The 72,089-nt window shown below is 34.6% G+C and overlaps 5 protein-coding genes across 6 annotated transcripts; 2 read left to right on the top strand and 3 right to left on the bottom strand.

The window, feature by feature from the left end:
* Window positions 1-16,550: 16,550 nt before the first annotated feature.
* On the top strand, window positions 16,551-17,652 carry LOC141665368 (uncharacterized). Its single transcript, XM_074471354.1, has one exon. The coding sequence runs from the start codon at window positions 16,585-16,587 to the stop codon at window positions 17,650-17,652; it is 1,068 nt and encodes a 355-aa protein (XP_074327455.1). The 5' UTR covers window positions 16,551-16,584.
* A 5,461-nt stretch (window positions 17,653-23,113) lies between these two features.
* On the bottom strand, window positions 23,114-27,723 carry LOC141666594 (peroxisome biogenesis protein 19-2-like). Its single transcript, XM_074472672.1, has 5 exons — window positions 27,542-27,723; window positions 27,383-27,431; window positions 26,858-27,143; window positions 25,709-26,025; window positions 23,114-25,159 (listed from the first exon to the last, which is right to left on the bottom strand). Exons 1-5 carry the CDS (start codon window positions 27,579-27,581, stop codon window positions 25,114-25,116), a joined length of 738 nt encoding a protein of 245 aa, XP_074328773.1. The 5' UTR covers window positions 27,582-27,723; the 3' UTR covers window positions 23,114-25,113.
* Window positions 27,724-30,246: 2,523 nt separating this feature from the next.
* On the bottom strand, window positions 30,247-35,232 carry LOC141667978 (uncharacterized). 2 transcript variants are annotated; one of them, XM_074474631.1, is made up of 3 exons: window positions 32,950-35,232; window positions 32,372-32,458; window positions 30,247-31,522 (listed from the first exon to the last, which is right to left on the bottom strand). In XM_074474631.1, exons 1-3 carry the CDS (start codon window positions 33,448-33,450, stop codon window positions 30,428-30,430), a joined length of 1,683 nt encoding a protein of 560 aa, XP_074330732.1. In that variant the 5' UTR covers window positions 33,451-35,232; the 3' UTR covers window positions 30,247-30,427. The 2 variants fall into 2 exon arrangements, with proteins under 2 accessions (XP_074330732.1, XP_074330733.1); XM_074474632.1 differs by lacking the exon at window positions 32,372-32,458 and having other exon boundaries at window positions 32,950-33,759.
* On the top strand, window positions 34,981-39,036 carry LOC141665367 (asparagine--tRNA ligase, chloroplastic/mitochondrial-like). Its single transcript, XM_074471353.1, has 7 exons — window positions 34,981-35,224; window positions 35,620-36,047; window positions 36,264-36,332; window positions 36,617-36,727; window positions 37,253-37,357; window positions 37,852-37,978; window positions 38,636-39,036. The coding sequence occupies exons 1-7, from the start codon at window positions 34,981-34,983 to the stop codon at window positions 38,743-38,745; spliced, it is 1,194 nt and encodes a 397-aa protein (XP_074327454.1). The 3' UTR covers window positions 38,746-39,036.
* Window positions 39,037-39,413: 377 nt separating this feature from the next.
* Window positions 39,414-46,654, bottom strand: LOC141666939 (protein transport protein SEC16A homolog). Its single transcript, XM_074473195.1, has 14 exons — window positions 46,499-46,654; window positions 44,113-46,370; window positions 43,698-44,018; window positions 43,424-43,552; window positions 43,224-43,346; window positions 42,946-43,113; window positions 42,710-42,835; window positions 42,467-42,601; window positions 41,940-42,067; window positions 41,731-41,839; window positions 41,343-41,654; window positions 41,078-41,227; window positions 40,678-40,976; window positions 39,414-40,185 (listed from the first exon to the last, which is right to left on the bottom strand). Exons 2-14 carry the CDS (start codon window positions 46,315-46,317, stop codon window positions 39,657-39,659), a joined length of 4,734 nt encoding a protein of 1,577 aa, XP_074329296.1. The 5' UTR covers window positions 46,318-46,370; window positions 46,499-46,654; the 3' UTR covers window positions 39,414-39,656.
* Between the last annotated feature and the right edge of the window lie 25,435 nt (window positions 46,655-72,089).

Here is a 72,089-nt window from a genome sequence, read left to right as displayed (position 1 = left end):
AAGCTCGGTTTTGATAATTATCCAATTCTGGTATTGAATTGTATCATTTCTATAGTTACTTAGCGGCTAAGTAATCTATTTTTTGATCATTTTGTAGTTACTTAACGGCTAAGCAACTAATTAAATGATCCAAAACGATCCAAAACGATCCAGAATGAACCAATATTCTGTAAATATAAATAGCCTATTTCTTATTTCATTTATTTCATTTATTCAATTGCAACCAGTAAAAATACCGTAAATACAGAGAAAACCCTAGAAAACCGATACGTTCCTGAGAATCAAACACACGAACGAAGGCGTTATCGAACTCCGATTCGGGCGTGCAGCATATCAAAACGAATCTCTCGAAATATTCTTTCTGAATCAATCAACAGTTTTTACCCAGAAATTAATGTATTTTTCTGATTTAATTATTTTAATTTGAATTAATTATAGATTAAATTATGAATTTTTGTTCTTGATGTTGTTGATATGATTTGATGATTCCATCGTGTAGATAATAATTTTCTGGTCAATTTGGTATGTCAAAAACTGGGTTCAATAACATATAGAAAAGGGGGTTTTATTCTCGAAAATAAAATTAGGGTTCTTGATATGAATGTTCTAAATCGAAAATTGGGTTTTCTGGGTTAAGGGTTATTGCTTGAAATTGATTGCACAGAATTATAGATCATCAAAAGACGAATCGATTGGTACCACTGGTTTTAACAGACGATCGCTGGAAGGCTTTGATCGGAAAATTCGACCCAACCGGCGGCGAGTTTTCCAGTCATTTTTCCGGCCGATTCGTTGTTTTTCCGGTGATTTTGTTTGCATGATTATGTTCCTGGAGCAAAGTAGAGTGAATACTGATGTTTTGGGTTATTTCTGGGCTCGTTTTGTGTCACCGGAAAAGCTCGGGATTGCCGTTAATGGCGATCGCCGGCGACCAGTGACGGGGATGGAACAAAATAAAAGTAGGTCCCCTGAGTTTTGCAATATTTTCATTCCAGTCCCTGTACTTTCAGAAGTTTATAAAAACAGGATTTCTGTTTTGTTTATTTTCAAAAATTATATTTTCTTTTTATAAAATTTTCAGAAATTGATTTTAATTATTTTAAAACTTCAAAAATTTATTATTTCTTTTCTGACAATTATTTTTAATTACAAAATAAATCTTAATTATTTAATTAATTAATTTTAGTTGATAATTAATTATTTAATTGGTCAATTAATTTAAATATTAATTGATTAATTAATTTAATTAGTTATTAATTAATTTTAATTGATTTAATAATTAGATTTAATTATTTATTTTTGATTTAAAAATTCCAAAAAATAGTTTCGAGCTTTAAAATATTATTCTAAATTATTTTCCAGGCTCGATAATTCTTATAAAATTATTTTCGAGTGTTCAAGCCCTATTATTTAATTATTATTTAGAGACTCGTTTTTATTCCAAAAAATATTCAAAAATTTATAATAAATCAACCGTTCGTCCGTTTAATACGAAACGAAAGCCTCTAGACTCATAAAAATATTTGGCTTTCATTAAAAATACTTTCGAGACCCAAATCCTTTTTGTTTCGAAAGGTCGCTTTTTTTGCGAATCATTATGGGTCAATTTTTGATCGATAAATCATATTTTTATCTGATTTCAGTTTTAAACATACCGAGTCAAACCTTTTAGTGAACCGAGTCATATGTGATATGAATTGTGTGCTACATGAGTTATGTACTTATGTGCTATGTGAATTATGGGTGTATGTGGATCAAGAGTCCTGTGTTTGTCTGTTATATTTATGTGTGGGCTATCGTATGGGTAGTCGATAGGCTTTTGACGCGCAGTTCGTCGAGTGATTATCGTTTAGGCGATTAAAGATATATCTTTTAATTATAGATGCGAGTCTTTCAAGACGATCAGGACCGGATGAAGTGGATAAAGGCTAAATTTGAATAGTATGGAATATTGGGTTGCAGCACTGCATGAGCAGCAGACCAAATGATTAGTAGAATAAAGACGATGATGCTTCGAGACAGAATTTCAGAATAGATGCGTTTATACGAGTGTGACTAACTGCTAAAAACCCAAAGGCACGTATCCCTATCATCACTTATTGTTCAAATGATATTTATCTTGAATCCTATTATGCAAGTATTGCTTTTCTTATTCTCAGTTCAAAATAGATAAATGTTTTACATATCACTGAATTAAATAATTCTGTTTATGCAAATACTCATCTGCTATTCTATGTTCAGAATAGTCAAGTGATTTTATTTATCCAGTTATCGGATTTATAAATGTTTTGGATTTTGAGAAAAGTGATTTGGTTGCGAATATTCCTACCCAAGAATTGGGGGAATAAAATTATTTCGGGTGTCCATTATTATGACCCTGTTTCAATAAAAGGTTTTAAGATTGGATCATAATTGCGTAAGTGACCGGGACGGACGGTCCGGCGGGGGGCTATTTCTAAGTGCCATATGGAATATTATGACACAATTTTTGCCACGGGCAGGTATATTGCCTTTTGTTTGAGTACTCGTGTTTTTTCTTGGGGGTCAAGTTTTTACGAATCATGACCTTGTGCTATCACATGGGCTGATCAGCATGTGATAATACGTCCGTCGGAGGATGATCCCAATCTAAATTATCATATCGTTTTTTATATTCATATAATAAATAATTTATCAACTGATTCTGTTTTGGATTAAAAGTGAATTGCGGTTTTGATTCAGATTCTGATTTATGTTGATACTTACGTTGTTGTTAAATATCAAAGGTGGTATTAGTATAGATGATTGATGTTGACTTCAGTATAGGTGTTGTGAGCATCAAAGTTCGTATTGATATCTAATTTGATATGACAGCAAAATAAGTATTAATTTGAAGAGTTCGGTTTTGAGTAAAGTTTATGATTCAATCCATAATCATTGTTTCATGTTATTGTTGTTTACGATATTTCCGTAAACACTGTTTTACGAGTTTTATTCTCGTCATTGTTTTGAATACAATTAAGGAATCAATTATGGGGTTCCTCAACTAAAATTTTATGATACAGCCATTATGGTTTTAAATGTTCTGCTCTAATGCAGATGTCGGTTTTATATCAAAATGACCCTATATATGTTATAATGAACTTGCTGAGCATTTCTTTCGCTCATACTTGCCTGTTTTCAAACTTAACCTCCAGTGAGGATTAGCTTGCGCTGTTTAGCTGCGTAATTCGAGGAAGCAAAGAAGAAGCTTTTGGAAGGTGGTTGGTCCAGGGTTTACGAACTAGTGTAAGTTTTATTGTGTAAAGTTGTTTATATTATAATATATTATAGTTGTATATTTTAATTGGGCCTAGTATACTTCTTTTCGAAGTTATACTAGGGGGTTTAGCTTTGAGATTGAGAATTGCTGAAAAGAGTTTTAAAAGAAAGTAAAAAATTTATTTGTGGAATTTGGATATCTTGTTTCTAGAACGGTAACCTTAAAAGATCTTGGATTAGTTTGGGGTCATAAATGATAAATATCTTCCGCTGGTATTTATTTATTGATTAAACAGGTTGATTTGGATTGAGGTTTCATAGTGATGACCAAATTCCTTGACCCCGCATTTGGGGGCGTTACAGGTTGGTATCAGAGTTGAGGTTATAGTAAACTAGAAACGAGAGTGTGTAGGAGTGTGTATAGCTATGTGAGGACGTTTGAGCTCATATTGAGTTCATGTTGGACTATTGGATATAGTACCAACGACTAAGTTAAGATAGGCGCATTCGTTCGAGATGGTTGTGTTCAGCTGGATGGAACTCCTGGAAATTGCAAACTTCTATAGTGGAATCTTCCGAGGCTACTACAATTCGCCGATGATGGAGATTATTGATATCCTTAGAACGTGAAGAAGTGTCTAGAATTGGATGATGAGCCAACAGAAAAGTCAAATAAAAGATAAGTATTAAGACCTTTGCTATACCTTCTCTTTCTATCATTCCTTTTGACTTCTCTTAAAAAGAAGTAATTGTTAGAGGATATATTCCCTAACACTCATTTTCAATCATAACTGTATTTTAAATGTGCTAGAGGCTGTCATGAAGCCTATTTTTCATATTTTGATAGCTCTGCCAAGTTATTATAATTTAATTCCACTTTTCTTATTTGGTGGATAGTTTCTTGGTGATGTGACACCACTTATTCATTTTGTGCCAGAATTTTGTTCTCTGGATTTTATTTTCTTCAGAAATATCATCTTTGAAATCTTTTCAGTTTTATTCATTTGATTTTGGATTCCTTTTGATATTCTTTTATTCTGACTGAGATGAACAACCCTACCTATAGGGGACACAAGGTATACATGTCTGTGTGATAGGAGTTGGATGGGACGCCATCACTTGTGTGTGTTGTGAATACATGAAGGTTAACAACTTTTAGTAGTGTCTTAATTTGGACACGCAATACCAAGTTCATTTGATCATATTGATCTCTCAGTTATTCTTTCATTTCAATAATACTTTCGCAAAAAAAATCAGATTTTGGTTCCGTTATGATATCAAATTCTTTTCTTTTTGAAATTCCATAATTTTATTATTTTAAATATTCAAAGGTATGCCAATCAAGTTGGGCTGAGTTATCCTGGTTAAGTCAAAGTAAGGTTATGTGATGGGATTACCAATAGCGACAATAGACTGCAATACGATTAAAATACCAGTGGCATATAACGAAGTCAATCCATTTCTTTATTTCTCTCTCTATCTCTCTTTATTTTCTTCTCTCTATCTTTCTCTCTATTCTTCGTTCTCGCAATCAGTAAAAAGTAATTCTATTGAAGAATTGGTCAAAGGATGTGAATGGAACAGTGGTGCACAATGAAGCTCCTGTAAAAAATTTAGTATACAAGGAATACAAGATTTATTTGAGATTATGGAAAATTGAGGTTATTTGGAAATGGAAAGTTGGCTAGAAGATCCCTTAGTGCTTTCTTCTGCTGATTCCGAGGACGGAATCCTTATAAGGGGGTAGATTGAAATATCCCGTATTTTCAAATATTATTATTATTATGTGGAATTGTTTATGTGATTTTTATGTGAATTTTGGTGAATTAGCTGATAATTGGAGTTGATGTTTGGATGTTTATATGTGATATTATTTGAGTATTTGAATTTTTTTATGACCAGAATAAAATATAGATAATTGTGATATTTTTCTGGTAATTTTTGGATTGTTATATGATTTTATAATGATTTATGAATTATTAATTATTTTCTGAATAATTACAAAGCTATTTTATAAAGCCGGGAATCGTCCAACTTCAATCGTTTTTGCATTTTTACAAACCGAAACTCTTCCGAAAACTCCTTCCTAACCTAATCTGGTAATTCCGGACATTTTCCGTATTCTGACTTTTTCGATCCGGATTACGGTTTTACCCGTGCGCGGCCCGGCGCAAGATTTTCGATACGATAGTTATTTCGATAAATCAACAAAACCCGTATTCTCGAGAGACGGGATGTTTTTACATTATTTTCGTATATGGTGTTTTATAAAAAGCTCGATTTTGATAATTATCCAATTCTGGTATTGAATTGTATCATTTTTATAGTTACTTAGCGGCTAAGTAATCTATTTTTGGATCATTTTGTAGTTACTTAGCGGCTAAGCAACTAATTTAACGATCCAAAACGATCCAAAACGATCCATAACGAACCAATATTCCGTAAATATAAATAGCCTATTTCTTATTTCATTTATTTCGTTTATTCATTTGCAACCAGTAAAAATACCGTAAATACAGAGAAAACCCTAGAAAACCGATACGTTCCTGAGAATCAAACACACGAACGAAGGCGTTATCGAACTCCGATTCGGGCGTGCAGCATATCAAAACGAATCTCTCGAAATCTTCTTTCTGAATCAATCATCAGTTTTTACCAATGTTACAGAAATTGGTAATCGGTGAAGATCGGCGACATGACCTTGCAAGGATTAATCGTCGAATCGGGAATTAATCGGAAGGATTAATCGGTTGATAAATCGGGAGTAATTAAATATTAATATATATTTTATATAATCATAAATTAAATTATACATCAAAACAAGTATTAAAATCATAACGAGAATATAACAACCACCAAATTTTAGAGCTTATTTTATTTATACCTAACTTGATCGAATAATTTAAAATAAAATTGTACTTTGTGGTTCACTATAAAGTATGTGGTTATATTTTTCCTAAATTTTAATCGGTTATATACACTATCACAGTACAAAAATAGAGATCACAAATTCCAATACCTTCTCACTTCACAGATAATAATAGATACAGAAGCTACACTGTACATACATCATATTCCCTATATTACGGCTGACTTCTATCAATCAGAAAATGAAGAGAATCAATGTCAATCTCCGGCGAATAAGCAAAGGAACACCAGAATCACTCATTGAAATTAGTAAGCCACAATCAGTGAAAGATAACATCTACGTGGTGACCCGATTTTCCTGGGTTTAACCCGTTTTTTGACCCGATTTGCCCCAAACCGGGTAATTCAGCGATTCAACGAAATAAGATCGTTAGCTGCAATTCTGCCGATATATCGGCCGATTTATCGGTGGATCGGCCGATTTCCACAACACTGGTTTTTACCCAGAAATTAATGTATTTTTCTGATTTAATTATTTTAATTCGAATTAATTATAGATGAAATTATGAATTTTTATTCTTGATGTTGTTGATATTATTTGATGATTCCATCGTGTAGATAATAATTTTCTGGTCAATTTGATATATTATATGTCAAAAACTGAGTTCAATAACATATAGAAAAGGGGGTTTGATTCTCGAAAATAAAATTAGGGTTCTTGATATGAATGTTTTAAATCGAAAATTGGGTTTTTCTGGGTTAAGGGTTATTGCTTGAAATTGATTGCACAGAATTATAGATCGTTATAGATCGTCAAAAGGTGAATCGAATGGTACCACTGGTTTTAACAGACGATCATTGGAAGGCTTTGATCGGAAAATTCGACCCAACCGGCGGCGAGTTTTCCAGTCATTTTTCCGGCCGATTCGTTGTTTTTCTGGTGATTTTCTTTGCATGATTATGTTCAAGGAGCAAAGTAGAGTGAATACTGATGTTTTGGGTTATTTCTGGGTCGGTTTTGTGTCACCGGAAAAGCTCAGGATCGCCGTTAATGGCGATCGCCGGCGACCGGTGATGGGGACGAAGACAAAATGCAAGTAGGTCCCCTGAGTTTTGTAATATTTTCATTCTAGTCCCTGTACTTTCAGAAGTTTATAAAAACAGGATTTCTGTTTTGTTTATTTTCAAAAATTATATTTCTTTTTATAAAATTTTCAGAAATTGATTTTAATTATTTTAAAACTTCAAATATTTATTATTTCTTTTCTGAAAATTATTTTTAATTACAAAATAAATCTTAATTATTTAATTAATTAATTTTAGTTGATAATTAATTATTTAATTGGTCAATTAATTTAAATATTAATTGATTAATTAATTTAATTAGTTATTAATTAATTTTAATTTATTTAATAATTAGATTTAATTATTTATTTTTGATTTAAAAATTCCAAAAAATAGTTTCGAGCTTTAAAATATAATTTTAAATTATTTTCCAGGCTCGATAATTCTTATAAAATTATTTTCGAGTGTTCGAGTCCTATTATTTAATTATTAAATGATTAAGAGACCGGTTTTTATTCCGAAAAATGTTCAAAAATTCATTATAAATCAAGCGTTCGTCCGTTTAATACGAAACGAAAGCATCTAGACTCAGAATAATATTTCGCTTTCAATAAAAATACTTTCGAGACCCAAATCCTTTTTGTTTCGAAAGGTCGCTTGTTTTACGAATCATTCTGGGTCAATTTTTTATCGATAAATCATATTTTTATTCGATTTCAGTTTTAAACATACCGAGTCAAACCTTTTAGTGAACCAAGTCATATGTGATATGAATTATGTGATACATGAGTTATGTACTTATGTGCTATGTGAATTACGGATGTATGTGGATCAAGAGTCCTGTGTTTGTCTGTTATATTTATGTGTTGGCTATCGTATGGGTAGTCGATAGGCTTTTGACGCGCAGTTCGTCGAGTGATTATCGTTTAGGCGATTAAAGTTATATCTTTTAATTATAGATGCGAGTCTTTCAAGACGATCTGGATCGGATGAAGTGGATAAAGGCTAAAGTTAAATAGTATGGAATATTGGGTTGCAGCACTGCATGAGCAGCAGACCAAAGGATTAGTAGAATAAAGACGATGATGCTCCGAGACAGAATTTCAGAATAGATGCGTTTATACGAGTGTGACTAACTGCTAAAAATCCAAAGGCATGTATGCCTATCATCACTTATTGTTCAAGTGATATTTATCTTGAATCCTATTATGCAAGTATTGCTTTTCTTATTCTCAGTTCAAAATAGATAAATCTTTTACATATCGCTGAATTAAATAATTCTGTTTATGCAAATACTCATCTGTTATTCTATGTTCAGAATAGTCAAGTGATTTTACTTATCCAGTTATCGGATTTATAAATGTTTTGGATTTTGAGAAAAGTGATTTGGTTGCGAATATTCCTACCCAAGAATTGGGGGAATAAAATTATTTCGGTTGTCGATTATTATGACCCATTTCAATAAAAGGTTTTAAGATTAGATCATAATTGCGTAAGTGACCGGGACGGACGGTCCAGTGGAGGGCTATTTCTAAGTGCCATATGGAATATTATGACACAATTTTTGTCACATGCAGGTATATTGCCTTTTGTTTGAGTACTCGTGTTTTTTTTTGGGGTCACGTTTCTACGAATCATGACCTTGTGCTATCACACGGGCTGATCAGCATGTGATAGTACGTCCGTCGGAGGATGATCCCAATCTAAATTATCATATCGTTTTTGATATTCATAGAATAAATGATTTATCAATTGATTCTGTTTTGGATTAAAAGTGAATTGCGGTTTTGATTCAAATTCTGATTTATGCTGATACTTACGTTGTTGTTAAATATCAAAGGTGGTATTAGTATATATGATTGATATTGACTTCAGTATGGGTGTTGTGAGCATCAAAGTTCGTATTTATATCTAATTTGATATGACAGCAAAATAAGTATTAATTTGAAGAGTTCGGTTTTGAGTAAAGTTTATGATTCAATCCATAATCATTGTTTCATGTTATTGGTGTTTATGATATTTCCGTAAACACTGTTTTACGAGTTTTATTCTCGTCAAGGTTCAAAGTATTGCTGAAGCATTTCACTCAAAATATCAAAATGGTTTTGAATACAATTAAGGAATCAATTATGGGATTCCTCAACTAAAATTTTATGATTCAGCAATTATGGTTTTAAATGTTCTGCTCTATTGCAGATGTCGGTTTTATATCAAAACGACCCTATATATGCTATAATGAACTTGCTGAGCATTTCTTTCGCTCATACTTGCCTGTTTTCAAACTTAACCTCCAGTGAGGATTAGCTTGCGCTGTTTAGCTGCGTAATTCGAGGAAGCAAAGAAGAAGCTTTTGGAAGGTGATTGGTCCAGGGTTTACGAACTAGTGTAAGTTTTATTGTGTAAAGTTGTTTATATTATATTATATTATAGTTGTATATTTTAATTGTGCCTAGTATACTTCTTTTCGAAGTTATACTAGGGGATTTAGCTTTGAGATTGAGAATTGTTGAAAAAAGTTTTAAAAGAAAGTGAAAAATTTATTTGTGGAATTTGGATATCTTATTTCTAGAACTGTAACCTTAAAAGATCTTGGATTAGTTTGGGGTCATAAATGATAAATATCTTCCGCTGGCATTTGTTTATTGATTAAACAGATTGATTTGGATTGAGGTTTCATTGTGACGACCAAATCCCTTGACCCCGGATTTGGGGGCGTTACATTGATCATTCGTTGGGAGCCTTGTAGATCATCCGTCGGGAGTCTATCTGTCACTTGACTCTATTTCACTTATACAAAATTACAAGACATCTCATAATTACAATTAGCCAACATATTCTGCATATCTATCTAGTAGTCAATATGACTTAGAGAATCCTACAGAATCTACTAGACTAAAATATGTTGTTTGTAGAAATGTGCTACAGTACTTATTTGTTACATAAGCTACACTCTCGATGGATGTTAAATTGTCTTCCGTCGGGACTATAAAGTTCATCCATCGGGACTATATTAGAACATCCGTCGAGAGCTACAAAATGCACTAAATTAAATCTACTAAGGTGTTTTGTTTAACTTTTCATCAAGTTCACAACATATTTTTAACATTACTTAATTTTTGAAATAATAAAATATTTTCACAACTGCGAAAAATATTATAGTATCTTGTAACTTTGAAATTAAACTTGTGGTCTCTTTTTAATAGTATGTATATTTAGATGCACGACCTATTCACATTACACATATGAAATTAAAACTTTAGCAAAATATATTTTAATTTTTAATATCTTTTTTCATTGAATAGGATGTTTACCTTTTTATTGTTTAAAGTTTTAAAATTTATATTAGATATCCCACACTTATCTAAGATGGATGATTGCTTTAGGTTGATACCAAATCTTTTTTCAGCATTTCTTGTTTTTTATATAGTAACTAGCATAATAACCCGTGCAAGGCACAGGTCATTTTCTAGAATTTTTTTATACATCATGCAATTATAATGTTTGTAGAGCAACTCTAACAATATCCTTCTATAGGCTCTTGAGTCAAATTTTGAAGAAATTGAGATAAAATTTCTCTACAACAAGCTCCATGTCCCCTTCTATAACATTAGGAGTTTCGAATGCTTCCTCACTTTTAGGAGTGAATATCCCCTCAACTATTATTATATTATATTTTTCTTACCCATTATTTTATATTTAATGAATGAATATAAACAGGGTATTAAGTGTACGTTTAAAACGAAACGATTAAACCTAATCTGTAGAATGTCGTTAGCATGTTTACAAATAAAAAACTACAAATTAACATATATGTTGAATACAGAGTTGACCAATTCGAATCCCACGGTAGGAGAATTTATGATTATGCCTCCTGAGTCAGAGCCTGTCGCTTAAATGCGGTTTACCTTGGTTCACGTGGTTTGCAGGCTATTGTGTGAGTCTGTAGGTTTTACCTAGTGCACACCCGAAGGATAGTTGATGCGGGTTACCCATCCTATAAAAAAAATCTTGAATTTTATTTAAATAAACTATATGTACTGCTCTATATTATTATTGAGTTCACTACTAACTTACAATTAATTTACTCAATTTAAAAAGATAAAAAATGCATAACTGAATTCAGAATGACTTGCAATCATAATATACAATAACGTAAAATTTACATTATTGTTAATATTAAAGTTGATTTTAATGAAAAATGTTAGTTATTGAAATTCAACGTATGTATGTATGGAAAAATATTAGTTTTTTTTATTTACACTGTTAACAAAATAAGATTAAGTTATATGTATGTGTGTGCGTTAGCATGTAAATTATTGTATGTTACTCTTAGTAAATTATGATGGTTTCAATTATTTATATGCCAAATATCTGATTTATGTACATGTATAATCATTATTAACATTTAGTGAGATAATTGATTACTTAAATAACATGCATTTGTAATTATTCAAAAATTAAAATTATGTAATAAATAAATTGAAATAATTTATATATGGTATTCACATTATCACTGACAAATAATCCATATCTATTTTTTATGCAATCGGGTATCAATCATGGTTGTAACATAAAAACGAATTATATATTTTTAAGACTTATTATTGATATTCATGATTTTTTTCAAGAATTTTAAAGAAAACTTGTATTTATATCGTTATTTAAACTGTTTTTAAGTTTCTTTCATTACGACTCTAATATTTCTTCATATAATAATTTGATAACATTTTATACTAATCTTCTAAAATTAAAAAATTTCAGTTTGATAAAATTTTGTAAATATTAGGTGAACTGGTTAATTCTTTCAAATTATTGAATAATATATGTTTTTTCCTTAAATAATATAAAATGCATTGAATCAAATGCTACAATATAGTATAGATCTAACTTTTATTTGAATAATTTAAAATATTAAAATAATTCAAAATAATTGTACAATATTATCTTGATCAATGAATATTGCTGATCTAAAAATATTCTTTTTAAAAAGTTAGTTTTTTTTAAGTGAAAAATTAAAAATAAATCGATTTAATATATCATCGTAGTTTTAACAAATCTAGTGAGATCTCATTTCAAATTTCAAATATTCTTAAAATTGGGACAAATCCCAAAAATAATAATGCGTTATCAGTGAAGTTAGTAATTTTAATATAAATAATCAATTGACTTTATCCTATAAAGACCTCAAACACATTAATTTATATTAATATAAATATTAAAAAAAATTACATTATTGGTAAGATATTCTCGCCGAGCTTGCAATTTAAATTTACTAAACGTAGAATGTGACGATATTTTTCGGTCGGGTCATGTAGTCAAATTTCGAGTATTTTTTGAATAATGGGTCAAGTTCTAAAATGCATTGACTCATTATAATTCGAACTTATCTAAATATGTAATACCAATATAGATTATTTATAGATAAGCGAATCTATTTTCATTATTTTTTAAAAAATTATATATGTACATTTTAATTACTTTTTATACTAAAAAATATGTTAAAAATATACGAGATATATTTTCAAACTAAAAAGTGATTAATAAATAAGATAATAATCCATCTATGTACTATGCCTAATTTTATAACCGGAATTCAATTCTTTAAAATTAAATGTACAAATATTCAACTAACTATCCTTTTTTTTGCGAAATTCAAGTAAGTATCTTTAAAATTAAATAAAATATTCATTTAGCACACTTACATATTATGTGTATGATTAAAAGCACATATGACAATATGGTATCGTGGTAAGAGGTTGTATAGTTGAATGAAATAACTTGAGTTCGATTCCCACATGAGACTTTTTAATCTCATGAAATTATTCCAATAAATGTACATTCAAATAATCGATAAGATAGAGAAAAAGAAGAGTTTTTTGCATGTGGCTCGTGGTTTCAAATGAGAAGACAATGTGCTATATTGTATGAAATTTTTTTGGGGACAATGTATTAGACTTTACTCGAAATTTACTATGAAATTTACTTTCAATATGGTGAAAGACAATAAAGAGAGAGTTGTATTTGAAATTTGAATTTTTGCGTCGTCTTCGCATTTTATTTCAAACATATTTTTTTTATTTGGTGGCAACGATCATTGTGTTAGTAATAACTAGGGATAGTCATTTAACTAGCTCCGCTCATCTTTGATCCAATCATCTCTCCACACAGGCCTATTTTTTCAAGTTCCTCCTTACACACTTGCTCCGATCATGGTTTCCATCTTTTATGTAACCCATTAAAATTTATAAAAAATTAATTAAAAACTATTGCTTTAGAATCTATAGTTTTTAAAACAAAATATTTTTCAAACTCAAATGTGAAATTGTTGAAATCAAAAATATTAATAATAATTGGATTAGGGTTCATCTTTAATATGCTCAAGGATTTTTAACATCACACCTAAATTGATGTACATTTTATTCTTTTTTTTCTAAATTTTTCAAAAAGCCAAGTGGGCATAATAGTTGAATTGTGCATATTTTTATACTTAGTGATATCACTAGGTGATTTTAGGTGATTTTGAAGATATGTTATAGCTAAACAAAGATATGTCCAAATATATTCAAATTTTTTTGTAGATTACATATTTTAGCGGGAAACTATATAAAATATTTTAATATATCTTTTAAAATTAGATACATTATTATCTCTTTTTTTATAGAACAACTTAGACAATTATTTATTACTACTACATAAAAAATATTTTTGGTTAAGTTGTTAACTATTTTTTTTTAACCTTAATGTTATCTTTAATTTGAAATTTATGCTATATTATTTTTATAAAACAAAATTATAAAATTATTTAGAATACAAATAAATGATAAGAAAAATCGGCAGATTCAACTTTACAATATATATATATATATAATTGTAAATAATAAATATTTGATTGAAACATTAAATATATTTATTCCAGTTTATTAAAGAGCATTGCAAAATGTTACATTACAACTCTCTAAATTTACATAAATAAATCAAAAGATGCATAGCGGAAAAGGCATAACTACAACAAAAAGAAAATTATCGATGAAAATTTTATGTTGCGAAGTTTATCAATTTTAAATTGTGCACCAATCCCATAAAAATCGGCTAAATATAAAAATAATTTTTTAGGTAAATGAAGTATTTAAATTTTAATGAAATGAGATCTAAAAATTCATAACAAAATACAATTCTCAAAATTTTGTAGATTTTCTCTCATTATGACTTCAATATATGCTTGCAATGACTCATTAGATCCAAAACTTTAATTTTATATATTTATTGTGTATTAGTTAAATTTTATATAAAGAGATTTAGGAATCATACTAAAAACTAAAAAAAATTGCGATTTTATATTCGTTTTTGTGTTATTCGACGTTGCCCCAATGCGCCATCTCGCATTTCATATGTTAGCAAAAACTGTGGAGTAATAGACTTCTAAATGGGGAATTTATATTATTCATATTAATAAATTATGGAAATATAATTTTAAAAAAATATAATATAATCATAATTTTATCATGTATAAATATTAAACTATATAACAATTTGACATCATTTTTAGTAATTCTCATAAATTTTATTAAATATTAAAAGTTTTGTTCATTTAATTTAATTAATTAATTTTGGAATGAAATTTGATCTAAGAACTAATTATAAAGTCTTATTTCACTTAATATTATTGAATTTATATAATAGAATATTATTTGAATTCGTCACGACGTGTCTTTAAATTTTTTATTAATATTAAAGAAATTGAATTAAAAGGAAAAAAAATATTATTTGATCAAGAATTTTATCAACATCCAAGGACGCACATTTTTTGAAATAATATTAACAGTTCAACTAAGTGTAAAATAATTATGTTATTATATTAATTATATAAATTTTAAAATAAAATGAAGATCTAAAATTATCACAAAATATGATTCTCATTATTTTGTAACTTTACTCGCAATAATACAAATTATGTCATGGTATAATTTTTTTATACATCTTCCATGTTTAATTAAAACTTTTAAAAAATGAGATTGAAAAGTAAGTTTAAGATGTTTTTTCTATCTTAATTTAATACTCAACCACTACTCCATTTTTATATAAGATATGACATTTTGTAAGAACGTTTTTTTTAGCCTGAGTAATTTTGCAAAAATATCAAATTAAATAATTATAAAACTCTTAAGGCATTAACAATTTAATATATATTTTATTTTTTCTATCGTAAATTTAACTCGTAATAATATATATTTTTTAAATATAATAAATATGTATAAGTAAAATATGGCATATTACCTTAAATGATACTCCCTTTGTTGGTTGTTTACGTTACTTTTCGGCACGTTTTTCAATATTCGTTCAAAGTATAGTTTCATAATATTTTTTTAAAAAAATCTGAATAAAAGTTTAATGTTTAAACTTTTATTCAAATTTTTTAAAAAAAAAATATTATGAAACTATACTTTATAAAAGTCTCGAAATGACGTACAAATAGTGAACGTAAACATCCCAGTGGGATGGAGGGAGTATATTTTTAATATGTAACTGAAAAGAATTAAATCAAAATATTAATTGAAACCGTTTAAATCTTTCATAATTTTATATTTTAGAAGGATTTTTTTAAGATATTGTATTTACTCCAAAAATGGGGAAAAAGAAAATTCATTCAATTGTAAAGTTACTCTTTTTTAAAATATAATCTAAATAACTTGGATATTGATTGATGATTGATTGTTTGATTTATACTATATTGAATCAGGTCAGGTTCCAAAACAAATGAGGTTATTTTCAGTTCTAACTAAATTTTATCATTTTTTTTTTTAAAAAAGCAGTTTAATCTTGTAATTTTCAAATTAAATTCTGAACCAATCATATATACTCAAAAAATAATACCGCCTTTTTTATTATTCATGCATAGGACACATACATTTTTTTGACAAAAAGTTGAATATTTTAACACAATATTTTTTTGGTGAATATATAATTCAAAATTGGTACTGAATTTTTTTTGTCTGAAAATTTGTATTAAAAATTTGATAGAATAATTAATCAATATACAATTCAAAATTGATAAAGTGTTCGTAGTATCTATTAAGCCTGGTGAAAACATTAATAAGATAAGACATAATCCGTTAAAATCAAACCGTGTCAAAAGGTAAAAAAAATAAAAAAAAAATCTTAATAGTTGATACGGGAAAGCAATTAACTATGGCAATGCTCCCATAATTATTAGCATCACCTCTAAACTTCCATAATTAAGCTTATCACCATTAATTACACTCGTCAATAATGGTCAATTTGTCGATCTTTCCCCAGCCTCTCCTCGCGTATATATACACACACACCCTTGTCTCAAATCTCTGTCTCTCTCGCTCTCACATTGATATCTTTTCTTGTTTTTTAAATAATTTTCTCTCTTCGAAACCAAGAAACATGATGCCTAATAAGAAAACGGCCGGTAGACAAAAAATTGAGATGAAGAAAATTGAGAAGAAGAGTAGCCGACAAGTCACTTTCTCGAAACGTAGAGGCGGATTGTTCAGGAAAGCTGCTGAATTGTGTGTTTTGACGGGTGCTGAGGTTGCTATTATTGCTCAATCTCCGGGGAATCATGTTTATGCTTTTGGTCATCGCGATGTTGATTCTCTTATCCAAAGGTATCTCGAAAATAATGTTTCCTTGAGTGAAAACCCTAGTTGCATGCATGGAGAAGTGTATAACAAGTATTTGAAGATTGCCAATGAGTTGGAAGTTGAGAAGAATAAATTGAAGAATGTGGTGGAAGAAAATATTAATGGATGTTGGTGGGAAGATTCTTTTGAGGATTTGGAGATGGATCAACTCCAGAATTTCATTAATAAATTGGAGGAACTGAAGAATAACGTGGTCAATAGAGCTAATGAGTTGAGGAATTCGGCTACGAGTTCTTCGTTGATCAACACGGATGGATCTGATCATGAGTTGATGAGGAATTCGGTTATGAGTTCTTCGTTGATCAACACGGATGGATCTGATCATGAGTTGATGAGGAATTCGGTTATGAGTTCTTCGTTGATCAACACGAATGGGTCTAATGAGTTGAGGACTTCGGTTATGAGTTCTTTGTTGATCAACATGAATGGATCTGATGAGTTGAGCAATTCGGGTGTGAGTTCTTCATTGATCAACACGAATGGAGCTGATGAGTTGAGGAATTTGGTTACGAGTTCTCCTTTTGACACGACTACGAATTTGAGTAATGCGGAGGGATTACTTGATGATCAAGTAAACCAGCTGCCTGATGTAGATCAGTTTCTTCCAAATAATGTTGGGGTTACTAATGAAAATTTGTTGACGCTACTGGATTTTAACTATAATTCGGGCGTGTTGAATAATAACAGCTTAGGGAATCGTGAATTGGCTCTTACAAATCAGGATTATGTTAATCATGTTCAGGTTTCAAGTGATTTTTCTACTCCTGGGGTTCCTAATGACAACAATTTCGGACAGGGTCAGAGTTGAAGTGAAGTGAATGTCTTCTATATTTTATTTACTATTTTTTTTATAATAATTCTGAGTGATTAGCAGTAGATCAGAATAAATTAGTGGGTTTGATAAATAGTGGTTCAAGGAGATTGAAGAATTTTGGCGATATCTTTTTATATATTTGTGTTATATATCGTGCTACATATCAATTAATAAAATCGTTATTTATTTCAATTGTGGGTTATTAATCTCCATCATCGATCTTTTCTGTATTAGCATTGTGTTATGATGTTTTGTACTAATTGTAAAAAAAATTATACTTACACTGGAGTTGCTGATAAGTGATAATGGTGGGTTTACAGGCAAAACGTACAATAGCAAAAATTATAACTCAATCAAGCTGCAGTTAATAGGGATGATTCAATAATTTTAGTGGTGAATCGGAGCTTAATTAAGAGATTACAGCAAAACATGGTGCAGTAAGGGCAAATTAAGAACAAGTTTGTCAATGTGAGGTGCATCATGATTCTGTGTTGAATATGTATGAATAACATGGTACTTTACATAATGCATGAAAAGTGTTTGATTTCGTTCTCTTCTTGCTGTCGAGCTTGTAGTTGAAATCTTGTTGGAGGTACTAAGTTAAATTTTAAGAGTGTTGACTTGGATCCAGTTATTTTGGGGTTCCAATCGATGATTTATTTTGAGGGATATTTTTTAAAAGTTAAGAGAAATATGACTGAATAGACCCGGTGCAGAGTATATGAAAGAATGTCAGGTTTAGCTTGGAGAAGACTTGTACATTAGGCCTGTTCCCAAGCACTGAAGACTTGGTGCATCTAAGTTTCTCAGCATCTGGGGGGCAGATGTTCGTATTATTGACAAATGAGGATCTGCGAGTAGTGTTTAATTTGTTGCCAATGAGCGGTTCACTCCATAAAAAGGTTTGCTCATGTCAGCGTGTGCAAGGACGGATCAGTTTATCTGCATGATACTGACACTAGTATCTCTTATGAGTTTGACACCTCAAGTTGGCTGACAGACGATAAAACCACGGTGTGCCTCTTGTCATCAACATTGTCCAATCACTCTACCACCAGGAAGAAATGCACTCTATGGAGACAACTGGGGATGGTTCCTATTAAATCAATCAAAAGTTGTAAGTTATATCTATCTCTTCATACATGTTTAAGGTTTGGGTCAATGTAATGGCCAGACTGAACTGTTAAATGGCTATGTTAGAACTTAAAGCCAGGGAGTAAAAGGAAAATCTCTCATTAAAAGACTCAACTCTTCATATGAATGGTATAGTATAATTCTCTCCATCCTCATTAATCACCTTAGTCATTAGGTTACAATCATATTCTTCTAAATAAAGGAAAACAAGTCGTTACTTTGATACCTATATTCGTGTTATTGGATCCTCTCAATCTTTTTGTGCCTGTAATTTTCCTAAAAACATCTCAAGAGTATATAAATCCCAACCGGATTGTTAAAATTCATCAACTTTTACTTGGACATGAATAATACAAACATCATGTGTAAACACCTGCAAACTTCTGGATTTAAAAGGATCTTAAGCTGGCTGCTGGCATGATAAAATGAATATATATTATTAATATGTTCTGATCATGACCAGCTTCCTAATCATACCGTGTGTGTGTGGCCTTTTCTGTATGCTGATGGGGCAACATGTGTTGATGTAGCAGCAGGATTAGGTACATTCATAACAATTCACAAGTCCTGTTTTTGTTCTCTCCTTTCTTTCTTTTTTCTTGTAAAGTAATTATTTTATAAAACGCAACAAGAAAAGACCCCAAGCTAGATAACACATAAAGCTAGATAACTCAATAGTGCCATTGCCGAAACTTAGGATATGACAACCAGACAGCCTATACAACGCATAACCATGAGCTTAGGATTGGTGTCTGGACACTCTAGTAGTAAATTAGGGATTGTTTTTTCATATTTGAACACTCTGTTCTTGTAATTCTGTTTTTATCATTGTCACAGTATGCCTTGACTGCTAATTGTTTTATGGCGCCTCATCGGGTGTGGAACCTGTGACCTCATGGTTAAATAACACTTGCTATCTGCAACCGACAATTTCCAGATCAAAGATAATGGAAGCAAGCAGTGAAACTGTTAAGCTAACCACACCAAGTTTATACATGCATCTAGCATAGACATATGTCGTTGAAGAATAACTAGATTACTGTAGTATTCCCAATTACTAGTCCTTAATTCTAATAGTATATTGCAGTTTAGTAATCCTAATTTAATTTCATGGTTCATGAATGCTTTAGATATGTTGATATTCTGAGTCATCAACATCTCTGTGTTTTTACAAACAAAATTTTGGTATCAGCATTGAATGGCGGAAAAGGTTTTAAATGAACTCATACTTGCTCTACCTTTTACAATAAAGGGTGGTTGCCATTATAGTTGTTATTTAGGCAATGAAAAAACACACCAAATTCTGTTTTACTATCCATCATTTTTCGGGCATGACACACACATTATGTCAGTCTCACATCATGGTTATCGTAGCAATCTTAGGAAGTTTTGTGTTCCTAATTTCCTAGATGCCTCTTCTTGTAACGGCTGGTGTAGCAGTTATTACATTATGTCACTGAATTATTTGTTGGCGACAACAGAATATTCACAGTTGATGATAATCTTATTATATTCCATAGTCTTTGTCCTTGCCATTGTCAAAATCAAGTGGTGAAACATCTTACATGATTGATTAATTATATTCATAAAATTCTCTAGCCTCTACACTTGTTCTACCTAACCTAGATAGTAGATATGGTGTTGCATTTGCTAGCTCTGGTAAAACTAAAACTCTTAGCCGCCACATCCCCTTGTTATAATCCATTGTTCCCCTTATTGGCATATCCCTTTGTGCTTAAAATTTTCATTGGTATGACACATGATCTTCGTCAAGTTTATGCAAACATCACACACTTTTCTAGGTTTTTCTTGTTCCGGTTATGTCGTATACTTTTTCATGGAAGGCGAGAGGGTGGTTATCAAAGTGTGAGTAGATGGAGGAGAGTTCTCCGACTAGTTTGCAACATGGTCAACCATGCGACACCAACAGCTGCAGATTTACCATTGTGGTCGCCTTTCAGTCAAGAACTTGGCATGAATACCTTCGCAATGATAACAAATTAACAATCTGATCTGATGTTTAGCAGCGAGCATGCATATGTAATATGTTTATCTCAAATGTTAGTTTTGTGAAGCTTTGTAATCTGGGAGGGATGAAACATGAAGGTGGGCTTGTTTTAAGATCGTAATATTTTCGTATCTGAAAATAATGCTTTATGTTTGGTTTGTATAACAGATGCCAACAATAACTCTTAATGTTGATCTATGTTTGTTCTATTGGTTTTGCCATTATGAAAAGTATGGGCAAGACCATATGCATTGCTACATTCTCCAGATGACTAGATCGTAATAGGTAGGAAATTATGAGTACTCGGATTAATATGATTCAGCATGGTGCTCCAAGTAGTCAAGGGCAACGTAGGGTGCCCAGTTTCCAATTCCCTGTATCTGTTTAAACCAGTAAATTGAGTTCAATCAGAATATAAAACACCTGCTTCCCTGTTTATTGTTATTGTCGAAACTGGTAGGGTGTTGCAACTGATCTAGCAGGACCACGCGTCTGCGCCTGAAAACTCCGTTTTAAGGACCAAACGGTCAAGTTTATTTAACGGATATGCTAAAGGAACGCATACTCTTGGTCAAACTAAAATGTTAGCGTTCTACTTTGGAAGATCCCTGCTGCTTGCATTTGCATCTCTCCTAGCAAACCACCCAACAATATGCAAAAATAAAACAAAACAAAAAATTAAGCTCATGACAAACTCATTACGCCTAGTAATCAGCTCTCCAAGTATACCTGTATAACACGGGGCACGGGGAACCAATTTTCTGCTATTGCGATAAAAGATACAGAAAGTGCAGGACTAGCTGAAGGGGATAGATTAATATTCTTCTGCCTTTTATTATACTACCTACATTGTTCAAAAGGGCTGCTTTTATAATGAATATTTAGTCTTTGCTTGTCAGATCAAATTTATTGGAAGCAGAAGGAGTCACACTCTTCAACAAAACAAATACAACTTGAGTACATTCATCTGGCATTCACAAACATTGTTCACTCATTCTTCTTTTAACTCACTGTTCCCCTGCTTGGTTTATCCATATGTGCTCAAAGTGTGCATTGGTCTGAGATATGACCTTCCTCAAGTTTATGCCAATATGGTACACTTTTCAGGCTTCTTCTTGTTTCGATTAGTCAGGTCTCATCGTAGTTTTTATGGAGGGGAAGAGAATGGTTTTGGAAATGCTAATATATGAGGTGAGCTCTCCAGCTAGTCTGTGACCTGGTCGACGACATAGTCAACAATGCAACACCGACAACTGCAGATTCACCATGGTCATCTGCTTCATGCACGCAGACCTTTGGACAGATAACAGTATGAATGCATTTGCCCACACCATATATTATTAGTACAAGTCTATTACAGCAACGGGATCTTATATTAAGCTAGTTTTTTCCATTAAACCAAAACTTTCTACTCTTAACTGCACTGATCAACATATGTTCCAAGTACTGAAAACTACTATCTAAAACTTTGTAATTTGGGAGGGATAAATATGAAGGTATGCTTATTAGAAGATCATACTCCTTTTTTATCTAAATTTTTAATTTTCTATACAGCAGTCGAATCCTGCAACATAACTGAATTCACTTTCACCTTTTCATTAAAGACTCATCAAATACTAGCCATGAATAAGGAATTTTAGGTTGCTGGGCATTCACAGAATTCTGGCACAGAAATACAAGAAAAGTTTTAATATCACAGGATCAACACACTATTTAAGAACAACAATTCATGTCTGTTCTATATTGGGATAATCCAATCTGAAGGTGGATACATACCGAAGTACTGGCCCATCCTCCAATGCTTTCAGCGATATAGACTTGTCTTTGTTCTGCAGTAAAACAAGAAATTACACCGCTCAAATATAGCTGGAAAGTGGAACCAAAAGATCTGTCTTTGATTTTTCCTAGTTCACTAATAAATCAACTATCTAAACCTGTGTTTCTAAAATCAACTCAATATCTCAAATGAATCAGGGAACACGCCTATGAAAGATGTGCAAAAAAGGTCGCTTGGATTCATTAATGTTATTTAGGTTATTCCTTAACTCGAAAATCCTATTCCGGTCTGATCAAAGATAAATGAGGAAAAAAAGGATGGTTTTTTTTTTAATTATAGGACAATAACAACAGAATGACAAAGAGAAGACACCAGGCTGCATATTCTCGTCTAACTTCTACGGTGTGCAATAAATAAAACATGAAGCCTATATATTCTCACAAACCAGTTCGAACCAAAATACGTTTAATAAGATAATAAAAGCTTATAAACAAACTTATGAACCACCAAAACTGAGCATATTCCAGGAAATAAACCTGCAGAGGTTATAGCTTCAATGAGATGCTCATCATGACTCCATGAATTGCATCTGTCTACATCATCAATAATAATTTCAAAGTAAAAGAACTGCTTTCAAAGAGAATCTTTCAATAGTCATAATAACCAGCTTGACTTGTCTCAGCATCCTTCCTAACTTCATATGCCCGAATAAGAGAAAGATGATCACTAAAATCGCGAGATGAGAAGTGGGCCTTTGATGCCTAGGCATAACCTATGAAAACAGATACAAACATGTGGCCTATGTTTGTTCTGAAGGATCATAGTCCTTGGACTATGGCCTAGTGAGTGAAGATATTTCAATTCCGTAAAATGAACAAAAATATTAATAGAATCTAGTTCTAAGAGATTATAGTCCTTTGAAATTTTAAACAGACAAGAGTTTCATTTGGATCATAAAATTTATGATGGTCCTTATAAGCCCAATAAATTGGTTGTCTCTGTTGCTGGTGAGACTGAAAAGATGGTTGATAAAGAAAAGAAGGACTATACTAACCCTGCATCTATCATGAAAGATGCTAAGGTCAGACATCTATTGTATAGCAGTTTGGATAGTGTTATGTCCAATACAATGATTGAATGTAAAATTGGCAAGAAAATATGAGACACTTTGGAGAATAAGTGTCAAGTCAAAACTGTTATTAAGAAGAATATGAAAATAATCACACACATGAGTATGAGCACTTTGATTAAAAAGCTGATGAGTCGATGACTGAGATCCATAACATGAATCAGAAATTACTGAATGATTTGTCACTTGTTGACAAAGAATATGATCCAGAAGATTTAAAACTGAAGTTTCTTCTTGCACTCTTTGAAAAAGTGGGATTTGAAGGTCATATCCATTAGAGATAACTATGAATTTGGACGAGATCTATAGAATTCTCAAGACTCGTGAAGTGGAGATGGAGAAAATGAGTAAGAGGAAAGGATCAGAGACTAGATAAGTTATATTCAGGGTTGAAGATAAGTCAAGAAAAATGTCTGTGAAAAAGAATTATTGAAAAGAAAAATTATGATCGTAAAATCTGATACTGGGTTATCAAATAATAATGATGACTCAAACTCTGAGTGGGATGTTTAATTCAACTATTCTAACTACTAAAATGTTGTGAATGATTTATGCATGTACTATGTTCCTCTCCCGTGTTAATGATTGATAATTGGAGTGAGGTATGCTCAGTAGTATTCCGATAATAAGATTAGCAGCATCTCTTTCATCAAAGACATCAAAAATCAGATCCTTCTGGCATTGTGCTTGTCCAATCATCAGTAACGATGACACTTGTTGATTCTGGATGGCAGCATAATTCGTGTGGATGTATGGATCTTCAATGCTACGTAACCAGGGAAATTTATCATAAAGAAAACTTAGAAAAAATGGTTAGTTCCGAATAATCTTTGCACTAAGAAATACGGGCAAACTATATAGATATTGTAATTGTTATCACAAAAAACTTTTGTAGAATTGTTTTGTAAAATTGCTTTCCCAATATAGCCGGAAAGACCGGCGACAAATTCTTTAACAAAAACATATAAAAAAAGAGTGGTATGGAGGCCTTGCAACCATGTTCAAGAGCCCAATTGCTCTGTCAATCTATGCTTTAATCTTTGGTGACCTATTTCTGATTATTGTGGGTTACATAAACATAACTTTCAATGGAAAATTTCCATTGTAATATTTTAATTTTGTAGTTTAGAAAAATAGTTCTTGAAAAGTAAATTGGCTAAAACTGAAAAGTACATATCACTAGCCTACTAAAGTAATTATTATAAAGTATTGATGACTTGCAATAGAACCGGTGAATAATGTTCCTGAGGCTTCAAATTTAAGAAGTCATGATGGTAATCTCCCGAAATGAGTATTTTTCTATTGATATAAATTCCAAACAATATTTATTCTTACGTTGCTTACAACTTTTATAAAATACAACCGAAACTGCCGGGGGACAGGCAAGAAGCAACAAATATATTCTTGTCACATTATACAACAGTTCTGTTGAGAGTCCAGCATCTCCGGAGATCTGCACGTACATAAAACAAAAAATGCAACTTATTAAGGTGATGAAATTGCTCGACACAGACAGAAGAAAGGAGTGCAATAGTGCATACTATACCAAAAAAAGCATCAGAAGTTAAATACACACCACCTAATTAGATGATGAAATACCAAGAATTTCATTGTCATAAACCTAGTCTCTGGAAAAACTTATTTGCCATAAACCTAGTCTCAGGCGGTCTTGCCTATTTCCTAGACTCCATGATACTAAATTCCTTCAAACACATTACAAAAAGGGTACTGCAACCCAAAATAATCAGCATCACGATAGTGCCAAAGACTATCAAACCTAGTACTGTTTTCCTAATATTATCTTTCAGTGTAATCCTCAACACCTATAACATGGGCAAGAGGTTTGCGTGTTGATTGAAAAAGAAATATGAAATCTAGGATAAGATCTACATACCTTCAATATTAATGCTGTAATCTTATGAACCTCTATTATAGATCAAGCCAGTGTTTCAAAATTATAATTTTACTTGAATTTGAATGAAGAAACAGCATAAGCACTTACAATTGGCCAAGAGTAGATATATCAAAATCAGGAGCAAGCTCTTGCACAATATCATTAGGAGGTTGGCCGCACTCCTGCATTTTCTGCATGAGCTCAACAATCTTATTGAAGTTTCCTGGCTCAGTTTCGTAAACTCCATTCAGTTCTTTTATAAGTTCATGCTGGTGGAAGTATCGATCATAGTCTTCCTTGCTTAACATAGCTTTATGATCTTCCAACCATTTTGGATATCTTTCACCAATCTCTCTCATAGGATCCTGAAGCACATCTTTAGACAAAAGCTGTTGCATCATAGTCTCCATGATAGAGTCCATGTCCTATATGATGTCAATATTTATTAAACATGCCAATTATTTATGATGTTACACCTTCATTACTCGGTTACATCAGGTAAGTACACAAATGGAAAGCTGTTTAGCTACATGAATAACAAGCCATAAGTATTTGAGATTCTCATTTATATTTATTTTTTCCAGTAGCAGCAGTTTGGAATGGAAATTACATGAGTCCTGCTTCTTACATAAGATTTACCTTCACGTATATGCCATTTCACTGAACTTGTTTGGGATCTAAAGTTAGATTCATGGAGAATAATATTTAGACAAAAAGATAATAACTTTCCCCAAAGACAATTAGATATTATAGGACTTCTAGCACTTATCTCTAGTCCACTTTCAGCTTGTACGTTATGAATTTTGTCTATTGAGACATATTCACGACCCGAGTTAACCTTGTTCCTTTGCAATTCTTATTAATACAAAGATTCCTGCATCCGTATGCAATGGCTATTTATATACAAAGATTCCTGCATCCGTGTGCAATGGCTATTTATATAAGCTACTATTACTAAGGTAAATCACGAGTAGCTATGCTTGTTGCCCAAAAACAAAACTATGAGTTGTGAAGTACAAGCTTTGTATCCTATTTATGAGTGTTACATTCATCAAAAACCCCAACCCCCGACCCCCCCAAGGCCCCAATCCAATTACCCAAAAAAGGGATTCATGTCCTCTAGCTTTGAAAAGCACGATCAAACTACAAATAATTTGATCAACAATAATACTCAAGCACACAAGCAAACAATCATGAACCCCATCACCCTTCAAATAAAACAGAAAACTACACGTTTGATCAAGGCAGATGAAGTACCTGAGAACCAGCAAGCTCCTCAAACTGCTTGACCCAATCTTCCATCATAGCATCACTACCAAACTCAGGCATTGGAGCAGTAATAGACTCCAATCCCTTGACAGTCTCCCTAGTTTGCTCTCTAAGCTTGTCAAGAGCCTCGGAAACATGTTGAGACTCTTTCGACACCTTCTGCTTCCCCATTTTCTTGCTTTTCAAATCCGGCAAATCCATCCCTAGCCCTTGTACACCCCCACCACTCAAAGAAGGCCCGCTATATTCCTTGTTTCCTCCATTATCTCCACTTCTGCAGCAAAAAACCCAACAATTCACTTAATCCCTTTTCACACAAACAACTATATCACAATAACATATCCAAAAATAAAATCTTTTTCGAAAAGTCATCAAAGAATTTCGAATTAAAAGTCTATCTACAACATAAATCAAACAATCCCAAAAAATAACCACACGAAAAAAGTAAATTTAAGAACACACACACACAACAAGTACACAAAAGGAGTAAAAAAAGAAAAGGAAAGGAAGGACCTTTGAGCAGAAGAAGTGAGATTAAGGCTCTGAAAATCATCCAAGGCGCCTGAATTAAAGATGTAAAAACAAATTACATATTAAAGTATTGAATACAATATAAATATAAATTGGATAAATGATGTATGTGTATTTAAATGAAGGATGAGTAGTGCTTACTATCAAGAAGCTGGTCTAAATCATCGGAATGGTCAGCCATAACTTGTCCCTGTATCTCTGTGTGTGTATATATATAGAAGGGTGGGGGGGATCTTTGAAGGCTTGGTGGTAAAGAAATCTGAAAGTGGGGGTCAAGAAGAAGATGACTGCACAAGTTATCCTGGCCCTGATAGACTTTATTTTTTTTATATTTTCTTGGGCTCTTCAAAGTTTATAATATGGCTTATTAATCTTTTAACCCCTAAAGGTTATGTGTTTTTACTTATTAGCCTCCGAATTTTGTGAGCATACCCGTAAAATCCCAAGATATGTATTACATATTTTTTAACCCCTAATCCGATAATATAATAAAAACGTTACAAATCGGATGGGCAAAACTGTCTTTTCACATCAAATCTGTGATGTTTCATGGTTGATATACTCTTTCAACCCTAAACATTATCTCTAATACAAAATTGAGATATTTGAGAGCTGTTATTGGAAATCACCGGCGATTAGGAACTCTCGATCGTGGAATTTAGTGGCGGGTAGTGATGAGAGCTCTGGAGCTAATTCTCTTTTCCTTATATTGTGTTTTAATTGTATGTATTGGTTATTTATAATTTGTTTTTTATGTATCAATTATTAATGTTTAAGCTTTAAACTTTGATTATTAATGTATCCATGTATGTTTAAGCTTGAATTTTGATAACCTAGTTGTTGTTTGTTTAAAATGGGATGCATGTATTGATTTGTTTGTGAGGTATAATATTTTTTCTGTATTGAAGGTGAGGATGTTATTAGTATGTTTTTGTTTCATGGGGAAAAATTAAAGAGATTGTCCAGGACTGAATGAGATGCATGTATTGATTTATTAAAGGTGAGGATGTTATGCACTTTGTTTTGCAGTTCAGACTTTATTTTGCTTTGAACTCGTTAAATTCTGAATCAATTTCTTGCTTTTGAACTTGTTAAATTATGCAGTAATGGAAGTACTTTGTTTTGCAAATATTTTCATTTTATTCCTTATTACTTCTCATTACATAGATGTCAAAAGTAGTACATAGTCATACATGGTACTCATTATTCACTACTACAAAACTTCACTTAGGTAATTCATATCTTTTCGGCATTGACTCCATTTATTTGTTCAACACTACGAACACTCACACTAATAATATCATGACTACATAATACAAAATAGGGTTTCTCTTATTCCCTTTCTTTTCAACAGCAGCCTCATGTTTGCCCAAATCATCTTCAAGCTTATCTATTTTTCTCAGCAGACCAAGAATAATCATTCTTGACCTTTGGCACATAGGAGGGTCAAATCATAAATGAAAGTTGTATGAATTTCTCCGATCCTCCTGCAATTTCATAAAGATTTATGATTATCCTTAACCCAGTACAAGAAATTGATATTTACATCGATACTTACCATGAAACGGAAACAACCCCAGAATCGCATTCCCGAATTTGCGTCTGTCCAAGAAGTTCTTAGTACTGTTGCTCTTCCACACCAACAATTAGGTTCCATTTTCTTTACTTCTTTAATAAAATATCAGCTAATACACACATATATGTATATATATATATAACCACAGGGCTATGAGGTTTGGCGGGAGAGTTTTCTTCATTTTGGAGGGAATGTCAATAGAAAAAAACAGTTTTGCCCATCCAATTTGTAAAAAACAGTTTTGCCCATCCAATTTGTAAAGTTATTATTATAATATATGGTTAGGGGCTAAAAGGCATGTAAGTATATATCTTGGGGTTTTATGGGTAAGTCCACAGAATTCAGGGACTGCTAGGTAAAACGTATAAACTTGAGGGGTGAAAAGGTTTATAAGCCTAATAATATCTTGGTTAATCTCATCCAAAAAGATTGCATCTTTTACCTCTTCAAAATGAGTATTACTAATCCCCGTTTTGAAAACGCCTGTTAGTCTCATATTTCTAATAAAAATTTAAATAAGCATGAAATTTTATAATATTAAAATATTAAAATAAAAAATTCAACCATATATATGTAAATATTATGTAAAATAAATAAGTATGCAAGTTTTCAAATAATTTTGTAATTTCGATCAGTCACTTTATAATTAAAAAATTAATCGTTCAATCTCTACCGTTAATATTTTATAAAAAATTAGATCCATTATAACATCGATACTTTGCCACTTGGAGTCACATAAAATTTTTTTTACAATTATATTTTGACTTAATCTTCACATCCGTACACTTGGATCGTGTATAAAATTTTCGATAAATTTAATTTTACGACGCACTAATAGAAAAGTTTTTTATTGTGGTCTTTATAAAGTCCAAGCTCATGCCCTATTTAAAAATATGGTTATTTTCATCATTTTTTATAATATTTATAAGTTCATGATTTTTATTTAGACAATTTTTATTATTACTACTATTAAATAATACAAATAAATAAATAAACTCCAGTTCCAGAGATAAGTATACAAGTAAATAAGTTATTTTAAATGCATTTTGTTTAGTTTTATTTTTTGTATAGATAGATGCAAAGAGTTCAATTTCTTTTCTTTTGCTAATTGTTAATATAATCATATAAACTATGTTTTATAGTATCTAATTCCTCGAAGTTTTAAACAAAATTATATACGATGAAATTATCTTGATCGAATTTTAAAGTTTTATAATTAGCTTAATTACTTTGGTTTCTGGCCCATTTAAACTCATGAAAGATATATGTTCTCAACTTTTGAAGAAGAATATTAGTAACATTTTAAGCATAATTGGTCCGCAGACATTTTAATCATAAACCATTCCATTTCTTTTTCAACAAAACAAAAAACAATTGTTGTGGCAACCTGGCAGGGGCCAAGTGCATGTCCTACACTACCAGTGTTGCTTGGCTTCTGTGGGTATTGAGGCCTATTGTTGATGAACTTGGGAAATTTGAGGTCCGGTCGGAGCACCTGGAGGAAGAAGGTTTGAGCCCTGAGGAGCAGAGAAATTTTGTTGATAGTCTGGGTTGACATTCGAAGCTTGACCGGAAGCTCCTACAGGATGAATTTGAGGTGTAGCATGAGAAACTGGTGAAAGAAGGTTTAAGCCTTGAGGAAAAGAGAAGTTCTGTTGATGGCCTTGAGGTTGGCTTAAAGTCTGTGAGATAGGGTTAGGAGGGTAAAGAACCTGAAGTTCTGCTGGTCCATACATAGCCTGGTGGCCTTCAAAGCGCTTATACTTTGATGTGTGTTTCTTACCAGATAAGTGACGGTCTAAGACCTCTTGTGTGTTACACATCACATTGCACAAATCACAAATTAAGGGAACAGCCACTTTTGGCTCCTTCGGCCATCTTTGTGTACTCGGAAGCTTCCCTCCGCCACGACCACCTCTCATCTTCCTTTTCATGCCAGGCCTCTGGTTGTCTAGCTGATGTATTTCAGGATTTTGAGGCTGATTTTCAAGATTAATTTGGACAGGCAAAGCTTCAGAATGGAAATTTTCTGGAATAGTCTGGTAGTTCCCTTCAAAATTTTGCAAATTCTCCGGCTCCAGCTTCCCTTCAGTATTAGAATCATCATTTTTTCCATTGATCGGTGCATTGGCAACAGATTGATAAGCCTTTAGTACTTCCAGTTTTTGCATATTCTTTTTATGTTTTTTACCACCCTTGTGTTGTTCAAGAATCTCGAAACTATTGCAGTCCACCCTACAAATTTCACAACGTGCAACTTGCATATGACGCTGTGGAGCTGAGGTAACGTTTGTCTGTACAGATGCTTGATAAGGCATTTCAAGTTGGCCAGCCTGATCAATACTGACAGTTGAAGCTTCTGCAACTTCTTCAACAGACTTGGTCGTCTCCGCTGCAACATTTGCTGGACCAGATGATGAAATTTGTTGCAAGTTCTCTCTGGGTGTCCATCGACCCCTTCCGCGATTTCCAAAATTTCCCCTACCGCCACGTCTATATCGATCCGCACCCCTCCTACCACCACCCCTGTATGGAGGCTGACTGATCTGCAGAAAGCTCCCAAAAGCGAGTGCAACAATTAAAATTTTTAACCAAAGTTCAATACCTAATCCCAGATAACATAACCATTAATAATTGTAATCACTACTTCTCAAATACAAAAATGACCCAAAATCACTACAGATGTGATAGAAAAAGTTAGAAGCTGATGGATAATAATTAAAATACTCTGAACTGTTGTATATTTGTATTCATGAACACATATATGATATATAATTGAACCTGTATCAAGGCATTCATATATTTCAACTCATGGTTATAATCCTATTAATTTTTTATTGATTTTTATGACAAAGACATTAGAAAAAAGAAGAGTAGAAAAAAAAAATCCTCAAAGCTTTAATTTTGCAGAGAATACGGATTACTATGCAGAAAACATAGAAAAAATCTAGCCTCAATTGTTATATAAGTTTGAAATTTTTGCAAAATGGAGGATATCCTCTTAATACGGTAGGAAATAGATGAGATATATATACAATTCAATTCGAATTAAGAATGCTGCATCAAAATATATGTCAAATGAATAAACTCTCTACCAAGTTGCAAGGGGAGTTAAATGTAGCTATATATGGATGCTTGAAGTTATAAAATCCCTAAGCTAACCTACTATACCACTTAAAAAGAAGATAATACTTGGGGTGCTGGCCCTTTGTGGCACAATTTTAAGCAAAAATACCCAAAATAGCAGAAATAGAAAAAATGACCCTTTATGGCATGAAAAATCTCATTTTTATGTTACATTTTTTAAAGCCCGACATCAAACTACTATTTCTTATATTAATCTGTAATCACTTTTACTAAAAAATATAATAAAAAAATTGAACCAAAAAACGCACCATGCATATGTGTTTCTTGGACAACGCAACACAATGTAACGTTTTCTGTTCAAACTGAAGTCCGGCACGCAGGTTAATTGATGTCAACTGGAGTACAAAAGTCAAAAGAACAAAAACGCTATGTCAATTGGCGTTTATTAGTGACCTAAGGGCCGTAATTTTTTAATGTCCTATTTGGGGCCATAATGTTTTAATGTACTATTTGGAGCTATTTAATCTATTTTGTGCCATTTGAGGGGATTTCTGATATTTTTATGCAGTGAAGCATACATTCTACAAATAATCGTGAAGTTAACAAGTGGAAGAACAGACTTGTTGACTTGATATCATGCAAATAATGTTTGATCAGCCAACAATGAACTAGACATTGCAATTGTATAATAAAAGATAGAAGTTAAAAACATTTCCGTAGTATCACAGCAGTTTTAAAAAATTTAAAAAGCATGTATACAACAGTAATCAAATGATCATAACAATACCAACAATAAAACAAACTGCACTACAACTACTGACATGCCAAAAAAACCAAATATAACTATAGGAAACAATGACAAATCAAATTACCCAAACAAACCTACCGGAGCATAATGCATAGGCCCTTGACCGATAAACGGAGCTGCACCACCACCACCCATCAAAGCTCCAAGGCCACCAGCAGCAATAAGCCCCCGCAGCTCCACCATTGCCCTCTCCACATCACCCATATTCCCCGCAAACTGAGTCAGCTGCGAAAGTGCAGCTACCGCGGCAGCAGCAGCTGGATTAAGACCCTGAAACCCCACATTCTGTTGCTGCTGATGCTGTACTTGAACCTGCCCTTCACCTAACGGTTCAGAAGCAGCATCGGCAATCTCCGGCGGGTTTTCAGGCCCCATCACCTGTTGGGTATCATTGTTTTGATGAGATTGTAGTGGGTTTTGAAAATCTTGGGATGAAACATTGAGGGAATGTGATGGGTCGATTTGTGGATTTTGTTCTAGATTTTCTTGGAATCGTTGTGTAGGTTCTTGATTTTCTTGAAATTGATGGTGAGGTTGTTGAGTTTTGGGGTCTACTACTAGTAGAGATGGAGAACTCATAATTACAGTGAACTAATTAATGTTTGGTTGCATCAATTTGGAGATTTTGATGGAAAATTAGGGTTTTGTTTGCCAGTAATCACGGATTTTAATGGCACCTCTTCCTTTTCAGTATTTAATGGTGAGCAGTTTGTTTTTTGTTTTGTTTATACAACAAACCCCAAAACTTTGTTAAACTTTTATGGTATTTTTGTATGCTATTCTCTCCCGTTAATTTCATTCTGAAAAAAAAAATCATCATACTTTTGTTTGCTAAACACAAAATATATGTGACAAAATGATTGAAATCTGAAATTAAACGTGTTATATATAAAAATAAGCTTAAAACATAAATGATTTAAATATTACAAATTATTAAAAAAAGGCTTATATTACAAAGTATAAGAGTTTATACCCTGAACTCTGCAAGCGTACTCTTTGACCCTCAAAGTATATATTTTCATACCCTTTAACCATTTTTACCGTGACAGCAAAAAATCGGAAGGGCAAAAAAGACATTTGACCCTTGAGTTGTATTATTATAAGGGTTAAAATATACATTTCTCGTAGTTTGAGGGTGAAAAGATACACCATAATATACTTCAGACTCAGGGGCTAACAGATTCATTAATTTAATAAATTTGTTAACGTGCTTTGACTATTTACTATTTAGGCTACTCTTAGGTTCAAAGTCTACATGATTTTAGAGATGTGAATTGTCATCTCTAATATCAATAGTTTTGTGTCAGTGCGAAACCAGGAATGTGACTTAATAAACCTATCTTTACCAGTAGCTTTCCAGCTACTGTTGTTCTGTTAGCTCGTTGTCCACACTGATACTTTCGATCCCTAGGACAGAAGAAAAACCACTCATTATCAATCGACTCTATCACTGATAGATCGAATAGTTAGGCTGTATGATTTTTTAGTTTCCTAATGGGGATGATCATCAAGGATTGCTATGTTGTCAAAAACGAAATAAGAATTTGTGGAAATCAAACAGAGAATGAAGGACTTGAACTAGGGTGGACTCCCTCTCAATCTTAATTTTAAAAATGTGTAGTATGTTCTTATTCGTCACAGACATTAATTATATTTCATCTTTCACAATGTTTTTTAGTCTAGTCATTAAAAAAAATCAACCTCGGATGATTGTAGAATGTACAACTTCTAAACTAACAAGGGAAAATGGATGCACACTTTTGAAATCAATAAGCCTAGCCTAATATATCGAGCAACATAAAGTTACAGACGACATTGTGTGTACCGTAGTTACGAACATGACAACACTCATTAGTGAAGACAACAATTATTTCAAAAACAACCAATACGCACTACTGTATTAACATAGAAATTATCCCAAAAAAATCATAAAGAATAGCAGGCGCACTATTAACATAGAAATTATCCCTAACCGATCATGGTCTGAGTCTACCAGAGAGCTTGGAAAACCCATATTTTGAGTGGATACACTGGCCTCAGGCGTCTATTCCATTCTCAGAGGACGAACTTGAGTATATAAGTAATCTTGATCATGTTCGTGAATCTAAAATGTTGCAGACTGAATTACCCATGATTCGTGAGGCATGCTTACGGGTTCTGGTACTTTGCACAATTTTTCTCAAAGAAGCAGCAGCTTTTGAGCTCTGCCTTGCTGATATCGGTTGGAATGATTTCGAGATGATTTGGGAGCCATGGAATGAAGACTTGTTTTCGAGGAAAGGTTGTTTTGAGGCTGATGAAAGAGATGAGGTTAAGGTTGCAGCAATGGTTGCCAATGGATATATATTTTTTGGTAGCCTTATATGTTTTCATAAATGTACCTTTCACCCTTTAAGTATCATAAATGTACCTTTTAACCCTTATAACGGTACAACTCGGAGGTTAAATGTCTTTTTTGTCCCTCCAATTTTTTATTGTGACGGTAAAAAGGGCTAAAGGGTATGAAAATATATACAGTCGGGGTTAAAAGATATGCTCGGGTATGAAAATATATACACAAGGAGTTAAAGGGTATGCTCGCAGAGTTTGGAGATTTATGAATATAAACGCATATACTTTAAGGGTTAAAAGGTTAATAAGCCTTAAAAAAATCGTTATTTTTGTCTTAAAAAACATAAGTAAACAAAAATGGTTATGGTATGGTATCCAAAAAACAGTGATACATTTCAAATCCCCAAGGCCACTAAATCTATGCCACCGCCGTTTTCTCTCCGGCAACTTCTCTCCGGCTAAACCCATTTCCCGTCACCGTCCGATTCCTCTCCCTCCGCCGCACACCACCCTTCCTTCCCTCACTCTCACCACCCACAACACTACTAACCAAGAATCCCCATTTCCCGCCAAAAAAATGCACGCACTACTATGTGAATTCACCATTTTCCGGTGGCCGGAAGTTGAGTAGTGTGATCGCCGCAGCTTTTCCGTCAGGAGAAGCTGCGGAGAAGCAGAAAGCACAAGTCTTGGGGAGTGATAAAGTGGGCAAGTTTCGAAAAAGATTGAAAATTGTGGATATTAAAGGAGGGCCTGATGAGGGGTTGGATAGGTTAGGCCAGACTTTGGTTGTTAAGGGTTGGGTCAGGACTCTCCGTGCACAGAGTAGTGTCACATTTATCGAGGTATTCGTCGGGTTTCGGGTTGTGTTCGTGTCAATTCTAAATTAAATGAATGTACAAGGTTAAAGGAATTTAATTTTTATAATCATGTCATTTTGAGAAATATTTTATAATAGATATTGCCATGGATAAGTTTGTGTTGTCATTTATTTAAAGTAGAGGGTTTAGATTGCTTGTTGCTTACAATTTTGAATGAAATATGTAAACTTGAATGTTTAGGTGAATGATGGTTCTTGCTTATCAAATATGCAATGTGTTGTCGGCTCAGATGCTGAAGGCTATGATCAGGTATATAAACTTCATAAGTTTTAGCATTTTTATTCCAACTTGTATTTCGTAGTGTTTGGTGCCCTCTCCGGGTTTTGACTTTTGGCACTATATTGAGGTGCAAAAGAAGGTACTTAATCTAAACTTTATTTCATACAAAAATTGGAATTTGGTAGTATAACCATTTTTTTACACCTCAATATATGTGCTAAAGTCGAAGCGACAATTATTAAGGAACGGAAGAAAAATGCTATAGTTTGGGTATGCGGTGTCATAGAATTAAGTTCTTTGAAGTTTATCTGTAGGTAGAGAATGGTTTGACGACAACAGGTGCTTCGATATGTGTTGAAGGGATTCTGGTAAACAGTCAAGGCTCAAAGCAGAAAGTAGAGTTGAAGGTCGAGAAACTCGTAACGGTAAATTATTAATTACAATATTGATTGGTTTCCAAAATGTGAAACTTGATACATCTTTGTATTAAGCTTTTGCAGTAACTAATTTGATCTGTAGTAATTCTTGATAGCAATTTCCGATCACTCGAAAATTCAGTTATATTGTATGTTAGACTATGATAAACTTTTTTACTCTACTAATATACTGAAACTTGTGGATGTCACAGATGTAGTTGTATACAATAATACAAATATGTTTAGATAAGAATTATTACTTGTTGAATTTCATGAATGAGATAGTGCTGCAATATATGCTGAAGAATGTTATTTGATCTTTAGGGACGGTGCAAAACATTCCTATATGAACAGAATCGTATACACATAAACGGGTGAAAAAAAAATACTGTACTAGTTGAATTTGAGCCCTTATGTATTTCACACAATACCGTAAGATTGCCTTCATCCTATATAGTCCCTACTGCTATAATTCATTCCTTTTACTTTCAGTAATTATTTAGTTCTTATGTCAAAATATGATTTTCTCCATAGGTCGGTAAAAGTGATCCTTCATTTCCCATCCAGAAAAAGAGGGTCAGCAGAGAATTTTTAAGAACAAAATCTCATCTTCGTCCTCGAACAAACACCTTTGGTGCGGTATGGTTTGATGTTTTGTTCAGCACTTCATTGTTATATTTATATAAACTTTCTTTTTCATTCTTTGGAAGCTTATTTGATAGTTTTTCCCCGACATATATTATCTATTTATTTTAGCATGTCCTTTTTGCTCACTTTGGATTTATGCTGGCAAATAGCAACATGGATATGATATGATAGGGTTGTATGGTCTATTGACCTCGTACTAAATATAATTTGAAAATTATATTTAGTAGGAGGTCATTGTAAGTTAAATTTTCTTTTAACTTTTTTGTTTCATATGTAAATATTAACTTAACATATACAAAATTTTAAAAAATACAAAAGTGTTATTTACGAGTACCTCTTCCAAGCGCATTGAAATGCGTGAAAAAATGTAAGGGTCATACTTTTTGGGACGAAGGGAGTAGTTATATCAATGTTCCTGTTATCTATCGATCTTCTTTAGCACAATAATTATTGGTGTGTGTGTCTGTGTGGCTATTGTCTGTCAGATTGGTGAACTAATTGGTGGAAGCCAAAGAGAAGAACGTCTTGATTTACTGGAGGATCGGCTAGATAACTTACAGCTTAATAAGGATAGCTATTGGTGGTATCTTGACCTGAGGCGTTATGGTTCAGGTAAAGCAACTGTATGTTGTTTCCATTGTTGGACTCGCCTGTTAATTGTTTCAGTTTCAATGGTTCTATTCCTGATATTTTTTGTTTCTTGCTCCCACTTGTAAAAACTCAAACGGGAGAACTCTGTGTGCTAACCATGATTTACAACTAACACTAAATCAGTTAAGTAAATTAATTCCAAGTTATTGGAAGGATTTGATCATGTTGACCACAATTTTTTTTTAACTAAATAAATTAATAGCAAACAAGATTAGAGTTGACCACAATTGGTGTAATGGTTCTGGATGTTTCCAAATTTCACTTTTATTCTCCCAGGGTAGGTTTTGCATCCACTTCTCTTTAAACAAGAGAATAATTTAATACAAAAATTGTTCTGGATTCCAGAAAATTGAATGCAGAAATAAAACTGAGGGAGAAAAAATAATTTCTAAAGAAGCATAGAACATATGAGAATCATGATGCCTAAAGAACCAGCTCTCAACACTGAATATTTGAGAATTCAAAATAGATCTTCAAGGTGTTGTAACAACCTCTCAAAGCTGCTTTCTTTGGCTAGTTTTAAAAATTGCTCAATGTTCTCTCATAAAAGAAAAGACGGGGACATAAATTTATATTTTACTAGCAAGTAATCAGTCCTCATATATCTTTGTCTTCCAGTTCCTCATGCAGGCTTTAGACTAGGGTTTGAGAGGCTGGTGCAATTTGCCACTGGGATAGAGAACATAAGAGATGCAATACCATTCCCTCGGACACCTGGCTCGGCATAGTTTTGATTTCAAATTCTTGTTCTATTTATATTTGGATATGTTTTGTCGGTGTTTCTTATTGTTCTTAGCCCTGCAAGTTTATATATCCTTGGCAACAGAAACTCCATGCAAGTCAAAGTCGGGATTCTTGATATAAATATTTACCTGCATCACGTGGAGGAGAATGTATTGGCATTACTTGGCAAAGAGAAAAGATGTATTGACATTATAGTTGACATATATTTGGTGTAAATGTAACATATACATAGTAACTGCACATATGTCAAATGAATTATTAGTAGTTGATGTTTATTAGCGAGACTCACGAGTACAATGCGACATCTTAGCTCTCAATTTCTCCCTATTTGTTTTTTTTGAATATTGTATTGGTTTCTTTCTTACAAATAAAGTGGAGTGCACGTATAGGACATCAATGAAACCATGTAATTTTTTATATTTTAACTATTTTGAGATTAATTTTCAAGTCCCCAACATTTTGACGATTATATGAAATTTAACATCTTTCGGATTATATAATTGTACGATAAATAGTCAACTACTTTTAATTATGAAATAAAGTTTCCTAGTGCAGTATACTAGATACTAGCATACCTTTAACCTTGGTATATTTCTCCTGTTTAGAAATATCTGCAATAGCGTACTTTGGTATATAGTAGTAAATTTACATGTGTATAATATAATTCTAATTGACACTCCTTGCTACATATATATAGTTTATTATCTGTTATAAACCCATCAGGCTCCTCCAGCACCACTTTGGCGCCAATTCCTGATAGGTAATGCTGCCTCATAAATTCTAAAATGATATTTATGAGCAGAAACACTTTAGTATACAAAATATCCCATTGACGATGAGACTTTATTGACATGGACACTGTATTAGCTGCCTAGAGCAAAATGAGATATACACGTCATATCTGCATCAAAGTTTCAACTTCATGCAAATTCTCTCCATAGTTGTCACCACTGCCCGAGGAGTGCATTGAAGAAAGGCCACTTGGCTTGAAGGTCGGTGGTGACATACCCAATGCCTCTCCAAGAGGTTTTGTTTCAGCACTGCTCTGAGGAGGCAAAGACTCGTTCGAGATCCCGCTCCATGATGCTGCTCTCCTAGAGTGAGACAAAAGGGAGCTGTTGCCAAGACCAGCCAGTGTTGTTCCCTTGTTTGGAATGTTGTTCATGCTTGGATATTTTTGCATGTTATTGGATGGTGGTGGGGCAACGGACTGAAATGATTCATTCAAAGATGGCATGACAGGATTCTCATTACCAGATGTTGCTTGCTGGGTGTTATCCACAGCTGGCTGCTCAACTGAGGATACTGGCATGGGAACAAAAAACTTCGGACTGGCACTGCTAATGGGTCTGTTTGAAGGAACAGATGGTGACTTGAACATGTTTGTTGAGTTCCCACCACCTTTGTTAAAGGTGTCAACATACCTGCCAAAAACGAGAAAAGATGCGTGGATCGAAGTTGCACACTAAAATGGTAGTTGACAACCAACAGAAAAGACCAATACTGTAGAGTTCCTCTACAAGGGACAACTAGATTTACTACTACTCTACTACATGTACCTTCATTATTACTTATTAGAAACTCAACAATTCTATTTGGTCTCCTGGGTCTCTTTAAAATATTTATTGTGATATACAAAGATCAAATTTGCAACTCAAATCTAAAAAGAAACTCCACCATATAAAAGTAAACTTCCGTGCTAAGCTACAGCTTGAATACAGTGAAGATGTTCAGTTTTAAAAACTTGGATACACATGACCGTAAAGTTCCCTTCCTGAAGTTTCATATCATTACTAAACCTTTCTTTTAATAAATTACCTTTATACAATCTTACTACTGGAATATAGGTACATTAGTGCATATTAAACATTATAAAGCAGCACAAGAGAAATAATAAACTTAAATTTTCCAATTACCTTGATCTGACACCTATCGGCCCACGAGCTGAAAATTGATTTGAAGAGGGTGGAACTAGAGGTGCCCCTGCATTATGCCCCAAAGAGGTTGGACTTCCATAATTTGGCCCTCCATTGCTGAGAGATCCTTCAGTTCTCACTGCACTATTCGCACTGTGATCTGATGTTCCAATTGGGAAAGCTGAAGTTGTTGGTGGGGGTGGCAAGACTGTTTCCTCAGGTGGTGGGTCAACACCTTCCTCTACCCATCTTTTAAGTTTTTCATCATAATAAAACTTATTTGCTTCACCCAATTTAGCCTATAGAAGCAAATTAACAAAAGCTGTGAGAATTTGACATAACAAATTACAGAAATGTCAACCACTTGTAAAAAAACAAACTAAGAGAAATGTGACAGTACCTGTTTGTCTTGGCGAGGTTTTAGAATTTTTTGTAAGAGCTGGGAACCAGAGCCAAAGCCAAATCCAAAGCGGCCAAATCGAGATGACCCAGCGGATACTGACGCTTTACCTTGTGAATCATTAGTATTTGCATCTTTTGATGGATCACTCTGATTCGACACAAAAACGACTAATATGAACTACACCCAGGTTATAGTAACACAAGCACATGCTAGATTACTAGACAAGACAGAGTGATTTGTTATACAAATAAAGAGCAGTAACCTGTGTGGGAGTTCTACCAATGTCTGGCTCTGAGACACTTCTGTTGGGCATTGTGCTATGGTCATCGGCAGTCCATTGACTTATGTGCTCCACTGATGTTGAAGGCATTGACGTTGACATCGCCATTGTTGATTGACTACTAGATACTCTAAGATTTGACTGAGTGTAATTTTCATTACCTTGAAAACTACCAACTGTTGCTGTTTCTGCAGGAGGTGGTAACCCCCCAACAACACGGTGAGCAGTACTATCAAACAAATTAAGCAGTTTACCCACTAATTTTGCTGGGGCCATATTTGTTGAGAACCCACCCTGCAAGATGGAAGTATAACCAATGAGATACATGAACGGTGAATAGATGAAGACTTGATAGAGAAGATGGATGTGCCTGTTGATAAGCTTTTATCCTCTCCTCGAGAGATAACGCCAAGTGTCTCCATGTTTCTACTTCAGGTGCTCGGCCAGTTTTTAAAGATCTCGATATAGCTTGACAGTACCTGAACCGATATAATTATGCTAAGAAACAGGATCGTTTTAAGAATAAAAAGAGATATAAATACAAGTTTTTTTCTTAATCAGCCAAGTACTGACACTTACTTCAATGAATCAGATACTCTTCCGACTTCAGCCAGCATGTACGCGTACACAAGCTTATATGGTTGAAATGGTAGCAGGAGGAATTGAGAGTTACCGAGCAACTTTGAGTATTCATATATTTCGGTCCTCTGCCCATGAAAAAATGTCACTTCAGTAAGATAAATGTGTCTCTGATCATGTATCAAGGTCTCAGTTCTAATTATTATGTTTCATATACTTTTTCCATACAAATTAATAGAATCCTTTCAGTTTATTAGGACCATATTTTGGAAGGAACAACATTAATTCAGAGGGAGGTGGTTGACATGCAAACAAATTGAGAGCCTGAATTTAACTACAAAAATGTATATGTTATAATGGTCAACTGATTTAATAAGTAATAACTATAAGATCACTTTAAAGAAAAATATTATAATATATCCATAGTTACATTAGTTTTATAATATATGCATAGTAACATTAGTTTCTTAAAGGGCGTCTATTCTACAAACAGATAAAGAATGGAGCTGAAGGGAATTAAATACCACCTGAATAGCATCAGGACTGACATATGTTCGAGGGAATTTAAAATGATCTGCACCGAAAAGACAAAGTCTAGCACTATCTGAATATGGCTCAATGCTTGCCTCAGCGATCAAGTAGCATATGTGTGCAGCAGTTATCTGAACCATATTTTTTTAAGTAACAAAACAGCAAATATCAGGACTATAAACATCTATGAAACAAGAAAAAAATATAAACAGAATGACGTGCGGAAGTGATCAATGTACATCATTTCTTTCTTTCCACAAGCTATCTCCAAGATGAACAAGCACAAGTTCATCATCCTTTGTTCTATTTGCAATCATCATCGCCAAATTCTCCTTCCAGGTATCAAGCATAGTACTGGCACCAATCTGAGATTATAACAAAGCAAAAGTTGAGCATATAGGGAAGCAGTTTACCGGAGGCAAATAGGTGATTCAGAAAAATATGCACAAATTTTGACGGTTGAGGAATATCATACATGTGCGGGTTGAGACATATTTAAAGTACTAGAATTAGCACCACCACCAGCACTTTCTGCAGCGAACACCTCAGCCGGTTGACCAGCTATTAACAAGCACAATGTTCGCAAAGGCGACCCTGCTACCAATTGACGAAGTGCCAGTTGCTTCACAGTGTCAGCATAGAACTGGGTGCAGACAGCATTACCACCAACAAAAGAAAAGGATGTACATTACTACCAGAGGTAAGCCGGAATTGATATTGTAACATGAAAACAGTAGAACAGAGTCAACAGACCTGATTGCCTAGCTGAGCAGCGAGAACAAGTGCAGGTCCCCACAACTGATTCTCCTGTGCACATTGTAATGCTTCTTGCTTTCTACCAGAAACCAGAAGATTTTGAACCTCAGCTGCAGTTGCCTGGGAGGATATTATATGCAATAAGGAGTTAATATTTTTCCAATATATAGAGTACCGGTATCCCCATTTACACATACCCTCATACGTTCTTCAGAAGGCAACTTTTGCAAACAGGGGGCAGCAGCACCATACATGTTGATTTGTGAACTATTGCTATTGGAAGATGCAAACAGTCTGGCAACTGCGATGTCGGGACCATCACTTTCCTATAAAAGGAACAAGATTTAAAAATTAATCCAAACTCAACATCACTTGAAGCATTTTCTGACAAGAATTTATGATGTACAAGAAATCTAACCCAAAACAATTATATTGCATTCAGATTAGTTTAGTAAACAAGAATTTAGCCACCTTTAAGTTGATGTCAGTGCCAAAAGGAGAACGGAGCTTTCCATAATGCTGACAAGCTATTTTGAGCATTGAGATGAGCAACTTCACAGATTCTCCCTTCCCATAAACCATATCAGAAGATTCACAGTATGTAATCCTCTCATCTGTCCATTTATTCAATTCTTTGGTGGCAACACTTCCACCAGTTAACGGACCCGGAAATGCTTGCCCACATAGACTGTGAAAGTACTCAAACACGCCTGCTTGGTTGCTCGTAGCATCAACACTTCCTTTCACAACATCCATTAAGTTGAGAACAGAAATTGAGGAACCTACTGAATCCTTAACACAGATTTAACCAGTATTCAGTTTTAAATATGTGTATTTGTAATAGATATGCAAGTTAAATTCCTATCACTAAAACTAAAGGATATACCTGTCCTCCATAGGGAGACTTGTGTAGAGAATCATTATTTTTCATCGTGATAAGTTTCCCGCCAAAACCAAAAGCAACCAAGGCATGTGGAGGACGTCCATCTGATGATCTTCCTGCAGCTGGGGCATAAAAGAACTGATTGCCACTCTGTTGCTGCTGGTGAGAGTAACTTACCTTATTCTGATTGCCATTGTAATCATTTGATGTAAACGTTTGTGCATCCTGATCAAATCTTGGCTGATCTAAAACTTGATTAAAATTTCGAGGGACAAAGCCCTGGCTTTGATCCTGGCTTGTTTTTCCATTATAAGTGACAGATTCTCCACGACTATAAGAATTTTGCTGGCTAACATTGTTGTTCACAGAAAATACTGGGTCATGGTGATTATTCAATTGGTGGTTTCCACCAAATTCTGAAGCACCAAAACTTGACTTGACTGAATCAGGTTGCCAACTGTTTGAATTCTGTTGATTGAAATTACTGAAGGATCCGTCAAAGTTATAGTCTTCTACTTGGCTATTAAAATGTCCAGAAGTGTACTGACCATCGTTCCCAAATACATCCTTAATGTTTGCATCACTTTGATTATAAGTATGAAAACCATTTTGAATGAGATGATTCTCAGTTTGATGATTAGATTGACTTGATGAAATATATGCATCCAAAGAGAGCCACTCTTGGGAGACCGAATCATAGTACCAACCAGGATACTGAGGATCGAAAATCATATGGGAGGGATATCCATCGCTCACTTGTGAAATCTGATTCAAATTTGATACACTTGCAACGCTGGTATCTCCCACCGTTGAAGCCTGCTTGTTCCAGTCAGTAACACTTTCATTTAAATCCTGCTGATTCCAACTGGTAGCATTCTCAATTGCGCCACTCTGGGGTATAGCCCCTGCAGCAGACTGAGCAGTTTGCTGCGGAATAGAAACCTCTGGGTTCTCATGAACAGATGTGTCGAGGCTTTCTTGTACATTTGTGGTTGCATCATAACCATCAACTTGATACCACTGCCCTGTATTATGGTCATACTTCCACCCTGGATACATATTCTCCCAGGACTGACTGTTATTTAAATCCTGTGCATCCGCGATATTCTCCCCTTCAGCAGCAGAAACCTGGGCCTCTTGATGCTGTGAGTTATTATGAGCATTATCAAAAAAAGCAGCTTCACGTATATCAACATCTGATACCATGTTTAACGATGCACTGACAAAATCTCCAGCATTAGCAGTAGCACCATCTCCAAATTCACCAAAAAGATCAGAGTATGAACCGAAGCCATTACCGCCATCCTGCAATGCATCAGAACTAAATGCACTCCATTGCACCTCCTTGACACCCGGAGCAGTAGATCCACTGTTTTTTCTAGCAGACAAATCCTCCACCGCCTCCGTCCCCAAATTCCCATCATTCAACCCACTGACACTACTAGAAATACTACTGCCACCAACTTCAGTCAAGCTGGACCCCAACTCTATCCCTGCAACGTCATTATTCAATCCACCGACATCATTAGAAATACTATCACCGTTGACTTCAGTCAAACCACACACAACACCCATCCCTGCATCGCTGTTAATCAATCCACTGTCATCACTAGAAATGCTATTACCACCAACTTCAATCAAACCGGAAACCAACTCTATCCCCGCATCACTTCTATTCAGTCCACTCACATCACTAGAAACACTCCCACCACTAACTTCACTCAAACCACTCACAACACCCGTCCCTGCATCACTACTAATCACTCCACTAACATTACTCACATTACTCGAACTACCACCAGCAACCGCCAATTCAGCCCCTAAATCAACACCCTTTGATTCACCCACATTCTCCGAGTCAACCAAAGTCACCGCCTCCAAAGAACCACATTTTCCACCTCCCTCACTCACACCACCACCAACATCCTCCCCTAAACTCAAACTACCAATCACATTCACACCACTGTCACGAGAAACATCTCGTAAACCAGAACCCCCAAACACTTCTACATCATCATCCTCCTCAATACTGAAATTCGCAAACGCTTTCGCATCATCAGAATCACTCCCACCACCTCCCAATTTCTTCGAAACCGAAGAAGCCTCAACAACAAAAGCATCATCATCATCATCATCAATCACCAATTTATCGAAAAAATCCTCATCAGTTTGATCCTCCAACTCAAATGGAGGACCCGAAGCCATCATTCAAAAACCCTAATTCACAGCTTAAATTGAAGATATATACAATCACAATTGCACTACACAATGTCAAATTATCAACTATCAACATCACAATCGAGAACTAAAAATAATTAAAAACGGATTGAAATTAACAAGGAAAAACAATTGAATTTGATTTTGACTAGAGGATTGAAATAGTTATTACCTTAATTCAACGCGCGTCGATATAAAACCCGAAAATAACTGAATATTCGTGTCACCAAAATAAATTAAGTTAGAGATTAATATGAATGAATAATATGATCAAGAGGTGATTTTAATGGGTCCCGAATTATAAATCAGAGATACATGGATGTGTAGATACGTAGATATTGATTTTGCGACCAAAAGTAGGTGGGCTTTTATCTTATCTATTTTTTTAAAAAAAAAAACTTTTATAGTTGATGATCTAATTATGTCATTTCTATTTTTATTTAAGTAAATTGTGAACAATATTGTAGTATTTTTATAGGTTACAACTTAGAACTTGTCCAATGGTGTGTTATATCTATAATATAGCACACAATGTGAATCTTGACAATCTAATAATGGTGTAAACACTGTCATAAAATAGTACGGTTCTATAATTTGTGTTAAATATAACATAAATATAGTACTCCCTCCGTCCCTAAAAACGTTTCCTTTTTGTGTTGGACACCTTTGCCAATGCATACTTTTGATTGTTAATATCTTTAAATTCGTATTAGTATTAAATATAAAAATTTCACTGTATTAAAGTACTGATAAATACGAATCCAACGAGATCACTCATGACTATGTTTGATATTATAGATTAGACGTAAATTAGTAGTCAATCGTTTACCGTGAACAGTACCAAAAGTCAAAAGAGAAAACGTATATTGGGACGGAGGGAGTATTGTGTTATATTTGTCAAATTATAAAAGAATTACAAAAAAAGAGTGAAAGATAGAATAAGTAAAAGTGAAAAAAGTTTATACACATAAATAGAAAAGTTAGTTAAGTTTAAAACGATTTATTTAAATATAGAATTAATTATCGGAGACGTGATATTATTTTAGTACCAAAAATTATCTTTTGATTCTAAATTATAGCAATAAGTGCACTTATTTTTACAATACCGTATACTTTGCCCTTACATACTTGCATGTATTTTTGTTAAAATGCGATGAATATTTTAATTAATGCAAGTGGTCGGATATATTTTTTTTACTGATGCCGACAAGTCAAGAGGATAATTATGCGGTGAAGGAAAAGATGTATGATGGGGTATCGGGTTTCAGCATGCAGCACTAGCATTTAGTTTTTGACTTGTAAATTTATTTTTTAAATGAATTAAACACCACGTTCCATTAAGGCAAGTGTAAATTAGTTTTATATAAGCAAATGAATTAGAAGTGGCAAAGCTGTATATTGGTTAAATAAATGGGGGATAATATTAGTCAACATTAGCTATTCAATTAGAGCTCGTAAGTGGGAAAATTTTATCAAATTAAAAGGTCTTTCAACATAATAATTTGGAATTTTGGATTGATAAGCTACGAATACATTATAATTTGGAATTGTGAATGAACGTCTCCCATTTTTCAATGAAATAATATTTCTCGAGTCTCATGTGAGAGAATGACTTTCTCATCTTTTCTCACTATCAGAGGAGTATGAGGCCGGCATGATAAAACACAAAAAATTAGATGAACAATTAGTAAATCTCAGTTTGGATGAAGAAGAGAATGAAAATTTAATATTTGGTGGAGATATTGAGAAAGAGACAAATAAGTTTGAGTTTTGTCTCATAGGTAGATTTTTTACCGAAAAAATATTAATACTAGAGTAATGAGAATCAAGATGGCAGAAGCCTATTACGGGGATAAATATTAAGAAGTTAGAAATATGAGTTTTCCTGTTCTAATTCTATCACAAAGAAGACAAGGCATGGGTGATGAATGGGGTCCCTCAACGTTTGATAACATTATACTTTTATTTGAAGAAATTTCAATGGGCGAAGAACATTTAAATGTTCCACTATGGTTTTTAAACATTTGGATTCATGTATATGATCTCCTGAATGATTTCATGTCTGAAACAGTGGGTCAACAGCTAGGTAATTTTTTCAGTGAATTTATCTCCTATGACGCTAAGAACAACTATGGTATCTGGAGGGAGTTCATGAATATTAAAATAAAGGTGGATGTAAGGAAGCCATTGAAAAGAAAGAAAAAGATTAAGAGGAACGATTAGGAGTTTTTTGCTTTCCATGTGGGATGGTGACGCACACAGAGAGATTTTGCAGAAAGTCAATTGATAAAAGAGATGAGGGTGGAACCGGGGAATGAGGATCATGATTGAGGGCTCCATATCGGAGGGGCACATGTCAGGGTGGTAGTAAGTGGCTGGGGGAGGAGGACGACACAGATTGGCCGGGAAGAATGGAGCGTGATAACAGCTATCCGGATATCACGGGAGAATATATATATAAACAAGTTGTTATCGTAACCGATAGGAGAGAACCCAGGCGCGGAGATAAGGTAATTTCAAACAAGGAATTTGTCACACTTGATCAAGGAGAAAATCAAGTAATTGATGGGGATGGGTCAAAATTCAAAATATATACTAATTGTGGGCTTTGTAATGAGGAAGATATTGGGTTTGAGATGGAAGATAGGAAAAGAAGGCGTCATGGGCCTAAATCCAAAACAACTATGGATACAAACGAGGTGTTGGCTCTGAACGGTAACTATGAACATAGGATCTTTAAAAAAGAAACTGTATTTTCTAACTCTGATTACGCAGCTTCTCCTGTCCCTAAAATGGTTACGCTTGCTAGGCAAGCTAGCCAATCATAATGAATCGGTTAAGTTGGAACTGCAGAGGTGTGGGGAACCTTCGTGCAGTTCGAGTTTTCGAAGATTTTCTAAAATCTCGTAATCCCGACTTTGTATTTTTGTCTGAGACCTTAGTCGAACCGAAGGTTATGAAAGAGCTTGCTTTCAAATTGGGTTTTGATAATTCTTTTGAAGTTGATTGTGTTGGGAGAGGAGGTGGCTTGGCAGTGGAAGAAATCAGTTAACTGCAAAGTGGTAAAATTCTCGAGCAATTAAATTGATGTTGACATTATGGAAGGTCGGAATACGTCTTTGTTGAGTAAGACATGCATGTACAATAATAAGACTAAGTCACATTGACAATCCTAAGATTAAGTTGTTTCATAATCTATATCTGTATTGTATTTCTTGAGTCTGTAAAAATGGTTAGTAGATTAGACTGAAGAATTTTTATGTGAACAGTTTCAAGATAAGGAATAAACTCTGGAAGAAGATCAAGTCATGATCATGCCTCAGAGAAAAAATATAGAAGCTTGGAGTTGAATAAAGTTGTTCTATGAAAAATGCTCAGAAATTGACAAACATCAAGATACTTGCCTTTGACAAGGTTAACTACACACTCTGGAAAAAGAAAATGATGTTGTTCATTAGGATGGTAGATCTCATGTATGTTCAGATCCTCAAAAATGAACCTTTCATTCCTATGGTGAGAGTTTCTGAATCTACGGAAGAATACATAGTCGTACCCACACATTATACACCTAAAGACCCCTTAACCTACACAAAGCTGAAAACGAAAAGGTTGCTTTGGATAACAGTTTACAACTCATATGAATTGAGTCCCTTGATAATGTGATGTACAACAGCATTATCAATTGTGATTCTGCTAAATAGATTTGGGAAAAGATTGAGATACTGTGTGAGGGGACATAGGAAGTTAGATCTAACCAAAGGAGAATCTTGGTGTCACAATATGAGGGTTTCATGGATAAACCTAAAAAAGGAATTACTGAAGTTTTTGAAAGATTCAACAAATTTATTAATGACTTGCAACTTCATGATAAATATCATGAAGCTGAGGAGGTTAACCTAAGGTTTTTGCTTACCCTTCCTAGCCATCTTGAACATACAATATCTGCTATTAGAGAAGAAAGAGACTTGAGAAGAATGACATTGGAGGTCTTATATGGGATTCTGAAAATATATGAGCTTGAGATGTTGCAGAGAAAGTCATTAAAGGAAAACCAAGGACATGTAGTATATGGATCTAGTGCCTTGATGGTCAATGACAGTACAATGCTTGAATAGGAACACAAAGCTCAAACTCCAATCACTCATGTTGTTGATCAAAAGAACAGGAGCCCCAGAAACAAGTCATATTGGAGCTAGAGGAGGATGAGTATTATACCCTTGATGAGCTATATGAGATGGATCAATCTATGTCTTACCTTGCTAGAAAATTTTCTAACATTATGGTGAAAAAGCCAAAGTACTTCAAGAGCAAGGGAAAAACCTCAAATAGAAACAACGGGAAAGGAAAAACTCAGTACTACTCATGGCAAAGGTGGCTACAAAACTGGATCTGTTGACATATCAAAAATAAGGTGCTACAACTGTGATGAGTTGGGCCACTTTACAACTGAGTGTAGAAAGCCAAAGAAAGTGAAGAAGGATAAAGCTTACCTGGAGTTGGAGGCAAAGTATGAAGCTCTCTTGAAGAAACAACAGGTAAAGGCTTATATAGCTGAAGGTAAGAGTTGGGATGACACTGATGAAGATGATGATAATGAAGAATTTGGAAATTATGCACTCATGGTTTTAGAGCAAGGAGAATCATCCTCATCAAAATCAGAGGTACCAACTCTAACTACCATTAATTTAAATACAAGCCAATATAAAGAAACTATTGAAGAGATGAGTGTAAAAATGTTTCACATCCACACAAGCATGGTGGCAGCTACTTAGGAAGTTAGTAGACTGTCAAAGATCAATGAGAAGCTTGAGATTGAAAAGTAAGAGTTGAAGCTGCAGCTTTGTAATATATAGTAGATGATGTCAAAGATTACTGGAGCTAACAATGTCATTAGCATCTCTGATCATAGTATAAGGCAAATCAAATGGACATCTGATCTAAGTAGAAGATTGATGAACAGTTATTTTCAGTAATCTGTTAAGCTTGGGGTCAACCCTAAGTAAGTTATATTATTATCTTAATTTATATTTTATACTTGTAACACTTAAAGTCTGTAAAAATGCAAAGGAGCAGACTAGAGTCTTTTTCCTAAAATAGTATCAAGCCTAAGGATTCTATCTGGAAGAAGATCAAGAAGATCATGCCTCAGAAGAATTTTGAAGAAGCTTGGAGTTGAATAAATCTGTTTGGAGAAAAATATTCTAAGTCAAGATCTCTACAAGTCACAGATTTAATGTTATAGAGAAGTCATTCGAGAACACCAGAGAGTTCCGACGGATAAGCAATATCTACTTGATGGATGAGCAATATCTACTCGACGGATGAGCAATATCTACTCGACGGATGAGCTATATATCTACTCGACGGATGAGCTATATATCTACTCGACGGATGAGCAATATCCACCGGGAGTGGAGAAGTCAGGAAAGCTACTCGAGAACTCAAGAAGATATCAACAAGCCAATTTAAAGAACTGAAGATTGAAGATAACGACAATTCATTCCTTCACTAGAGAACTCAGAGTTATCGATAAGTCATAGTGAAGATGTGAAGACTAGAGATCTCGACAAGCTGAAGACCTCTACAAGTCAAACTCAATATGGAATGCTGGAGATCTCGATAAGCCTATGTACTTATCGAGATGTTAAGTGTTCAATTAATTCAAACTGGAGATCTCGAAGTACAGTCTCAAAGTACAGAATTGCAGATCAGTTCAATATCCAAGATAAACAATCAACAAATAATCCAACAGCTGGATTGGCAAGTCTACAGAAAGCAGCTTGAAGAGTGTACAAGATCAATGGCAAAGATTAACTGACAGAGGAAGATTAAAGTAAACATGGGATGCTAAAGATACGCTAAGCCAGAAATGGAAGATTTGCTTTTCTATAAATAGAAATGACAAGTGATAGTTTAGAAAAGCTAATAGCATATTTATTATCCACTGTGTATACCAGCAGTTAACTGAGTTATAAAGTTAACACTGGTCCTCTAGTTAGAAGTAACAATTTAGATCAAATCTCTTGTATCACTCTTAAGAAGAAGATGAGCTCTTTAACATCAAAGAGCTTAGAAATTTTGTAGCAAAACAATCTTAATTTTTAATATAAAAATTAAGTGAGTTTTGAAGGTTTGTGTTCTTTATTTTCTGCAAGTTTAGATTCTGCATGAACACTTTTCTATAGAAGATTTAATTTATTTTGTTCAACCATTAACTTTCAAGAAAAGCCTAAAATCAGAAAAAACACATTCACCCCCCCTTTGTGTGTGATTCATTACCTAACAAGTGGTATCAGAGCAAAATCTGAAAGTAAATAGATTCAAGATCTTGGAAGAATGAATACACAGAAAATCAGTTGCATCAAAATTCCTACCTTTGACAAAGCTAACTACAGTCTTTGGAAAAAGAAAATGATGTTGTTTATCAAGATGACCAATCCATTCTATATTCAGATCCTCAAGAATGGACCCTTCATTCCTATGGTAAGAGTTGAGGAATCTACAGATGGAGACATGGTCATACCATCTCATTATGCTCGTAAAGATCCAACTGAGTATTCTGACCCTGAAAAATAGAAAGTCTCCCTGGACAGCAACTTGCAATTGTTATTAATTGAGTCACTTGACAATGTGATGTACAACAATATTGTTAACTGTGACACTGCCAAGCAAATATGGGAGAAGATTGAAATACTCTGTAAAGGAACTGAGGAGATTAAATCTAATCAAAGAAGGATACTAATTTCACAGTATGAGGGTTTCATGGCTAAGCCCAAGGAAAGCATTACTGATGTGTTTGAAAGATTCAATAAGCTGATAAATGACTTGCAGCTTCATGAAAAATACTATGAAGCTGAAGAGGTGAATCTAAAGTTCTTGCTTACTCTCCCTGACCATTTGGAACAGAAAATATCAACAATCAGGGAAGGGAGAGACTTGAGCAGAATAACTTTGGAATTTCTATATGGAATTCTCAAAACCTATGAACTAGAGATGATTCAAAGGCAATCATTGAAATCTGGCCAAGGACATGTTGTAGATGGTTCAAGTGCTTTATTAGTAAATGAAGGTCAAATATCTAATGATGACCCAAGATTTCATATTCCAGTTTCTTCAACAAGTGAGCAGAGAATAATTGATTCACAGGAGCAAGTCATACTAGAGTTGGAAAAGGATGAGTTCTATACTCTTGAAGTACTGGATAAGCTAGATCAGTCAATGGCCTATATGGCTAGAAAATTCTCTAACATTAGAGTAAGGAAGCCAAGATACTTCAAAAGTAAAGGACAGTCCTTTAACAAAGATAGCAGTTGGAAAGAGAAGGGAAAGTACAATTCTGATAGCAAAAGTGGTTACAAAACTGGATCTGTTGACAGATCTAATATACAGTGCTTCAATTGTGATGAACTAGGCCACTTTGCTACATAATGCAGGAAACCCAAGAAGGCAAAGAAAGATAAAGCGTATCTTGAACTTGAAGCAAAGCAAAGCTTATATTGTAGAAGGTAAAAGTTGGGATAACTCTGAAAATGATGAAGATGAAGAACTAGGAAATTATGCACTCATGCCCTTGGAGCAAGGAGAGTCATCCTCATCTAAATCACAGGTACCAACTCTTACCTCCACTGATTTAAATGTGAATCAATATAAGGAAACTGTTGAAAAGATGAGCACAAAAATGTTTCACATTCATACAAGTATGGTTGTTGCTAATGAAGAAGTTAGCAGATTAACAAAGTTAAAAGAGAAGCTTGAAAATACAAAACAAGAAGCTGAATTGTTGACAGTGGAGCTTGAAGCCTTAAAACAAGAAAATGGCTATCTGAAAAACAAGCTCAAGCGTGCAAATAAGATTGAGGCTGTGCTAAGAGAAAAATTGGAGAAAAGTGAAGTAAAGTTGAAGTCCTTCAAGAATGCATCTGAATTGGTTGGTCAGTACCATGAGAAAAATAAACCATGTGCAAACATTGCCATTGGTCTTGATTATGATACCTTAAGCAGAAAAAAGAAAAACACTGGTTACAGAGGAAAAGTAACAAAGAGTGAAAATGTTCCAGCAATGCTGAAAAATGTTGGGTCACCTGTGTTTAAGACTTGTGAGGTAAACTTCAGTGAAGAAGAATTGATTATCAAGCAATAAATTGCAGATGAGGATAATGAAAAGAAGAATGCAAATTCAATTCAATCTTCCAAGGCTGAAGAAAATCTTATGGACACTCAAAGTACCAAGACTCCTGTCAAAGAAACCAAAATTGAAGATACAAGAAAGTAGAAGAAAAATAGAAGTGGAACAATGGGGATAAACAAAAGCAATAATCTGGCCTATGTTACAGATGTTCCTGGCAAGAAGTGTGGAAAATGTAGTTCTACAAATCATCTAACTCACCTTTGTAAAAAGGGTGTTAGTAAGCGAACTGAAGGAGCTTGCAAATATAATGAAGCAGATTTAGATGATCCCTACTCATTCTGTGATAAGTTTGACTGCATCCCTTGTAACTTGAAAGTGATGAAGAGTTGCCACAAACTGAGAGTAGACCTTAAAAAAACAAAAATTGAGTCTACATCAGAAAGGGAAAATGCACAACAATCATTGAACTCTATTTTATCTGAAACAAATCACTCTACTTCTGCTAAATTAGTTAACAAGAAGAAAGTACCCAACATTGCTTCGGTTACTAAACACACCTGAATCTCATTGTGTGCACAAAGTGAAGAAAGTCATATGGATCATTCACAGTGGATGTTCCAGACATATGACAGGTGATAAGGCCCTGCTATCACAGTTTGAGGAGAAAGCTGGCCCATTGGTGACCTTTGGAGACAACAACAAAGGATTCACAATGGGATATGGCAAGATTGTTTCTGAAAATGTTGTCATTGATGGGTAGCACTAGTAGCTGGTCTTGAGGTGAATCTTCTCAGTGTTAGCCAATTTGCAGACAAAGGCTTTGAAGTTTTATTCAACAAAGAAGAATGCACCTTTATCAGCAAGAAAACTGGTGAAATTGCTCTAAAAGGAGAAAGAAAAGGAAGCTTATTTGTTGTAGACTCGGACTCAACAAATAAGGATGGTATTTGCTGCTTTTATACCAAGGCATCAGAAGAACAAAGCAAGCTATGGCATAAGAAGCCGTGTCACTTGAATTTCAAGGCAATTAACAACTTAGTCAAAACGGAGTTAGTGAGAGACATGCCCAAGCTGGAGTTTTCTCAAGTTGAAGTCTGTGAAGCTTTTCAGAAAGAAAAGATAAAAAGATCTAGTCACAAGTCAAAAACTGTGAATTCCATTAGTGCACCCTTGCAGCTTACTCACATGGACTTGTTTGGGCTAGTAAATGTCTTATCAATTTTAAGGAACAAATATGCACTTGTGATGGTGGATGATTTCTCAAGATATACTTGGGTAGAGTTTATGTACTCTAAAGATGAAACTCCACATATCATAATTGAGCACAAGAAAGAAAAATAGGCTGAAGATTTCAATTGTGTGAAACGACTGAGAAGTGACAATGAAACAAAATTCATAAATGTTACATTAAGTGAATCTTGCAAAGGTAAAGGCATTGTTCAAGAATTCTCAGCTGCCAGGACACCTCAACAAAATGGAGTAGTTGAGAGAAAGAACAGAATATTGGTTGAAGCTGCTCGAACAATGCTGCAAGATGCCAAGTTGCCAACAAGTTTCTGGTAAGAGGCTGTCAATATTGCATGTTATACTCAGAACAAATATCTCAGTAACAAGGCACATGGCAAGTCACCCTACTCAATCATGTCAAAGAGAAAGCCTACTGTAAAGCATCTTCATATGTTTGGAAGCAAGTGTTACATTTTGAAAGACAACTCTGAATATGTGGGAAAATTTGACTCAAAGGTTTTTGAAGCAATTTTTCTGGGATATTCACTGGAAAGAACAGCCTATAAAGTCTATGTGATAGATCAAAAGAAGATCATGGAAAGCACATATATGACTGATAAATGGCATTTTATATCACTTAGAACGTCTTATAATGGCTTGAATTGATATCTTGAAATCAAGTATTTTGTGTATTTGATGCGTTTTTCTAGTGTTTTTGCATTTCAGGGTATAACTTGCGTATGTAGGAAGAATTCATCATAATAAGCCTAGGGAAGTACATGGAATCAGTTGCGGGAAGTTGTGTGAAGAAATCAGCAAAATCAGGACTAAAAAGAAGAATTTTCCAGAAGCATGCCAAGCGCCCGCTTGGGATCTGGGGCGGCCGCTTGGGAGTTGAGGCGCCCGCTTGGAGATCTGGGGCGGCCGCCTGGGGTCGATAAATTAAATTATGCTTTTTATAATTCGACTTATACTGGACTTCTGAGATGGCTGATTCTTGTGGACTTCTATATAAGTAATGTTCAGAGACGTTTCACAATAAGAAGTAACAAGCAAGAAGTATCAATCAAGCAAGGAGCAAGGAAAGAAGATTAAGAAGACTGTTTTAGCACACCGCAACGAAGAAGAGGAAACATACGTTATCTTGTGATTCTTTTATTTATTGTAACATTGGATGCTAGTTTTCTTTACTTTGAACCTTAATACTCTTGTGACGTACTCTGGTTTTAATAAGTATTTTATTAGTTATATTATCGTGTTATTATCATGTTTTCATATGAACCCATGGTGACGATGAGTTCTATCATGGGCTAATCGTGATCATGGGGTTGTAACGGATTTATTAATGATTTCTTTAATTAATTGTTTAATACCTTGGTATGTGATGATTGTATGATATCTAGTATAGGTTGTGCTTATTCGTCTTATGTGCGTCGCAACCATATAAGATAGCCTGTTAATCTCTTGTGAAGCGACAGTGAATCTTGAGATTTAGAACTTGCCATGCTAGCATAGGTTCATGTATTTGTATGCATGATTAGTGGGTAACTCTAACCGTTTTACTTGCCCTATGTAATCATAATGAATAAGTTGCGCTTAAATCGTTATGTTGTCAAATTTTGTAGACATATATGGTCTCAACATAATTGATGCCTATTCAACTTCTATCTTAATTATGGATGTTTGGTAGAATGGTACTTGTACAACGAAAGTTGGCTTTTATCAGTTTCGTGTTGTTCGATTAATATCATCACCGTTACATGCTAAGGGTAATAACAATAACTATTAAATGAAGTAGTAATGAAGTTATGATCTCATGTGTGTTTAATATTGTTAATTTAAGTATTAATTTAAGTGTTCTATTCTCGTAGTTAATTGTAGTTAATAATTAGTTAATCAACCCTAAGTGTTATTGTCTTAACATTGAGAAGTAATCATACATTGGTTAGTGAGTGTTAATTAAATATAATTAGTCTGAGTCTCTGTGGGAACGAACTAGAAATCATTCTATATTACTTGCGAACGCGTATACTTGCGTGAATTATTAGCGCATGCTTTGTGCCCAACAAGTTTTTGGCGCCGCTGCCGGGGACTCGGTGTTAATTTGTTTAGTTTATGTACTTGCCATCAGTGGTCATTGAAAGAGATATGTCCTAAGTCCAATCATGTATGAGGATTTAGGAATAATTTTTATGTAATCTGTTTTGATTTTATTATATTAATAAAAGACTTGTTTTGTTTTTATTACGGGCTCTATCTATTTAAATGATTAAATAAGATATACCACAGTTTAGAGTAAAGCTTTTTATAGATTGTGATGAGATCATAATAATGAGACCTAAAAGATGATAACTCTAAACTTAAATAGTTCCTGGTCATAGGATTACTAACTGATAATTAATAATCCGCAAAGATCGGTACATACTATGCTTGCTTCATTATGAAGGATGTCTGTTCTCATAGACATTTGTGTGATGACACTATAGCTAGTATGTAGGTGCTTATTATAGAATAAGTTCACTGAACATGACTCACACAGCTGAACAACTGATGGAGTTCACTCACGTGTCAGCAGTTGTTCACATAGTGATAGTTGTACAAGTATTCTTAGACTTGAGGTCATCATAGTCATCTTGTGTACACTGAACTATGCTTTGGTTTAGTTCTTAGTTTCAAGGGACAATTATAAGGGCTCTACTGGGTATAGGAATTTGTACACGAAGATAGTGTATGATCAATAAAGGATCTACCCCTTCCAGTGAAGGAAGAGAATGTTCAATGCTGATCCACTTATGTTAGTTCAAAAATCTCTGGTCAGAGTGAATGAAATTAGAAAGGAGTTTCTAATTTACATTAAATAGAACTAAGCATAGTGAATGGGAAAGCAAGTGATTAAATAAGATAGGCTTGACACAAGTTCCATGCCTTATATTTAATCGTGACATTGCAGGGTAGAAGGAATTAATTGTACGGTAACTACTCACTGAATAGGTTCTTGGTATTCTAAGCAGTGAATTCGTATTATCCGGATAGTCGCGTTATGCTGAGAAGTATCCCTCACGATGTAGAATAAATATGATTAATTAATTAATCATATTTAATGAATTAGAGAATTTATATAAATAATGATAAAATAGTTTTATTATTATTTATTTCTACTAACGGCTTAATATTGAACCTACAGGGTCACACCATAAAAGAGAATTATTTAATGGTGGAGGAATTAATTAATAATGGCTGATAATTATTTATTTATGAAATAAATAATTAATTGGCAAATTTAATAATTGATTAAATGAGATTTAATTGATTATAAATTAATTAAGAAAAGGTTCTTAATATTATTAACTAAGAATTTAATTTTTGGAAATTAAATCAAGAGAGATAATTATTTCTAAAGTGTTTAGAAAAAGGATTAATAATTAAAAGGTGTTTTAATTATTAATGAGAATAATAAAGGGTTAATAATAATAATATTTTATGGGAAAATTTTCAGCTGAAAATTTTGCCTATAAATATACTATTATAAACCCTATTTGCCTCAACCCAAATAATTAACCCTAATTCTAAAGTAGAACAAGAGGGAGGCAACTAATTCTCTCAACCTCTTCCTCCTCCATCACATTGTACTCTTGGTGGATACCGGTGTAGTGCTTCACACTTGAGGAGCAGTTGCTAGGGATTTTCGTTCATCGTTCTTGGATTACTATTAAAGACCTCCATATTTCCATTAACGTAAAGCTTCTTAAGGTAAACATACTGAACTACGAATTAAATATTATTTTTCGCATGGATCCTGCGGAGGGTTTCAGTTATTTTTTAAGATTTAAATTTACGTTTTTGGTTGCGTTTATGTGCTAAAAACCCTTCAATGGCATCAGAGCTACTTGCGAAAAGTTTTTAATTCGTTTATGTGTTTAACTGTTTTCGATATATGAGCATGTACGTGATTCGCCATGATTTGATGTTGATATAATATGCTTATATATGTATGGTTTTGAATATATGATATTCATGTGAGTTGTATATTCATAAGATGATTACGTAATCTGTATATATACTGATATATACATGATTTATGTTTGTTCTAATTATGAGAATCATATTAGATACGGATACTGAATTGGCTGCTACAGATTTGCTGAAATCAGGGTCTGGTGTCCGATTTACGCAAACGAATACCCTATTCCATAGGTAAACGAGCGTCTGAACAAAACTGATAGCTAAAGCTATGAACGACTCGTCTGTAAGGCGTTTGACGTCATTTACTGCCCGTAAACAGTGATTCTTGTTTTTCTGATTTGATTCTGATTTTTGTCATATTTTTTTTATGATTAGATCATGGATAATATGATATGTTAAGATCAGATTATGTGTTTTAACATGCTTTTATGTGTTGTATGAGCGTGGTGGATGGTTATGGCCTTTCGACGTTAGTGTAATGGTTTTGGTTTTGGTTTTAAATACGACTTGCATGTCGTCAATCTTTGTAATCATAAATCTCGAATATAACTCGAGTTATTCTTGTAAGTTCATTAGATTAGTTTTACTTTCAATCTATGTAATGTAATTGAAGACTCAAGAGGACTATCCAATGGAGGTGATACAAAGAAGAAGACGAGGCATATAAGAAGTCTAAACAAAGAAGAAGACTTATGTAATAAGTAGTTGTATTTATTTCCATCACCATATTAGAATGACCTTGATCTTTATCATGAGCTTGATAAAGATCACATAGGATGGGGCCATAACCAAACACATTTACTTTATTGCACTTTACATTTACTTGTTTATTTAATTTTATATATGAGATATATGCCTATGTTTACCATGCGATGATAGATTTAGGTGAACTTAAATTAATATAAGGCGTGCTCTAGAAAATCTAGAATAGGTATCGTTTCTTGCCTTAACAATAATATTATGAATACAATCATGAGATTCTTGTGTTTATGAAACACGTAATTAAATATGAATTTTCAATATTGAGAGAAAGGATGATTCTGTCAACAACAGATTTCTATCTGTAAGAAAGGGTTATTAAGTGACGCCTCTTGACAATGCTCCACCCGATCTGGGAATCATCTGATTATCGATTATTGATTTGAAATATTTAATTTAAAAGGAAGAATCTCTTTATAATATGATTATGATTGTAACGTAATATAATCCCTCTAAAATTAAATAATATCAAGTAGTAATTGGCCAATGACACAACGGGCTTGTGTCGGTCAAAACCTTCCAACATGGTAGAAAGTAGTTCTTATTTTTGAATCATTGTCGTTTCGTGCTACAGCCGAGGGCTTTGATTTCGAAATAAGAAATACTTGTCTATTACATAGAGATGTGTACATTGAATTAGAATCTAAAGGTCGTTACGTGCTACAGCCGTGGGCCGTTGGAGACTGATTCAACTGTACGAAATGTTGGGTTAGACTTGACTTAGAATATTGAGTTTGTCGTGCCACAGCCGTGACTCAATTATACAAGAGGCTAAAGTTATATTAGGGAATAACATAAGATGTAATTGACAAGAGTTGACTGCCTATTGAACATCACATGACGTTTCGTGCCATAGCCGAGGTTGTGTGATAGAATGTAGGATCCCTATTCCCCCTAGCATTATGAATGCTTAATTTTCACTTGGGGGGTTAAATAAATTAGATAAACTAGTGGGAGACACTTATGAATAAAGACCCGATTCATATAGTGTTTTGAAATGAAATTGAATATTTGCTAAGTCTTGTTATGTGTTTATCATTTACAGATTTACTATATTCGTCATGTCTTCTGCACTATCACTCCGGAGCATACTAGATGCTCACAAGTTGACTGGTCCTAATTTAGCTGTTTGTTTTCACTGTAACAAGTTGGGGCACTGGAAGAGGAACTGCAAGATTTACCTTGCAGAATTGAAGAAGAAGAAGGGTAGTAAGACTACCGCTTCTGATTCAGGCATGTTCATGATCGAAGTTAATATGTCACTAGGTCAAATTTCTACTTGGGTGTTAGATACCGCCTGCGGTTCTCATATTTGCAATTCGTTGCAAGGACTAAAGGGAAGTAGGACTCTTGAAAAAGATGAGGTGATTCTATGTATGGGCAATGGAGCAAGGGTTGCGACCATATCTGTAGGATCATTTAGTTTACATATGCCTACGGGCAAGGCTATTATTCTGAATAATTGTTATTACGTTCCCTCTATTGTGAGGAATATTGTTTCTATTCCTATGTTGGATTTGGATGGTTTTTCATTTATTATTAAGAATAATGAATGTTCTATCCTTAGAGATAATGTTCTTTATGGACGTGGTATTATAAATAATGGTCTGTATGTATGTGACGTAGAGCATGATTTACTTCAGATTGAACAAACTAATAAAAGAAAATGAGATGATGAAAATCTGACCTATTTATGACACTGTAGGCTAGGTCATATTAGTGAAAATAGACTGCGGACATTGCATAAGGAAGGGTTACTTGACCCCTTTGATTTTGAATCATATCCTACATGCGAGTCTTGTCTATTAGGTAAAATGACCAAATCTCCATTTAGTGGACATGGAGAAAGGGCTGCAAATTTGCTAGGATTGGTACACACAGATGTATGTGGACCAATGTCTACGCAAGCCATGGGTGGATTTTCATACTTCATTACTTTCATAGATGATCGATCTAGATTCGGATATGTGTATTTGATGAAACACAAGTCCGAAGCCTTTGAAAAGTTCAAAGAATATAAGTATGAAGTGGAGAAACAAACCAAACATAGTATTATAACTCTTCGATCAGATCGAGGTGGTGAATACTTGAATGGAGAGTTTCTAGATTATCTCAAAGAAAATGGTATAGTCTCCCAGTGGACTCCTCCATATACTCCACAGTTGAATGGGGTATCTGAAAGGAGAAATCGAACTTTGTTAGACATGGTTCGGTCCATGATGAGATATGCGAATCTTCCAGTATTCCTATGGGGTTATGCATTGGAAACCTCAACATATTTACTAAATAAGGTGCCTTCCAAATCTGTTCCTCAAACACCATATGAGATATGGAAAGAAAGGAAACCGAGTCTTAAACACGTTAAGATTTGGGGATGTCCAGCTTATGTCAAGAAAGTTGATTCAGATAAGCTGGAATCTCGATCCGTAAAATGTAATTTTGTAGGATATCCTAAAGAGACTTTGGGGTATTACTTTTACACCGATCATCGGGTGTTTGTCTCTAGACATGCTACCTTCTTGGAAAAGGAGTTTATCCTTGAAGGAAACAGTGGGAGCAAAATTGAACTTGATAAAGTTCAAGAAGCACAAACTACTACGGATCAAGTGGAAACACCTGTTCAGACCGAACAACCTTCCGTGGAACAGCCCATTCATAGGTCAGGAAGAGTGTCTCGCCAACCTGAGAGGTATTATGGCCTTGTCATTGAGAATGATAATGAGTTGTCAATCATTGATGCCGACGACCCTGTGACCTATAATGAGGCTATGAGTAGTGTTGACTCAGAGAAATGGCATAGTGCCATGAAATCCGAAATGGAATCTATATATTCCAACCAAGTATGGACTCTGGTTGAGGCGACTGAAGGTGTTAAGCCTATTGGGTGCAAGTGGGTATACAAAAGAAAGATTGGAGCAGATGGGCAGGTGGAGACCTATAAGGCCAGGCTCGTGGCAAAAGGATTCAGACAAAGGCAAGGGATTGACTTTGATGAAACTTTTTTGCCTGTAGCCCTGTTAAAATCAATTCGGATTTTGCTTGCGATTGTTGCTTACTACGACTATGAGATCTGGCAAATGGACGTGAAAACGGCCTTCCTCAATGGGGAACTTGAGGAGGAAGTGTATATGACACAACCAGAGGGTTTTCTTTCCAAGGGAAATGAACACCTAGTGTGTAAGCTGCTGCGAACCATATATGGTTTAAGGCAAGCTTCTTGTAGATGGAATATCCGTTTTGATGAGACAATCAAAGAGTTTGGTTTTATCAAAAACATAGATGAACCATGTGTCTACAAGAAGGTTAGTGGGAGTGCGGTAATATTTCTTGTATTATATGTGGATGACATACTTCTTATAGGAAATGATATACCGATGTTACAATCAGTCAAAGTATGGCTATCAAAGAACTTCACCATGAAGGACTTGGGAGAAGCATCCTACATTCTCGGTATGAAGATCTATAGAGATAGATCTAGAAGAATGATAGGTCTTACCCATGGTACATACATCCAGAAAGTGCTTAAAAGGTTTAGCATGGAAAACTCCAAAAGAGGTCTCATACCGATGAGCCATGGAGTGTCCCTTTCCGAAAAAATGTCTCCTAAGACACTTGAGGAAAGAGAGCGTATGAGTAAGATTCCTTATGCTTCAGCAATAGGATCTATCATGTACGCGATGTTGTGTAGAAGGCCTGATGTTGCTTATTCAATTAGTGTGACGAGCAGATATCAGTCCTATCCAGGTGAAGACCACTGGAAAGCAGTGAAAAACATCCTTAAGTACTTGCGAAGGACTCGGGACATTTTTCTTGTTTTTTGTGGTGAATCTGAGTTGAAAATAGAGGGTTATACTGACTCTAGTTTTCAATCAGAAAGTGATAGCAAATCCATGTCAGGGTACGTGTTTACTCTGAATGGTGGTGCGATTAGTTGGAAGAGTTCCAAACAATCTACAACGGCTGACTCCACAGCGGAAGTAGAATATATAGCTGCAAGTGAGGCTGCAAAAGAAGCCTTTTGGATGAGGAAATTTGTTTTTGAGTTGGGAGTTGTTCCTAGCGTTGAAGAGCCTATTGTGTTGTATTGTGATAACAACGCATCAATAGCACAAGCCAAGGAACCTAGGTCTCATAAAAATTCCAAACATGTCGTAGCGGCGCTTTCATCTGATTAGGGAGATTGTTGAAAGAGGAGATGTCAACGTCGAGAGAGTTGACACACATAACAACATAGCAGACCCACTCACAAAGCCACTTTCTCAAAGTCACTTTGATCGTCATAAAGACAAGATGGGTATTGGATACCAGAGTGATTGGCTTTAGTACAAGTGGGAGATTGAAAGAGATATGTCCTAAGTCCAATCATGTATAAGGATTTAGGAATAACTTTTATGTAATCTGTTTTGATTTCATTGATATTAATAAAAGACTTATTTTGTTTTTATTACGGGCTCTATCTATTTAAATGTTTAAATAAGATATACCACAGTTTAGAGTAAAGCTTTTTATGGATTGTGATGAGATCATAATAATGAGACCTAAAAGATGATAACTCTAAACTTAAATAGTTCCTGGTCGTAGGATTACTAACTGGTAATTAATAATTCATAAAGATCGGTACATACTATGCTTGCTTCATTATGAAGGATGTCTGTTCTCATAGACATTTGTATAATGACACTATAGCTAGTATGTAGGTGCTTATTATAAAATAAGTTCACTGAACATGACTCACACAGCTGAAAAACTGATGGAGTTCACTCACGTGTCAGCAGTTGTTCATATAGTGATAGTTGTACAAGTATCCTTAGACTTGAGGTCATTATAGTCTTCTTGTGTACACTGAACTATGCTTTGGTTTAGTTCTTAGTCTCAAGGGACAATTATAAGGGCTCTACTGGGTATAGGAATTTGTACACGAAGATAGTGTATGATCAATAAAGGATCTACCCCTTCCAGTGAAGGAAGAGAATGTTCAATGCTGATCCACTTATGTTAGTTCAGGAATCTCTGGCCAGAGTGAATGAAATTAGAAAGGAGTTTCTAATTTACATTAAATAGAACTAAGCATAGTAAATGGGAAAGCAAGTGATTAAATAAGATAGGCTTGACACAAGTTCCATGCCTTATATTTAATCATGACATTGTAGGGCAGAAGGAATTAATTGTACGGTAACTACTCACTGAATAGGTTCTTGGTATTCTAAGCAGTGAATTCTTATTACCCGGATAGTCGCGATATGCTGAGAAGTATCCCTCACGATGTAGAATAAATATGATTAATTAATTAATCATATTTAATGAATTAGAGAATTTATATAAATAATGATAAAATAGTTTTATTATTATTTATTTCTACTACCGGCTTAATATTGAACCTACAGGGTCACACCATAAAAGAGAATTATTTAATGGTGGATAAATTAATTAATAATGGCTGATAATTATTTATTTATGAAATAAATAATTGGCAAATTTAATAATTGATTAAATGAGATTTAATTGATTATAAATAAATTAAGAAAAGGTTCTTAATATTATTAATTAAGAATTTAATTTTTGCAAATTAAATCAAGAGAGAGAATTATTTCTAAAGTATTTAGAAAAATGATTAATAATTAAAAGGTGTTTTAATTATTAATGAGAATAATAAAGGGTTAATAATAATAATATTTTATGGGAAAATTTTCCGCTGAAATTTTTGCCTATAAATATACTATTATAAACCCTATTTGCCTCAACCCAAATAATTAACCCTAATTCTAAAGTAGAACAAGAGGGAGGCAACTAATTCTCTCAACCTCTTCCTCCTCCATCACATTGTACTCTTGGTGGATACCGGTGGAGTGCTTCACACTTGAGGAGCAGCTGCTAGGGATTTCCGTTCATCATTCTTGGATCGCTATTAAAGACCTCCATATTTCCATTAACGTAAAGCTTCTTACGGTAAACATACTGAACTACGAATTAAATATTATTTTTCGCATGGATCCTGCAGAGGGTTTCGGTTATTTTTTAAGATTTAAATTTACATTTTTCGTTGCGTTTATGTGCTAAAAACCCTTCAATTAGGACTCATTAATTAAGACTTGTTACTTATTGTTTCCGGTTGTGTTTCAGGTACTCTAGCGAGCGTTTATGCAAACACGTTCTCGCAAGAGGACTCTAGATACGGCTGAGGGGACAGACTCAATTCTTGATATTCCGGAGAAGATAGATTTTGAAGATTCGGATAAAGAGAGTGAGCTGAAAGAACCGATAATCATGGGTAATCGTATAGTTCCAGCAGATCCAGCTCTTATAGACTTTCGGCCTAAAATTGATGATATTTAGTCAAGCATCCTTCGTCCGGCTATTTAGGTTAATACTTTTGAAATCAAGCCGGGCACTATTTAGATGGTGCAGAATTCTGTTTCTTTCGGAGGTGCTGCAACTGAAGATCCCCACATGCATATCAGGAATTTTGTCGAGATCTGTAGTACTTTCAAATATAATGGTGTTACTGATGAGGCTATCAAGCTGAGGCTTTTCCCATTCTCTCTGAGGGATAAAGCTAATGACTGGTTACATTCTGAACCAGCTGGGTCCATCACTACTTGGGAAGATCTTGCGCAAAAGTTTCTGGTGAAGTTCTATCTAATGGCCAAGACTGCAGCTATGAGGAGTGCTCTTACTCAGTTTGCGCAGCAACCAACAGAATCTATGTGCGAAGCTTGGAATCGCTATAAGGAAATGTTGAGAAAGTGTCCACATCATGGTATGTCTGACTGGATGGTGATCACTGGGTTCTACAATGGTTTGGGGGCCCAATCTCGGCCCTGCTCGTTGTAGCGGATGGAGGCGCCTTGTGGGCTAAAAGCTATACCGAGGCCTATTATCTTATTGAAACTATGGCTGCAAACGAGCATCAAAACCCAACTCAAAGGATGATGCCTGGGAAGGTAGCAGGTATTTTGGAAGTTGATGCAGCTACAGCTATTGCAGCGCAGCTCCAAGCGCTGTCAATGAAAGTCGATTCTTTAGCCAACTATGGAGTCAATCAGATAGCTATGGTCTGTGAGCTTTGTGCAGGCTCTCATGCTACAGATCAGTGTTCTCTTGTTAATGAATCTGTTCAGTATGTGAACAATTATCAGCGACCGCAACAGCCTGTGCCAGCTACTTATCATCCTAATAACAGAAATCATCCCAATTTCAGCTGGAGCAATACTCAGAATACTGTTCAGCAACCATATCATCAAGGTGTAAGTAAACAGTTTAATCCACCTGGATTTACGCAACCTCAGTAATATGCTCAAAGGCAATTATATCCTCAACAAGGAGCTGCTACTCCACCTTCGAGTGCTCAAAAAGTCAGGCTGTTTCTATCAAGACCTTGGAGAATCAAATTGGTTAAATAGCCAATGCCATGCTCAATCGTCAGCCTGGCACACTTCCCAGCGATACTGAAGTGCCAAGAAGGAAGGAAGCTAAAGAGCAAGTCAAAGCTATTACCTTAAGGTCTGGAAAAGTTGCTGATGCTGAAAAAGCAAAAGATGGAGTAGCTGAAGTTGTAGATGAAGAAGAGAAGCAAAAAGAGAAAGAGGTGGAACCAAGGAAGACTACTGTTGAACACACTCTGCCTGAGGGTAATACAGGGGAGAAACAGCTCTATCCTCCACCACCTTTTCCTAAGAGATTGCAAAAACAAAAGCTGGATAAGCAATTTGGTAAGTTTCTGGAGGTGTTCTAGAAACTTCACAACAACATACCCTTTGCTGAGGCTCTGGAGCAAATGCCTAGTTATGCGAATTTCATGAAGGGTATTTTTTCAAGGAAGGTGAAACTGGATAATCTGGATACCGTTGCTCTAACGGAAGAGTGTAGTGCCGTGCTGCAATAAAAATTGCCTCCAAAGCTTAAAGATCCAGGTAGCTTCACCATTCCTTGCACCATTGGCAAGTTGTCATTCGACAAGTGCCTTTGCGATTTGGGAGTAAGCATCAATCTGATATCGTTGTCTATCTTCAAAAAGCTGAATTCGCCAGATCCAAAGCCCACCTATATGTCTCTACAATTGGCTGATCGTTCTATTACATACCCACGATGCATCGTGGAGGACGTTTTAGTAAAGGTGAATAAGCTCATCTTTCCTGCAGACTTTGTCATTCTGGATTTCGAGGAAGATAAGAAGATTCCCATAATCTTGGGAAGACCTTTCTTGGCTACAGGCCGTACCTTGATAGATGTACAAAAAGGTGAACTTATTATGAGGGTGCAAGATCAGGATGTGATATTCAATGTATTCAATGCGATGAAATTCCCTACAGAATATGAGGAGTGCTTCAAGGTGGATTTGATTGATTCTGCGGTAACTTCAGAACTTGATCATGTGCTAAAGTCTGATGCCTTAGAAAAAGCCTTAGTGGGGGAATTTGACAGTGAAGATTAGGAAGGCTACGAGCAACTAAAATATCTAAATGCTTCTCCTTGGAAGCGAAAGCTAGACATGCCATTTGAATCTATTGGTACTAGTGATCTCAAGAATGCTGAGGGAAAGCTCAAACCATCTATTGAGGAAGCACCTACTTTGGAGCTCAAACCATTGCCTGAACACCTAAGGTATGCTTTTTTAGGTGATGCATCTACTTTGCCTGTTATTATTGCATCTGACCTTTCAGGTAGTGATGAGGACAAGCTCTTGAGGATCTTGAGAGAATTCAAATCGGCCATCGGATGAACTATAGCAGATATAAAAGGGACCAGCCCTTCGTATTGCATGCATAAAATTCTTCTAGAGGAAGGTAGAAAGCCGACTGTTGAGAAACAATGAAGACTTAATCCTATCATGAAAGAAGTGGCGAAAAAAGAAATTCTAAAGTGGCTGGATGCAGGAATCATATATCCTATTTTTGACAGTTCGTGGGTGAGCCCCGTGCAATGTGTACCTAAGAAAGGAGGTATTACTGTGGTAGCAAATGAGAAGAATGAGCTAATCCCCACTCGAACAGTCACATGATGGAGGGTATGCATGGACTACAGAAAGTTGAACAAAGCCACAAGGAAAGATCACTTCCCTATTCCATTTATTGATCAGATGCTTGACAGGTTGGCTGGTCATGAGTATTATTGTCTTTTGGATGGCTATTCAGGTTACAATCAGATTTGCATTGCACCAGAAGATCAAGAAAATACTACTTTCACTTGTCCATTTGGCACGTTTGCTTTTCGCAGAGTTTCATTTGGCTTATGTGGTGCACCTGGCACTTTTCAGAGATGCATGATGGCTGTATTCTCTGATATGATTGGAAATAATGGCGAAGTGTTCATGGATGACTTCTCCGTCTTTGGACATTCATTTGATGAATGTTTGAATAATCTTCGTTCGGTGCTCAAAAGGTGTGTAGAAACTAATTTGGTGCTCAATTGGGAAAAATGTCACTTCATGGTGCAACAAGGCATCATTCTTGGGCATAAGGTCTCTAGTAAAGGCCTTAAGGTGGATAAAGCCAATGTGGGAGTCATTGAAAATCTTCCGCCACCTATTTCGGTGAAAGGAATCCGTAGTTTTCTTGGTCATGCGGGTTTTTATCGGCGTTTCATCAAGGACTTCTCTAAGATATCTAAGCCGTTGTGCAACTTGCTCGAGAAAGATGTGCCTTTCAAATTTGATGATGAATGCTTGGAAGCATTCGAGACTCTCAAGAAGAGTTTGATAACTGCACCAGTAATTACGGCACCTGATTGGACATAACCTTTTGAGATGATGTGCGATACAAGTAATTATGCAGTGGGAGCAGTTATTAGGCAGCGCAAGAATAATATCTTTCATGTGGTCTACTATGCTAGTAAGACTCTTAATGAAGCTCAAATGAACTACACCACTACTAAGAAGGAGCTCTTGGCTATAGTCTTTGGTTTCAAAAAATTTTGATCTTATCTGCTTGGGACAAAGGTGACAGTATTCACTGATCATGCTGCCATTCGCTATCTGGTCTCAAAGAAGGATTCGAAGCCTAGACTTATTCATTGGGTGCTCTTGCTACAGGAATTTGAGTTAGAGATCAAGGATCAAAAAGGTGCTGAGAATCAAGTTGCTGACCATCTCTCTAGATTGGAGAATCCTGATTCTACTTCACATGATAAGATATTGATCAACGAATTTTTTCTGGCAGACCAGTTGTTCGCAGTTCAGGAGGAAGAGCCATGGTTCGCAGACATTTTGAACTATCTTGTCAGCAATATAATGCATCCTAATATGAATGCAGCTCAAAAGAAGAAGTTTCTGCATGAGGTGAAGTCGTACATGTGGGATGAACCATATTTGTTTAGACAAGGAGCTGACCAGATCATCAGGAGATGTATCTCATTCTGTGAGATGGAGGGGATATTACGAGACTACCATTGCACAGTTTATGGTGGACATAATGGTGGTGAAAAGATGACAACTCATATTCTTCAAGCAGGTTTTTTCTGGCCTACATTGTTTAAGGATGCACATCAGTTCGTTTTAAGGTGTGATCGTTGCCAAATAGTTGGGAATCTTACTAGAAAGGATGAGATGCCTTTAAATGTGATGCTCGAAGTTGAGGTCTTCGATGTTTGGGGAATCAATTTCATGGGACCATTTATCTCATCCTGCAATAATCAGTATATCTTGCTGGCAGTCGATTATGTCTCGAAATGGGTAGAATTCAAGGCTCTACCGATAAATGATGCAAAGGTAGTATTGAGTTTTCTTCATAAGCAGATATTCACAAGGTTTGGAATGCCACGAGTAATCATAAGTGATGAGGGGTCGCATTTCTGCAATCATAAGTTCACTTCTATGATGCAGCGCTACAATGTGAATCATCGTATTGCTACTGCCTATCATCCGCAAACTAATGGTCAAGATGAAGTGTCTAATAGAGAGATCAAGCGCATTCTAGAAAAAGTTGTTTGTCCGTCAAGGAAAGATTGGTCTTTGAAGCTCGATGAAGTTGTTTGGGCTTATAGAACAACATACAAGACTCCACTTGGGATGTCCCCGTTTCAACTTGTTTATGGTAAGGGATGTCATTTACCTGCGGAGCTTGAGCATAAGGCTTATTGGGCATTGAAGAAGTTAAACCTTGATCTAGATGCAGCTGGGAAGAAGCGAATGCTTTAGTTAAATGAACTTGATGAATTTCGACTTCAAGCGTACGAGAACAACAAATTGTACAAGGAAAAAGTAAAAAGGTGGCATGACAGGTTGCTATCTCCTAAGTCATTCGTGCCGGGAAACAAGTTCTTTTATTCAACTCTCGTCTCTGACTTTTTCCTGGAAAGTTGAAATAAAGGTGGTCTGGACCATTTATCGTCAAAACTGTGTTTCCACATGGAGCGGAGGAGATTTTGAGAATGATCTGGGCCAAACATTCAAGGTTAATGGTCAGAGATTGAAGCACTATTATGGGGACACGGCAAACCGGGAAGTGGTTAGTGCCATTTTATTGTCAACTTGATCGAACTACTCTACGTCAAGCTAATGACGTAAAAAAAGCGCTTCTTGGGAGGCAACCCAAGATTTGAGACTATAGGAACCTTTAGAAGTTAGTACTCTATCCAAAAACCCAAAAAAATCAGAAAAACAAAGGCAGGAATTTTTTTTCCAGAAACCTCCCAGGCGCCCACCTGGGATCTGGGGCGGCCGCTTGGAGCCCGACTGCCAGAATTTTTTTCA

This window comes from Apium graveolens, chromosome 6, assembly GCF_009905375.1.
Source record: "Apium graveolens cultivar Ventura chromosome 6, ASM990537v1, whole genome shotgun sequence".
Taxonomy (NCBI): Eukaryota; Viridiplantae; Streptophyta; class Magnoliopsida; order Apiales; family Apiaceae; genus Apium; species Apium graveolens.
The sequence above is the reverse complement of the archived record's forward strand: the minus strand, read 5'-3'. Positions and strand labels throughout refer to the sequence as shown.

What these genes read in the sequence shown, in the direction of transcription:
- LOC141665368 (XM_074471354.1), top strand. Translation starts at nt 16,585, where the DNA reads ATGATGCCTAATAAGAAAACGGCCGGTAGACAAAAAATTGAGATGAAG.
- LOC141666594 (XM_074472672.1), bottom strand. Translation starts at nt 27,581, where the DNA reads ATGGCTGACCATTCCGATGATTTAGACCAGCTTCTTGATA. An exon ending in TTTAGACCAGCTTCTTGATA is followed by an intron (nt 27,432 to 27,541) that starts GTAAGCACTACT and finishes TCTTTAATTCAG; the next exon opens with GCGCCTTGGATGATTTTCAG. An exon ending in CTCACTTCTTCTGCTCAAAG is followed by an intron (nt 27,144 to 27,382) that starts GTCCTTCCTTTC and finishes TTTTTGCTGCAG; the next exon opens with AAGTGGAGATAATGGAGGAA.
- LOC141667978 (XM_074474631.1), bottom strand. Translation starts at nt 33,450, where the DNA reads ATGAGTTCTCCATCTCTACTAGTAGTAGACCCCAAAACTCAACAACCT. An exon ending in GGCCTATGCATTATGCTCCG is followed by an intron (nt 32,459 to 32,949) that starts GTAGGTTTGTTT and finishes TTTGTACTCCAG; the next exon opens with TTGACATCAATTAACCTGCG. An exon ending in CCAAGAAACACATATGCATG is followed by an intron (nt 31,523 to 32,371) that starts GTGCGTTTTTTG and finishes AGCTTTCTGCAG; the next exon opens with ATCAGTCAGCCTCCATACAG.
- LOC141665367 (XM_074471353.1), top strand. Translation starts at nt 34,981, where the DNA reads ATGTTGCAGACTGAATTACCCATGATTCGTGAGGCATGCTTACGGGTT. An exon ending in CAATGGATATATATTTTTTG is followed by an intron (nt 35,225 to 35,619) that starts GTAGCCTTATAT and finishes AAGGCCACTAAA; the next exon opens with TCTATGCCACCGCCGTTTTC. An exon ending in GTAGTGTCACATTTATCGAG is followed by an intron (nt 36,048 to 36,263) that starts GTATTCGTCGGG and finishes TTGAATGTTTAG; the next exon opens with GTGAATGATGGTTCTTGCTT.
- LOC141666939 (XM_074473195.1), bottom strand. Translation starts at nt 46,317, where the DNA reads ATGATGGCTTCGGGTCCTCCATTTGAGTTGGAGGATCAAACTGATGAG. An exon ending in AGTCTCCCTATGGAGGACAG is followed by an intron (nt 44,019 to 44,112) that starts GTATATCCTTTA and finishes ATCTGTGTTAAG; the next exon opens with GATTCAGTAGGTTCCTCAAT. An exon ending in TGTGGAAAGAAAGAAATGAT is followed by an intron (nt 42,602 to 42,709) that starts GTACATTGATCA and finishes AATATGGTTCAG; the next exon opens with ATAACTGCTGCACACATATG.